Source organism: Bubalus kerabau, unplaced genomic scaffold, assembly GCF_029407905.1.
Source record: "Bubalus kerabau isolate K-KA32 ecotype Philippines breed swamp buffalo unplaced genomic scaffold, PCC_UOA_SB_1v2 scaffold_38, whole genome shotgun sequence".
Lineage (NCBI taxonomy): Eukaryota > Metazoa > Chordata > Mammalia > Artiodactyla > Bovidae > Bubalus > Bubalus kerabau.
Window position 1 is genome coordinate 1,724,661 of NW_026577892.1, and position 70,490 is coordinate 1,795,150.

Consider the following 70,490-nt stretch of genomic DNA (forward strand, 5'->3'; position numbering starts at 1 on the left):
CTCGTCTCGAATTTCCTCGTGAGACCGGCCTCATCCTGAGGTGCGCCGGGAAGGCCGGGAACCCCTTCCAGACCACGCAGGGGAATCGCCTCTCCTGTCGCGATCAGGAGGGGAGAAGGGGCTCAGAGGAAGCGGTGCCGGGACCCTCGGTGTTCCCCTCGAGGGAACCCGGCCTGTCGGGGGACTTTTGGGGGTCGCAGGAAGGCTGTCAGGGACCGTTTCGCCCTTCAGGGCGGAACAGGGGACTTCCCTTGAGACGCCGTGGCGGGCAAGGGCCTCATCTTGCCAAGAGGTGGGAACCACGTGGTTTTTCTCGAGTTGCGGCGGGATTCTCGAGTTACGACGGGGATCTCAGCCTTCCCCTTGGGTTGGCCCTGGGAAGCCCAATCTTCCCCTCGGGTTGCGAGGGAAAGCTGGGGGTTGCGCTCGAGTCACTGCAGGGCCGAAGAGACCTCACCTAGGCGTGTGTCCGGGACCTAATATTCCTCTCCAGGGAAGGCAGGGATCTCGGGGTTGCATTCCAGGCTCCCCCGGGGAGTCAGGCCTCGTCTCGAGGGGAAGCCAAGGACTCCGCTCTCCTCTCGAGTCGCGACGCGGGTCTCTTGGAGCCCCCTGAGCGGCCTCAAGGGAGTCCAGCCTCCTCTTCCGTTTGGAGAGAGGACCCGGGATTGCTCTCCAGGCCATGCAGGAAAAGAAGGCCCTCAGCTCGCGAGGACTGGGGCGTCTCATGTGTTTCCTCAAGCTGCCACGCCAGTGTGGGTTTCCTCACGAGGTACGATGAGGAACTCATGGAGCCTCTCGTGCAGTGCCAGGTTAGTCAGGTCTCCATGCGCTTGGCGAGGGGGAGCGTGTCATGGCTCTCGAGTCATGGTAGGGGAATCGCGACTCAACACATTTTGAAGCACTCTCGAGGTCTTTCTCGAGTCACGGCAGAAAACCCAGGGGTCCCTCGACTTGTGCCTGTGACCTCAGGGATCTTCTTTTTGTGCCTCTGAGAACTCAGGGATACTGTGGAGTTGGTAGGGGCCTCTCGGGACTCCACTGGTTGTGGTGCAATCGAAGAGGGCTTCGTCTCGAGTGGACGCAGGAACCTCAGGCTTCCTCTCCGTTTCTGACTCGGATCCCATGGTCCCTGCAGAATAGGGACAAGAGAGTCACACCTAGTCTTCTGTTGAGGAATGGACCTTCGTTTGCCTTTCGAGTTGTTTACAGGGTGACAGGCCACTTGTCGAAATGTCTGTGGGACCTGCGGGTTTTTCTGGACGATGCACGCGGGTTTCAGTGCCCCTTCGTGTTGTGCCTTCATCCACAGGTTTTCCTTCAAAGAGGTGTGCTGGCATCGGGTTCTTTTCAAGAGTGGACCGTGAAATTGGGGTCTTTCGACATGTGGCACCCACCCACGAGGCTATGTCTCGAACTTCCTCATGAGACCGGCCTCATCCTGAGGTGCGCCCGGAAGGTCGGGAACCCCTTGCAGACAGAGAAGGGGAGTCGACCCTCCTCTCGCAATCAGGAGAGGAGAAGGGGCTCAGATGAAGTGGTGCCGGGAACCTCGGTGTTCCCCTTGAGTGAGTCTGGTATGTCGCGGAACTTTGGGGTCGCATCAAGGGTGCCAAGTACCGTTTCGCACTTCAGGATGGAACGTGGGACTTCTCTTGAGATGCTGTAGCGGACAAAGGGCCTCATCTTGCGATGACGAGGGAAGCACGTGGTTTTTCTCGAGTTGCGGTGGGATTCTCGCGTTACGACGGGGAATTCAGGCTTCCTCTTGTGTTGGCCCAGGAAGTCTAATCTTCCATTCGAGTTGCCAGGGAGAGCTGGGGATTGGGCTCCATTCACTGAAGGGCAAACTAGACCTCATCTAGGCTTGTATCCAGGACTTAATGTTCCTCTCCATAGGCGACAGGGATTTGGGGTTGCATTCCATACTCACCCGGGGAGTCAGGCCTCATCTCGAGGGGAAGCAAAGGACTCCACTCTCTTCTCGAGTCGCGACAGGTATCTCTTGGAGCCCACTGAGTGGTCTTTGCTCTGTAGGAGAGCTCTAGTGTTCATAAGCCTGTACATAAGTGAACACAGACATTCTGTGTGCATGTTGCTGCATACCCAAAATAGGGCCACAAGGAGCCTCATGCTCTCCATGCGGCGCGGAAGCTGTGCAGCCACGCAGCAGCTGAAGAATCCAACCAATTGCTCTTTTCTTACCTCTGACAGAGCTCGCATTGCCGTAGCCCTTGGCAGTTTGAAAACACTGGACCCTAACCCCTCTCAAAGTAGGCCTGGGTTCTAGTTCGAATAGAAAGTCAATAGCGGAGCTGAGGACAGGAACGCGGCAGTCATTTATCACACGCTCCTGCAGCCTGCTACTACAGGGACACTAACGCTAGAAGCTAGGAATGTCTTTGCAAGGTGCGCAAAGGACAAGGGAGAACCTCGACCCTGACTCTAGTATTTCAGTCCCCTGAGCAGATCTGAGGTTCTCCCGCTGTAGAAGCTAACCCATTCCTTTCAAATACAGGCTTCCTAACACAGGGCCAGTTGGCTGCTTGCTCTTCCACGAAGCAGGCTTCCTTAACTTGCAAACTGCGAATTCCGCTTAACAGCCTGGAGGAAAATCGCTTCTTGGAAGATTTTTTTCAGAGGCTGTATCCCCGGAGCTGGGGCCAAGCTAGGGGACCCATACTGACAAGGGAAGGCAAAACCACATCCAAAGTCTTTGCTCTGGAGGACAGCTTTGGTGAGCCTAAGTCTTTCAGGAATATTTCTGGCTCCAACAGAGTCAAATTCTGTGTGTGAAGCTGCACAGCCAAAATAGGGGAACAGAGAGCCTGATTCTCTCTGTGTAGCTTTGAAGCTGTCATTCAAACAACAGCTTGAGAATCCATACAATGCTCTCCCTTACTGCTAAGAGAATTCTCATTGCTGTCGTCCTTGACAGTTTGTAGAAATCCGCACCCTAACCCTTCTCCAAGTAGGCCTGGGTCCTAGCTCGGAATAACAGGCAACGGCGGAGCTGAGGCCAGTAAGGCACAAGTGAGGTCTCACACACTCTTGCAGCCTGATCGTCCAGGAGCAGTAAGGCCTCTTTTTCCCTGTAGGAGGCTCGCTTGCCTTGCCTCCTGTGAACTGCATTTCCCAGCCTGGGCGCAAAGCTGTTCCTGGAGATTTTTTCTCAGGGGCTGTTTCCCTGGAGCTGGGTCGGACCTCGGGGGCCCAACTCACAGGGGAAGACAAAACCACATGGACAGGTCTATGCTCTGTAGGAGAGCTCTAGTGAACCTCATCTCTCAGGAACATTCTTGGCTTCTACAGAGACACCTCTGTGCATGAAGCTACACACCCAACATAGTGGCAAAGGGAGTCTGATTCTCTCCGTGGGTGCTGATGCTTTGTGGCAAAGCACCTGCTAAGAATCCATCCGCATAGGCTTCCCTCACCTTGACAGAGGTCTCATTGCTGTAGTCCTTGGCAGTTTGGAAAGAAGCAGACCCTTACCCTTCACCAAGTAGGCCCTTGTCCTTGTTTGAATGGAAAGGCAGTAGCTGAGCTGAGGCCAGTAAGGCGCCAGTCAAGTCTGACATATTCCCGATGCCTGCTCCTTCATGGAAAATAACGTTAGAATCTGGGAATGTCTTTGCAAGGCTGGCAAAGGGCAGTCAGGAACCTCGACCCTGCCTCTGGAATTTCTATCTTCTCAGCACATCTGGCGGTCTCGGTCAGGAGAAACTAACCCATTCCTTGCAAATATAGGCTTCCAAACACAGGCCGGTTGGCTGTCTCTTCTTGCCGAAGGAAGCTTGCTTATCCCACCTCCTGTGAACTCCACTTCCCAGCCTGGGGGATAAGAGGTTCTTGGAGATCTTTTCTCAGAGGCTGTTTCCAAGGAGCAGGGGCTGATCCCAGAGACCCACACGCACAGGGGAAGGGAAAACCGCATGGATAAGTCTTTGCTCTCTAGGAGTGCTCTAGTGAACCTCAGTCTGTGGGGAATGTTCTTGGCTCCAACGGGGACATCTCTGTGTGGGAAGCTGCATCGCCAACATAGAGACACAGAGACCTGATTCTCTCTGTGCAGCTTTGACGCTGTCGTTCAAACAACAAATTGAGAATCCACACAATGCTCTCCCTTACCACTGAGAGAGTTATCATTGCTGTAGCCCTTCGCAGTTTCTGGAAATCGGCACACAAACACTTCTCCAAGTAGGCCTGGGTTCAAGTTCAGATGAACATGCAATAGCGGGGCTGAGGCCAGTAAGGCACCAGTCAGGTGTCACACACTCTGGCAGCCTGCTCCTCCAGGGACAGTAAGGCCTCTGTTTCCCTTCAGGAGGCTCGCTTGCCTTACTTCCTGTGAACAGCGTTTCCCAGCCTGGGCGGAAAGCAGTTCCTGGAGATCTTTTCTCAGGGGCTGTTTCCCCGGAGTTGGGGCGGACCTCGGGGACCCAACTCACAGGGGAAGGCAAAACCACATGGACAGGTCTATGCTCTGTAGGAGATCTCTAGTGAACTGCCGGGGTCCAGCCCCAGCTGATCCAGGGTATTCGAAGCAGAGACGGCGTAGGCGAGGGTCAGGGAACAACTGCTTAATTAAACGTTAATTAAGGATATAAAGAGTAATAAAATGAGGATAGCTCAGTAGGAAAATTCAGTGGAGAAAAGAGGCTGAGTAGCTTGGTTTACGCGGGGGACCAATAAAACTTCAAGACAAGAAGCTTGCACCACTTACGTAGGCCGCAGGCGTCCTTCTGTTCTCCCGAAGGAGAGGAGACACTGAGGCCTCCCCGGTCGGATCTTAGAAGCCCAGGCAAAATTAGTAAGCTTGGTGGGTTCCGCGCTCCAGATGGAGACTCAACCAGAGTGAGAGAGAGAGAGAGACATGGGGAGACCAGTATTTCGAGAAACTGATCCCAATTCTTTATTTTCCATGGTCTACTTTTATACACTGAGATGTTATGCCAAAGTCACGTGGGGTCAGCAGTCCTGACTTTTATCAAAGTCAGGTGCTTCATACAAAAGTATACAGAGGTCTTAGGGGTGTTACATCATCTTCTGGCCGGGGGGCCTGCTGACAATTTACGACCCTCTCCTTGTGACAGCGGTCAGTCAACCAGGACACTTATTTCTCCAGGGGTGATTATTCTTAAAACAGACGCCACCCAAATAAAGTTACATTCCTATAGGGTGAGGGTGTAGTGGGTTTTAGTTAAGGAAAGAATTTACTTAGCCTAAGGTCTAACGTGATTTCTATCAAAGGTTAATACTTATTTCTTCTATATATTCATTAATGTGTATAAGGGCAGGGGATGTGGAGACTTAGCAGTAAACATCAGCTCAACAAATGAAAAACCCTTCACCAATATGATTTCTAATCAGCCCATTATACTTATACTAATAATTTTCTAACTTTTCTAAGGAACCTGTTTTTAGAAGGTTTAAAGCATCTCGTGCCTCTCATGGTTGGGAGGCTGTGAGCAATCACATGTGGCCGGACAAGCCTGTCAGGCAGGCTAGAGAACCTTCAGAGGAGTTTGTAGGTTAAAACACTCTTGTCACACCCAGGGGTTTTTATCAACTGGAGCTCTAGGTTAACTCCTTCTCCGAAAGAGGTGGTGGGGGACAGCCCCCCGTAAAGTCAGAGGTGTAGGTGAGAGCACAAAGTAGTAAGGTAGGCAGGCTCTGGTGATGGGGGTAGATGCTCGAGGATTTCCAGGGGGACTCCTGAGGCTCGATCCCGCCTTTGCGTATGTCGAGCCTCCTTCCTCATGACCTTTGCCATGGGCGGAGTGCCTCACTCTGGCCCCCAACAGTGAACCTCCTCTCTCAGGAACATTCTTGGCACCTATCGAGACACCTCTGTGCGTGTAGCTACACACGCAATGTAGGGGCAAAGGGAGCCAGATTCTTTCCGTGGGGTGCTGATGCTTTGTGGCAAAGCACCTGCTTGAGAATCCATCAGCTTACGCTTCCCTCGCCTTGACAGAGGTCTCATTGCTGTAGCCTTTGGCAGTTTGGAAAGAAGAGGACCCTTACCTTTCATAAAGTGGGCCCTTGTCCTAGTTTGAAAGGAAAGGCAAGAGCTGAGCTGAGGCCAATAAGGCGCCAGTCAAGTCTGACATATTCCCGAAGACTGCTCCTTCATGGAAAATAACGCTGGAATCTAGGAATGTCTCTGCAAGGCTGGCAAAGGGCAGTCAGGAGCCTGCACCCTGCCTCTGGAATTACCGACTTCTGAACAGATCTGGAGGTCTCCCTTAGGGGAAGCTAACCCATTCTTCCAAATAGAGGCTTCCAAACGCAGGCCGCTTGGCTGCCTCTTGCTCTCTGAAGGAGGCCTGCTTTTCCCGCCTCCTCTGAACCCCACATCCCAGCCTCTGGGAAAAGCGGATCTTGAAGATCTTTTCTCAGGGGTTGTTTCCACGGAGCTGGGGCCGAGCCTGGAGCCCCAAACGCACAGGGGAAGAAAAACCACATGGACAAGTCTTTGCTCTCTAGGAGAGCTCTAGTGAACTTCACTCTGTCAGGAACGTTCTTGTTTCCTATGGAGACACCCCTGTCTGTGAAGCTGTGTACCGAACATGGAGACACAGAGTCTGATTCTCTCTGTGCAGCTTTGAAGCTGTCGTTCAAACAACAGCTTGAAAATCCATACAATGCTCTTCCTTACCCGTGACACAGTTCTCATTGCTATACCCCTTGGCAGTATTTAGAAATCCATACCCAAACCCTTCTCCTAGTAGGCCTGGGTCCTAGTTCGGAGAAACACGCAATGGCGGAGCTGAGGCCAGTAAGGCACCAGTCAGGTCTCACACACTCTGGCAGCCTGATCGTCCAGGGAGACTAAGGCCTGTTGTGCCTTGCAGGAGGCTCGCTTGTGTTACCTCCTGTGAACTGCGTTTGCCAGCCTGGGGGAATAGTGGTCCCTGGAGATCTTTTCTCAGGGGCTCCTTCCCCTGAGCTGGGGCGGACCTCGGGGACCCAACTCACAGGGCAAGGCAAAACCATATGGACAGGTCTATGCTCTGTAGCAGACTTCTAGTGAACCTCATCTCTCAGGAACATTCTTGGCTCCTATAGAGACACTTCTGTGTGTGAAGCTGCGTACCTAACATAGGGGCACAGAGAGCCTGATTCTCTCAGTTCATTTTGACCCTGTCGTTCAGAAAACAGCTTGAGAATCCATAAAATGCTCTCCCTTACCGCTGAGAGAATTCTCACTGCTGTAGCCCTTGGCACTTTGTAGAAATCCGCAGCCAAACGCTTCTCCAAATAGGCCTGGGTCCTAGTTTGGAGGAACAGGCAATGGTGGAACTGAGGCCAGTAAGGCAACAGTCAGGTTTCACACACTCTGGCAGCCTGCTCCTCCAGGGACAGTAAGGCCTCTTTTTCTCTGCAGGAGATTCGCTTGCCTTACTTCCTGTGAACAGCGTTTCCCAGCCTCAGCGAAGCGGTTCCTGGAGATCTTTTCTCAGGGACAGTTTCCCCGGAGGTGTGGCGGACCTCGGGGACCCAACTCACAGGGGAAGGAAAAACCACATGGACAGGTCTATGCTCTGTAGGAGAGGTTTAGTGAACCTAATCTCTCAGGAACATTCTTGGCTCCTATAGAGACAACTCTGTGTGTGAAGCTACACTCCCAACATTGGGGAACAGGGATCTTGGTTCTCTCCGTGGGGTGCTGATGCTTTGTAGTAAAGCACCTGCTTGAGAATCCATCCTCTTAGGCTTCCCTCGCTTTGACAGAGGTCTCATTGCTGTAGCCCTTGGCAGTTTCAAAGAAGAAGACCCTTACCCTTCATAAAGTAGGGCCTTGTCCTAGTTTGAATGGAAAGGCAATAGCTGAGCTGAGGCCAATAAGGAGCCAGTCCCCTCTGACACATTCCCGAAGCCTGCTCCTTCATGGAATATAACTCTAGAATGTTGGAATGTCTTTGCAAGGCTGGCAAAGGGCAGTCAGGAACCAGCACTCTGCCTCTGGAATTACCGACTTCTGAGCAGATCTGGAGGTCTCCTTTAGGAGAAGCTAACCCATTCCTTCCAAATAGAGGCTTCAAAACACAGGCAGGTTGGCTGCCTTTCGTGCCCGAAGGAGGCTTGCTTTTCTCTCCTCCTATGAACCCCAGTTCCCAGCCTCTGGGAAAAGCGTATCTTGAAGATATTTTCTCAGGGGTTGTTTCCACGGAGCTGGGGCCGAGCCCGGGGCCCAAAGGCACAGGGGAAGGCAAGACCACATGGACAGGTCTATGCTCTGTAGCAGACCTCTAGTGAACCTCATCTCTCAGGAGCATTCTTGGCTCCTACAGAGACACCTCTGTGTGTGAAGCTGCGTACCTAACATAGGGGCAGAGAGAGCCTGATTCTCTCTGTTCATTTTGACGCTGTCATTCAGAAAACAGCTTGAGAATCCATAAAATGCTCTCCCTTACCACTGAGAGAATTCTCACTGCTGTAGCCCTTGGCACTTTGTAGAAATCTGCACCCAAACGCTTTTCCAAGTAGGCCTGGGTGCTAGCTCGGATGAACAGGCAATGGTGGAGCTGAGGCCAGTAAGGCAACCGTCAGGTTTCACACATTCTGGCAGCCTGCTCCTCCAGGGACTGTAAGGCCTCTTTTACTCTGCAGGAGATTCGCTTGCCTTACTTCATGTGAACAGCATTTCCCAGCCTCGGCGAAGCGGTTCCTGGAGATCTTTTCTCAGGGACAGTTTCCCCGGAGGTGTGGCGGACCTCGAGGACCCAACTCACAGGGGAAGGCAAAACCACATGGACAGGTCTATGCTCTGTAGGAGAGGTTTAGTGAACCTAATCTCTCAGGAACATTCTTGGCTCCTATAGAGACAACTCTGTGTGTGAAGCTACACTCCCAACATTGGTGCACAGGGAGCTTGATTCTCTCCGTGGGGTGCTGATGCTTTGTGGCAAAGCACCTGCTTGAGAATCCATCCTCTTAGGCTTCCCTCACCTTGACAGAGGTCTCATTGCTGTAGCCCTTGGCAGTTTGCAAAGAAGAAGACCCTTACCCTTCATAAAGTAGGGCCTTGTTCTAGTTTGAATGGAAAGGCAATAGCTGAGCTGAGGTCAATAAGGAGCCAGTCCCGTCTGACACATTCCCGAAGCCTGCTCCTTCATGGAAAATAACTCTAGAATCTAGGAATATCTTTGCAAGGCTAGCAAAGGGCAGTCAGGAACCAGTACCCTGCCTCTGGAATTACCGACTTCTGAGCAGATCTGGAGGTCTCCTTTAGGAGAAGCTAACCCATTCCTTCCAAATAGAGGCTTCAAAACACAGGCAGGTGGGCTGCCTTTTCGTTCCCTATGGAGGTGTGCTTTTCTCTCCTCCTACGAACCCCGGTTCCCAGACACTGGGAAAAGTGGATCTTGAAGATATTTTCTCAGGGGTTGTTTCCACGGAGCTGGGGCCGAGCCTGGAGACCCAAAGGCACAGGGGAAGGCAAGACCACATGGACAAGCCTTTGCTCTTTAGTATAGCTCTAATGAACCTCACTCTGTCAGGATCTTTCTTGATTCCTACGGAGACACACCTGTGTGTGAAGCTGCGGGCACAGAGAGCCTGATTACCCCTGTGCAGCGCTGAGTCTGGGCGGCTAAACAACAGCTTGGGAATGCAGCCTGGGGCGCTTCCCTTCCCTCGGACAGAGCTCTCCTTGCGGTAGGCCTTGGTAGTTTGCATACAATGGGGCCCTAAGCCCTCTGCAAGTTGGCCTGGCTCCTAGGTCCAAAGGGCAGGCCAGAGCGGAGCTGAGGCTGTCAGGCTCCAGACACATCTCCCATACTCCTACATCCTGCTCCTACCCGGGCGTGAACGCTAGAAGCTGGGAAGGTACCTGGACCGTGCAGGGGCGGGGCGAACTCGGGCGGCGTGGGGCGGGGGTCGGCTTCTGGCGGGGGTGGGGGCGGGCTTCCCAGTTGTGCTCTCAGAGGTGGACACTGAGGCTGCAAACGCGCCGGGAGTGCACCCGGGACTGGGTAAACCCGGGCTGCGCGGGTCGAGATTCCGATGGCTTTGGGTGGGGGTCGGTCCCAGTTGTGCTCCCGGGGGTCGCCACTCCGGCTGGGAACGCGCCGGGAGCGCGGAGGGGCGGGGCTAACCCTGGGGGCGCGGGTGGGGGTCGGCTCATGGGGGGGATGGGGAGGGGTTCCCAGTTGCGCTCTCGGGGGTTGCAACTGCGGCTGGGAACGCCCATTTCCTATGCTCCTGGGTCCCCAAGGATCGCCATCCCGTGGGTGCAGTGGAGGGCTGCGGACCACAGGTAAGGGAACTGGGACTGCGTGGAGCAGGGAACCAAGTATTCCGCCGTCTGTTGGCACATTCTCGGAGCTCCCCAACCTGGCGGTCGCATAAAGGCCTTGCCTTTGGGGTCAAGGCCTTTACCGCTCCACCCCTCTGCTGAAAAATCTCCGAGTCTGCGCGGTTCTTCCAAGCAGCCTAGTGTCCGCTGGAAGTCCAAGGGACAGAACACTGAACTCTGGCCGGCTGGCCCAGCCCTGCTTCTGGCACTTTGTAAGCCAGCGGGCCCTTGAGCACCTGCTAGGATGGGAAAGGGAAGGGTCCACGGATTGCACCCTAGAAACTTAGTAGGGTGCATGGATTTCAAACCCTGGTGGCCGCCCAGGCAGCAAAGAAGGGGGGAGGGCACCTTGCTGCCCTTTCATGGCAGAATCTGTGGTTGTCCAGCTGCGTGGGCCTTTTCATGAGGACCCTGTGCAATAAAAGTTTGGTGTTTTGGAACTGAATAATTAGAACGTGTAAAAGCTTTAAATTATGTGGTGGTGTAATTAAAAAACAAAACAAAACAAAACCAAGCTCCAAGTGTTTTGCAAATGGAGGTTTAAATATTGAAGGACTGTATTCCTTGCACTGTGGCATTCTATCAAGAAGTGTGCAGGATTTTTTTTTTTTAAGAAAAGTGTTCGAAGTGAGGGAAACAGGAAACCCAGAGGTGCCCCTGTATTTTGGGGAAGGCCTTAGGAGGTCACTTGGAAATGCTGCTGGATGTGCGGGAGGGCGGCAGATGGGCTGTGCAGGCTTGTCCTTTGCATGGATGTTCCTGTGTGTGGAAACCCAGCTCGGAGCCATCTCCTGATGTGTAAGAATTTCGCAGACAAACCTTGAGCTAAGCAATGCATTTTTCCTAAGAAAATGTTTGTCTTAAGCGATGTAAATATCCTATGTATTTCCGCTAGACTCTGGCTTCAGGTCGGTTCCCCCAAAAGGCTCAGAAGCGATTTGAACAAAACAGCATGTTTTCCTCCTAGCTTGTTCTCCTTATCTATGTTAAGGAAATGATATATTTGCCTGCAATACTGCCTTTCTTCAAGATTCATGTCAATCAAGTTTTGGCCCGGGATGACTCACCTGCTGCCAATATTATCTCAATGCATGTCGTGGGGGAAGGGCCTGGTGCCATTCCCTGAAACAGTTCCTTTCTTTCCTTAGCTGACTGCTAGTGCCTGTAGAATATCTGGCTAAAGACCAGCAGGGGGTACTCTTACTACCCCCCCCACCCCGCCTCAAGTCTAAGTCAGCAGCTTTCTCTATCTCTTTAATACTTTAATAACACTTGATGACACAAAAGCTCTGAGCGATCAAATCATATCAAATCTTCATTTCAGATTGAAGATGCATTCCATGGTATTGCCATCTTAAGTCTTTCCATCGTTATGGAATATCTGTCCATGTATTCAGGATAGTTTTCAGCCAGGGTGTATAATTTCCAGTGTGCCAGTCTTGTCATCCTCGTTACATCCATGGCAAAGTGTTTTATTCATGTTGATATTATTGAAAGGGAATTTTTTAAAATTCCTTTTCAGATTATTATCTGCTAATGTATACAGATAAAACTGTGTAATCATTCATTTTTATCAGTTTGGACAGCTTGATAGTTGTCTTTAATTTCTTTACTTTCTGACACTTAAAGATTATCCTGGGACACATATGTAATGCCTCACCCCTAAATTCAGACATGTGTTCAAAGAACTTCTGTCCTTTTATTTATTTATTTATTTATTCTTTAACATTGAAATCGTTTTGACTATGCTGGGTGTTTGTTGCTACATGGAAGTAGCTAGGACCTCTGGACTGCAGTCTCACATCTCTTGCTGACCTCTTGTTGACCTCTGCAGATTCCTGGTAGGTGGGAGCTTGTTAGTTCCTTGTTCCTTATCAGAACCTCCTGTGGTAAGTGTTTTTCTCTTCTCTGTTGCCTGGTAAGGGTGGGTGGTCATGGGCATCCCAAAGTTGGCTAGAAGTCAATTATTTAGGCAGGCTTGTGCATAGATATGGGAGAAGGCAATGGCACCCCACTCCTGGAAAATCCCAAGGACGGAGGAGCCTGGTAGGCTGCAGTCCATGGGGTGGCTAAGAGTCGGACACCACTGAGCGACTTCATTTTCACTTCTCACTTTCATGCATAGGAGGAGGAAATGGCAACCCACTCCAGTGTTCTTGCCTAGAGAACCCCAGGGACTGCGGGGCCTGGTGGGCTGCCATCTATGGCGTGGCACAGGGTCGGCCTCAACTGAACCACTTAGCAGCTGCAGCAGCAGCAGCAGCAGTGCATAGATATCAAAGGGGATGAGAACAGTCAGGTAGGATCACATATGTCACCGTGAAACAATACTTCTCCTCTTAGCCAAAGCTAACAAAAGATTTCTGTTCTAGGTCAACCTAGAAGAGATCACTTAAGAGGTAAAGAAACTTAAACTCCATTAGCAAAGGCAGTTCAACATCTCAAGAAAACTTGTGCTAGGCACAAAACTCTTTTCTGGGGGCCTACTTTCCCTACAACCTCCTTATCCCATTCTGTACCCATTCCTCTGCTTCTCCCGTCCTGAAAATGCCACCTGTAAGACAGAACTACTTCGTTTTCCTTCTTAAAGTGTGATTGCATTCCATACATTCTTGTAATAACAAGTCATACATTTCCCTTCAGCAACCAAGAACTCACTCTTATATTGGCATTTGATAGATTGGTGAGCATACCTATCAGTGATAATAGCGCCCACCCCGCTTCCTGCAAGAACAGAACAAAACAAAACAAAACAAAAAAAATTGCTTTCTTACATTTAATATGTTCGGATGGTGCCAGTCACTATTCATGCATAGTCAAAAATCTCTTTTGTTTCTGTGTAAAAGGGAGGTCCTTTCAAGTCGTGAATGTTTAAGAAGTTTCATTTATTTGGAAGTGACCTAGCTATTCAATACACTGTCGTCACTTAGTTTAGCACCAGGATAGAAACTCAGGTAACCAAAACACCTGGAGGAACGATTGTAAGTTCAGTTCAGTTCAGTTGCTCAGTCGAGTCTGACTCTTTGGGACCCCGTGGCCTGCAGGACGCCAGGCTTCCGTGTCCATCACCAACTCCAGGGGCTTGCTCAAACTCATGTCCATCGAGTCAGTGATGCCATCCAACCATCTTATCCTCTGTCATCCCCTTCTCCTCTGCCTTCAATCAAGACTATGAGAGGCAGATATTTTAGAGTATAATTATTGTTAAGAGTTTATCTAAAAGCTCATATCACATTTACATTTTTTACATTGGTTGTTGCTGTTTCCAGGTACTTTCTTGCTGACAAGCTTGTGACACATATAACAATAGAGCAATTTTTACCTCAAAAGAAACCTAGGCACTATGAACCTGTTGTGCTTAATGTTGTTGACTCTTAGACATGTCTATAGTGGAGGAGCAAAACCAAAAATACTAGATATTTAATATTGACTAGTTTCCAGTTCATGGGACTCTGACATTCATTTAGGTCAATGTTTTCTTGTATTTCCAGCAGTTTGATTTGGAAGGGCTGCCTTGTCTTGAGACCATTGAAATCAGAACTCAGAACTTGAGCAATATTATTAAAAAACACAAGGCTCACACTGACACATACCTTAATCCAGACAGACAGACAAGACATCTTCCAGTTTTCCGCCTGAGATTTAAAATATTTCTTTGAGCCGTTTTCCTGGGGAGTGGGGGGGGAGTGGGGGTGGCAGCGAGGCAGGCTTGGGTAACAAGCTAATTGTTGGTCATTGCATATGCAAAGAACCAGCTTTCCAGGTTCCAAGGAAAAAAGTTTCCTTGGTACCCAATTTTGTTTGGATCTATAGACTCTCATGGCCCTCCTAGGTCAGGACATCTTTCCTTTCTGTAGTCCTCATTTTATCCCTAAATCATAGACAGCTTGGATTGTCTCTGTGGGGTGGATGTATTGTCCTCGTGTTTGACCTGGCGGTAGTAGCGAGGTCCGAGATCCTCTCCTGGAACCGGGCGTGGGGACGGGGCTCACCAGGAGCCCCTGGTGGAAGTGGGCAACGCCCCGGGAGCGCGCCAGGGGCGGGGCGATCCCGGGCGGCGCGGGTCGGGGTTCTGGTCGGGAGGGGGTGGGGGGCGGTAACAGTTGTGCTCTCGGGGGTCCCCACTGCAGCTGGAAACGCGCTGGGAGTGCGGCAGGGGCGGGGTGAACCCGGGTGGCGCGGGGCGGGGTTCGGCTCCTGGCGGGGGTGGGGGAGGGCTTCCCAGTTGTGCTCTCGGTGGTGGCCACTGCGGCTGGAAACGCGCCGGGAGCGCACCCGGGGCGGGGTAAACCTGGGCTGCGCGGGTCGAGATTTAGATGGCTGTGGGTGGGGGTTCGGTCCCAGTTGTGCTCTCGGGGGTCGCCACTGCGGCTAGGAACGCCCATTTCCTATGCTCCTGTGTCCCCAAGGATCCACATCTAGTGGGTGCAGCGGAGGGCTGCGGGCCACAGGTCAGGGAACTGGGACTGCTTGGAGCAGGGAACCAAGTATTCTGCCCTCTGTTGGCACATTCTCGGAGCTCCCCAACCTGGCGGTCGCAGAAAGGCCTCGCCCTTGGTGTCAAGGCCTTTACCGCTCCACCCCTTTGCTGAAAAATCTCAGTCTGCACGGTTTTCCCAAGCAGCCTAGTGTCCCCTGGAAGTCCAAGGGACAGAACCCTGAACTCTGGCCGGCTGGCCCAGCCCTGCTTCTGGCACTTTGTAAGCCAGCGGGCCCTTGAGCACCTGCTGGGATGGGAAAGGGAAGGGTCCACGGATTGCACCCTAGAAACTTAGTAGGGTGCATGGATTTCAAACCCTGGTGGCCGCCCAGGCAGCAAAGAAGGGGGGAGGGCACCTTGCTGCCCTTTCATGGCAGAATCTGTGGCTGTCCTGATGCGTGGGCCTTTTCATGGGGACCTTGTGCAATAAAAGTTTGGTGTTTTTGTACTGAATAATTAGAAATTGTAAAAAGGTTAAATTATGTGGTGGTGTAATTAAAAAACAAAACAAAACAAAACCAAGCCCCAAGTGTTTGGCACAGGGAGGTTTAAGTATTGAAGGCCTGTTTTCCTTGCACTGTGGCATTCTATCAAGAAGTGTGCAGGATTTTTTTTTTTTTTTAAGAAAAGTGTTCGAAGTGAGGGAAACAGGAAACCCAGAGGTGCCCCTGTATTTTGGGGAAGGCCTTAGGAGGTCACTTGGAAATGCTGCTGGCTGTGGGGCAGGGGGGCAGATGGGCTGTGCAGGCTTGTCCTTTGCATTCATGTTCTTGTGTGTAGAAACCCAGCTCGGAGCCATCTCCTGATGTGTAAGAATTTCGCAGACAAACCTTGAGCTAAGCAATGCATTTGTTCCTGAGGAAATGTTTGTCTTAAGCGATGTAAATATCCTATGTATATCTGCTGGACTCTGGCTTCAGGTCGGTTCCCCCAATAGGCTCAGAAGCGACTTGAACAAAACAGTATGTTTTCCTCGTACCTTGTTCTCCTAATCTATGTTAAGGAAATGATATATTTGCCTGGAATACTGCCTTTCATCAAGATTCATGTCAATCAGTTTTTGGCCCAGGATGACTCACCTGCTGCCAATGTGACCTCAAGGCATGTCGTGGGGAGGGGCCTGGTGCCATTCCCTGAGACAGTGCCTTTCTTTCCTTAGCTGACTGCTAGTGCCTGTAGAATATCTGGCTAGAGACCAGCAGGGCGTACATCCCGCCTCAAGTCTAAGTCAGCAGTTTTCTCTATCTCATTTATACTTTAATAACAATTGATGACACAAAAGCTCTGAGCGATCAAATCATATCAAATCTTCATTTCAGATTGAAGATGCATTCCATGGTATTGCCATCTTAAGTCTTTCCATTGTTATGGAATACCTGTCCATGTATTCAGGATAGTTTCAGCCAGGGTGTATAAGTTCCAGTGTGCCAGTCTTGTCATCCTCGTTACATCCATGGCAAAGTGTTGTATTCATGTTGACATTATTGAAAGGGAATTTTTTTTAATTCCTTTTCAGATTATTATCTGGTAATATATACAGAAAAAACTGTGTAATCTTTCGTTTTTATCAGTTTGGACAGCTTGATAGTTGTGTTTAATTTCTTTCCTTTCTCATACTTTAAGAATTTTCCGGGCACTGTACATGTACTGCCTCACCCCTAATCTCAGTCATGTGTTCAAAGAACTTCTGTCCTTTATTTGTTTACTTATTTTTTGCAACATTGAATTCGTTTTGACTATGCTGGGTCTCTGCTGCAAGATGGAAGTTGCTAGGACCTCTGGACTGCAGTCTTCCATCTCTTACTGACCTCTTGTTGACCTCTGCAGAATCCTGGTTGGCGGGAGCTTGTTAGTCCTCGTTCCTTACCAGGACCTCCTGTGGTAAGTGTTTTTCTCTTCTCTGTTGCCTTGTAAGGGTGGATGGTCATTGGCATCCCAAAGCTAGCTAGAAGTCAATGATTTAGGCAGGCTTGTGCATAGATATGGGAGAAGGCAATGGCACCCCACTCCAGTACTCTTGCGTGGAAAATCCCATGGATGGAGGAGCCTGGTAGGCTGCAGTCCATGGGGTCGCTAAGAGTCGGACACCACGGAGCGACTTCACGTTCACTTTTCACTTTCATGCATGGGAGGAGGAAATGGCAACCCACTCCAGTGTTCTTGCCTAGAGAACCCCAGGGACTGCGGGGCCTCGTGGGCTGCCGTCTATGGGGTCGCACAGAGTCGGACACGACTGAAACGACTTAGCAGCAGCAGCAGAAGCAGTGCATCGATATCAAAAGGGCTGCAAACAGTCAGGAAGGATCACATATGTCACCGTGAAACACTACTTCTCCACTTAGCCAAAGCTAACAAAAGATTTCTGTTCTAGGTCAACCTAGAAGAGATCACTTAAGAGGTAAAGAAACTTAAACTCCATTAGCAAAGGCATTTCGACATCTCAAGAAAACTTGTGCTAGGCACAGAACTCTTTTCTGGGGGTCCACTTTCCCTACAACCTCCTTATCCCATTCTGTACCCATTCCTTTGCTTCTCCCATCCTGAAACGGCCACCTGTAAGACAGAACTACTTTGTTTTCCTTCCTCAAGTGCCATTGCATTCCACATACTTTCTTGTAATAACAAGTCATACATTTCCCTTCAGCAACCAAGAACTGACTTTTATATTGGCATTCGCTATAGCCCGCCCCCCTCCCCCCACCCCCAAGAACAGAACAAAACAAAACAAAACAAATTGCTTTCTTACATTTAACATGTCAGGATGGTGCCAGACACTATTCATGGAGAGTCAAAAATCTCTTTTGTTTCTGTGTAAAAGGGAGGTCCTTTCAAGTCGTGAATGTTTCAGAACTTTCATTTATTTGGAAATGACCTAGCTATTCAATACACTGTCGTCACAAGGATAGAAACTCGGGTAACCAAAACACCTGGAGAAACGTTTGTTAGTTCAGTTCAGTTCAGTTGCTCAGTCGTGTCTGACTCTTTGGGACCCCGTGGCCTGAAGGACGCCAGGCTTCCGTGTCCGTCACCAGCTCCAGGGGCTTGCTCAAACTCATGTCCATCGAGTCAGTGATGCCATCCAACCATCTTATCCTCTGTCATCCCCTTCTCCTCTGCCTTCAATCAAGACTATGAGAGGCAGATATTTTAGAGTATAATTATTGTTAAGAGTTTATCTAAAAGCTCATATCACATTTACATTTTTTACTTTTTGTTGTTGTCGTTTCCAGGTAGTTTATTGCTGACAAGCTTGTGACAGATATAACAATAGAGCAATTTTTACCTCAAAAGAAACCTAGGCACTATGAACATGTTGTGCTTAATGTTGTTGACTCTTAGACATGTCTATAGTGGAGGAGCAAAACCAAAAATACTAGATATTTAATATTGACCAGTTCCCAGTTCACGGGACTCTGACATTCATTTAGGTCAATGTTTTCTGTATTTCCAGCAGTTTGATTTGGAAGGGCTGCCTTGTCTTGAGACCATTGAAATCAGAACTCAGAACTTGAGCAATATTATCAAAAAACACAGGGCTCACACTGACACATACCTTAATCCAAACAGACAGACAAGACATCGTCCAGGTTTCCGCCTGAGATTTAAAATATTTCTTTGAGCCAGTCTTCTGGGGAGTGGGGGGATGGGGTGGCAGTAAGGCAGGCTTGGGTAACAAGCTAATTGTTGGTCATTGCATATGCAAAGAACCAGCTTTCCGGGTTCCAAGGAAAAAGTTTCCTTGGTAACTAACTTTGTCTGGTTCTATAGAATATCATGGCCCTCCTAGGTCAGGTCATCTTGCCTTTCTGTAGTCCTCGTTTTATCCCTAAATCATAGACAGCTTGGATTGTCTCTGTGGGGTGTATGTATTGTCCTCATGTTTGACCTGGCGGCAGCAGCGAGGTCCGAGAGCCTCTCCTGGAACCGGGCGTGGGGACTGGGCTCACCGAGAGCCACTGGTGAAGGTGGGCAGCGCCCCTGGAGCGCGGCAGGGGCGGGGCGAACCCGGGCGGCGCAGGGCGGGTGTCGGCTCCTGGCGGGGGTAGGGGAGGGCTTCCAGTTGTGCTCTCGGAGATGGCCACTGCAGCTGGAAACGCGCCGGGAGCGCAGCCAGGGTGGGGTAAACCTGGGCTGCACAGGTCGAGATTCCACTCACTGTGGGTGGGGGGTCGTCCCTGTTGTGCTCCCCGGGGGTCGCCAATATTGCTGGGAACCCACCGGGAGCCCGGCAAGGCCGGGGCGAAACCTGGCGGTGCGGGGCGGGGTGGGTTTCCGTTCGCAGTGGGGGTCGGCTCCTGGCGGGGGTGGGGGAGGGCTTTCCAGATGTGCTGTTGGGGGTCGCCATTGCGGCTGGGAATGCCCATTTCGTGAACTCCTGGATCCCCAAGGATCGGCATCCATTGGCCACAGCGGAGGGGTGCGGAACACAGGTAAGGGAACGGGGACTGCGTGGAGCAGGGAACCATGTATTCTGCCCTGTGTTGGCACAGTCTCAGAGCTCCCCAACCTGGCGGTCGCAGAAAGGCCTCGTCTTTGGGGTCAAGGCCTTTACCGCTCCACCCCTCTGCTGAAAAACCTCAGAGTCTGCGCGGTTTTCCCAAGCAGCCTAGTGTCCGCTGGAAGTCCAAGGGACAGAACCCTGAATTCTGGCCGGCTGGCCCAGCCCTGCTTCTGGCACTTTGTAGGCCAGCGGGCCCTGGAGCACCTGCTAGGATGGGAAAGGGAAGGGTACGCGAATTGCACCCTGGTGGCCGCCGAGGCAGCAAAGAAGGGGGGAGGGAACCTTACTGCCCTTTAATGGCAGACGGAATCTGTGGCTGTCCTGCTGCGTGGGCCTTTTCATGGGGACCTTGTGCAATAACAGTTTACCGGTGACCTTAGGGAACTTCCCAGTGTGCTTCTGACAGATGAGGGATGCTGTGGAGTTGGCGGGGCCTCTCAGGACTCCGCTGGGTTTGGCGCAATGGAAGAGGGCCTCATCTCCAGGGAAGGCAGGAACCTCAGGATTCCTCTCCGTTTCAGACTCCGACCGCAGGGTCCCTGCAGAGTTGGGACAGGAGAGTCAGGAATCGTCTTGTCTGAGGAAGGGAACTCCGCTTGCCTCTCGAGGTGCTCAGGGGGTCTCAGGCCCCTTGTTGAGCTGTGTGTGGAACCTGCGGGTGTTTCCGGAAATGCACGACGGTGACAGTGCCCCTTCGTGTTGTGCCTTCACCCACTGGGTTGCCTTCGAAGAGGTGTCCGGGCCTCGGGTTCTTTTCAAGAGTGGACAGGGAAATCGGGGTCTTTCGGCATGAGGGACCACCCACGGGGCTAGTCTCAAATTTCCTAGTGAGGCCGGCTTCATCCTGAGTTGTGCTGGGAAGGCCGGGGACACTTCCAGACAATGCAGGGGGATCGACTCTCCTGTCGCCATCAGGAGGGGAGAAGGGGCTCAGATGAAGTGGGGATGGAACCCTCGGTGTTACCCTCGAGGGAAACCGGCGTGTGGGGGACTTTTGGGGGTTGCATGAAAGGAGTCAGGTACCGTTTCGCACTTCAGGACAGAACCTGGGACTTCCCTTGAGACACCGTAGCGGGCAAGGGCCTCATCTTGCGAAGACGTTGGGACCATGTGGATTTTCTCGAGTTGCGGCGGGATTCTAGAGTTACGAAGTGGATTTCAGACTTCCTCTTGTGTTGGCCCCGGGAAGCCTAATCTTCGATTCGAGTTGCGAGGGAAAGCTGAGGGTTGCACTCGAGTCACTGCAGGGCCAAAGAGACCTCATCTAGGCCTGTGTCCGGGACTTAACGTTCCTCTCAAGGGAAGACAGGGATCTCAGGGTGGCGTTCCAGACTCCCCCGGGGAGTCAGGCCTCGCCTCGAGGGCAAGCCAAGGATGCCGCTCTCCTCTCAAGTCGCGACGCAGATCTCTTGGAGCCCACTGAGTGGCCTCAAGGTAGTCAGGCCTTCTCTTCAGTTTGGAGAGAGGACTCGGGATTGTGCTCTGGGTCAGGCAGGAAAAGAAGGCCCTCACCTCGCGAGGATGGGGGCTTCTCAGGGGTTTCCTCGAGCTGCGGCGCCCGTGGGGGTTTTCTCACGAGGCAAGACGAGGATCTCAGGGAGCCTCTCGTGCGGTGCCAGGGAAGTCAGGTCTCTGTGCACGTGGCGAGGGGGAGCGCGTCATGGCTCTCCAGTCATGGGAGAGGACTAGGGCCTCCAGACGCGTTGAAGAAGGACACTCGAGGTCTTTCTGTGGTTGCGGGGGGAAAGCCTCGTTTCCCTCGACTTCTGCCGGGGACCTGAGGGAACTTCCCATGGTGCCTCTGATAGGTGAGGGATGCTGTGGAGTTGGCGGGGCCTCTCGGGACTCCGCTGGGATTGGCGCAATGGAAGAGGGCCTCATCTCGAGGGGAGACAGGAAACTTAGGCTTCCTCTCCTTTTCGGACTCCAACCACAGGGTCCCTGCAGAGTTGGGACAGGAGAGTCAGGCCTCGTCTTGTCTGAGGAAGGGAACTCCGCTTGCCTCTCGAATTTATCAGGTTGTCTCACGCACGTCATCAAGCTGTGTGTGGAAACCGCGGGTTTTTCCGGATGACGCATGGGGGTGTCAGCGCCCCTTCGAATGGTAACTTCACCCACAGGGTTGCCTTCGAAGAGGTGTCCGGGCATCGGGTTCTTATCCAGAGTGGACTGGGAAATCGGGGTCGTTTGGCATGTGGCACAACCCACGGGGCTCGTCTCGAATTTCCTTGGGAGGCCGGCCTCATCCTGAGGTGTGCCGGGAAAGCCGGGAACCCCTTCCAGAATACGCAGGGGAATCGACTCTCCTGTCGTGATGAGGAGGGGAGAAGGGGCTCAGATGAAGGGGTGCCAGGACCCTCGGTGTTCCCCTCGAGGGAACCCGGCGTGTCTGGGAAATTTTGGAGGTCGCATGAAGGGTGTCAGGTACCGTTTCGCAACTCAGGACGGAACGTGAGACTTCCCTTGAGACGCCGTAGCGGGCAAGGGCCCCATCTTGCGAAGACGTTGGGACCACGTGGTTTTTCTCGAGTTGCGGCGGGATTCTCGAGTTACGACGGGGATTTCAGGCTTCCTCTTGGGTTGGCCCTGGGAAGCCCCATCTTCCATTCGAGTTGCGAGGGAAAGCTGGGGGTTGCGCTCGAGTCACTGCAGGGCCCAAGAGACCTCATCTAGGCGTGTGTCCAGGACCTAGTAGTACTCTCAAGGGAAGACAGGGATCCCGGGGTTGCACTCCAGAGTCCCCCGAGGAGTCAGGCCTCGCCTCGAGGGGAAGCAAAGGACTCCGCTCTTCTCTTGAGCCACGACGCGGATCTCTTGGAGCCCTCTGAGTGGCCTCAAGGGAGTCAAGCCTAATCTTCAGTTTGGAGAGAGGACTCGGGATTGCTCTCCAGGAAAGGCAGGAAAAGAAGGCCCTCACCTCGCGAGGACGGGGGCTTCTCAGGGGTTTCCTCGAGCTGCGGCGTCCGTGGGGCTTTTCTCACGAGGCACGACGAGGTTCTCAGGGAGCCTCTCGTGCGGCGCCAGGGAAGTCAGGTCTCCATGAGCGTGGCGAGGGGGAGCTCGTCATTGTTCTCGAGTCCTGGGAGGGGACTAGGGCATCAAGGCGTGTAGAAGAAGGTCTCTCGAGGTCTTTCTCGGCTTGCAGCGGGAAACCCTCATTTCCCTCGACTTCTCCCGGTGACCTGAGGGAACTTCCCAGGGTTCCTCTTAGAGGTGAGGGATGCTGTGGAGTTGGTGGGCCATCTCGGGACTCCTCTGGGTTTGGCGCAATCGAAGAGGGCCTCATCTCGAGGGGAGACAGGACCTCAGGCTTCCTCTCCGTTTCGTACTCCGACAGCAGTGTCCCTGCAGCGTTGGGGCAGGAGAGTCAGGCCTCGTCTTGTCTGACGAAGGGAACTCCGCTTGCCTCTCGAGTTGCTCAGGGAGTCTCAGTCCCCTCGTGGAGCTCTGTGTGGAAACCGCGGGTGTTTCCGGACGATGCACGGGAGTGTCAGTGCCCCTTCATGTTGTTCCTTCACTCACAGGGTGGCCTTCGAAGAGGTGTCCGGGCATCGGGTTCTCCTCAACTGCGGACCGGGAAATCAGGGTCGTTCAACATGGGGCACCAGCCACGGGGCTTGTCTCGAATTTCCTCGCAAGGCCGGCCTCATCCTGAGGGGCGCCGTGCAGGCCGGGAACCCCTTCCAGACCACGCAGGGGAATCAACTCTCCTGTCGCGAACAGGAGATGAGTAGGAGCTCAGAGGAAGTGGTGCCGGGACTCTCGGTGTTCCCCTCAAGGGAACCCGGCATATCGGGGAACTTTTGGATGTCGCATGAAGGGTGTCAGGTACCGTGTCTCACTTCACGACGGAACATGGGACTTCCCTTGAGACGCCGTACCGGGCAAGGGCCTCATCTTGCGAAGACGTTGAAACCACGTGGATTTTCTCGAGTTGCGGCAGGATTCTCGAGTTTCGACGAGGATTTCAGGCTTCCTCTTGGGTTGGCCTTGGGAAGCCCCATCTCCCATTCAAGTAGAGAGGGAAATCTGGGGGTAGCGCTCGAGTCACTGCAGGGCCAAAGAGACCTCATCAAGGCGTGTGTCCTGGAACTAATATTCCTCTCCAGGGAAGGCAGGAATCTCGGGGTTGCATTTCAGGCTCCCTCGGGGAGTCAGGCCTCGTCTCGAGGGGAAGCCAAGGACTCCGCTCTCCTCTCGAGTGGCGACGCGGATCTCTTGGAGCCCACTGAGTGGCCTCAAGGGAGTCCAGCCTCCTCTTCAGTTTGGAGAGAGGACCCGGGATTGCTCTCCAGGCCATGCAGGAATAGAAGGCCCTCAGCTCGCCAGGACAGGGGCGTCTCAGGGGTTTCCTCGAGCTGCGGCGCCCGTGGGGGTTTTCTCCCGAGGCACGACGAGGATCTCAGGGAGCCTCTCGTGCGGCGCCAGGGAAGTCAGGTCTCCATGCGCGTGGCGAGGGGGAGCGCGTCATGGCTCTCGAGTCACGGGAGGGGACTAGGGCCTCGAGACGCATTGAAGAAGGACTCTCGAGGTCTTTCTCGGGTGGCGGCGGGAAACCCTCGTTTCCCTCGCCTTCTGCCGGGGATCTTAGGGAACTTCCCAGGGTGCCTCTGAGAGGCGAGGGATCCTGTGAAGTTGGCGGGGCCTCTCGGGACTCTGCTGGGTCTGGCGCAACGGAAGAGGGCCTCACCTTGAGGGGAGGCAGGAGCCTCAGGCTTCCTCTCCGTTTCGGCTCCGACCGCAGGGTCCCTGCAGAGTTGGGACAGGAGAGTCATGCCTCGTCTTGTCTGAGGAAGGGAACCCCGCTTGCCTCTCGAGTTGTCAGGGGTTTTCAGGCCCCTGGTCGAGCTGTGTGTGAAACCCGCGGGTCTTTCCGGATGATGCACGGGGGTGTCAGTGCCCCTTCGTGTTGTGCCTTCACCCACAGGGTTGCCTTCGAAGAGGGGTCCGGGCCTCGGGTCCTTCTCAAAAGCGGACCGGGGAATCGGGGGCATTTGGCATGTGGCACCACCCACGTGGCTCGTCTCGAATTTCCCTCTGAGACCGGCCTTATCCTGAGGTGCACTGGGAAGGCCGGGAACCCCTTCTGAACCACGCAGGGGAATCGACTCTCCTGTCGTGATCAGGAGGGGAGAACGGGCTCAGATGAAGCTGTGCCGGGACCTCGGTGTTCCCTCGAGGGTACCTGGCGTGTCGGGGAGCTTTTGGTGGTCGCACGAAGGGTGCCAGGTACTGTTTCGCACTTCAGGGCGGAACATGGGACTTCCCCTGAGACGCTGTAGTGGGCAAGGGCCTCATCTTGCGAAGACGTTGGAACCACGTGTTTTTTCTCGAGTTGCGCCGGGATTCTCGAGTGACGATGGGGATTACAGGCTTCCTCCTCTGTTGGCCCTGGGAAGCCCAGTCTTCCATTCGATTGGCGAGGGAAAGCTGGGGGTTTCGCTCGAGTCACTGCAGGGCCAAAGAGACCTCATCTAGGCTTGTGTCCAGGACCTAATGTTCTTCTCCAGGGAAGGCAGGGATCTCGGGGTTGCATTCCAGGATCCCCCTGGGTGTCAGGCCTCATCTCGAGGGGAAGCAAAGGACTCTGCTGTCCTCCCGAGTCGCGACGCGGATATCTTGGAGCCCCCTAGTGGCGTCAGTGGAGTCAAGCCTCCTCTTCATTTTGGAGAGAGGGCTCGGGATTGTTCTCCAGGCCATGCAGGAAAAGAAGTCCCTTCACATCGCGAGGACGGGGGCGTCTCAGGGGTTTCCTCGAGCTGCGGCGCCCGTGGGGGTTTTCTCGCGAGGCACGGCGAGGATCTCAGGGAGCCTCTCGTGCGGCGCCAGGGAAGTCATGTCTCCCTGCGCGTAGCGAGGAGGAGCGCGTTGTGGCTCTCGAGTAATGGGAGGGGACTAGGGCCTCAAGACGCGTTGAAGAGGGACTCTCGAGGTCTTTCTCGGGTTGTGGCGGGAAAAAGTCGTTTCCCTCGACTTCTGCCGGGGACCTTAGGGAACTTCCCAGGATGTCTCTGAGAGTTGAGGGATACTGTGGAGTTGGCGGTGCCTCTCGGGACTCCTCTGGGTTTGTCGCAATGGAAGAGGGGCTCATCTCGAGGGGAGGCAGGAACCTCAGACTTCCTCTCTGTTTCGGATTCCGACATCAGGGTCCCTGCAGAGTTGGGACAGGAGAGTCAGGCTACGTCATTTCTGAGGAATGGAACTCCGCTTGCCTCTCGAGTTGTTCATGGGGTTTCAGGCCCCTTGTCAAACTGTGTGTGGAATCTGCAGGTTTTTCCAGACGATGCACGGGGGTGTCAGTGACCCTTCGTTTTGTGTCTTCATCCACAGGGTTGCCTTCGAAGAGGTGTCCGGGCATCGGGTTCTTATGAAGAGCGGACCGGGATATCGGGGTCGTTCAGCATTTGGCACCACCCATGTGGGTTGTCTCGAATTTCCTCATGAAACCGGCCTCATCCTGAAGTGTGCCGCGAAGTTCATGAAACCCTTCCAGACAAAGCAGAGGAATCGACCCTCCTGTGGCGATCAGGAGGGGAGAAGTGGCTCAGATGAAGTGCTGCTGGGAACCTCGGTGTTTCCCTCAAGTGAGACAGGTATGTCGGGTAACTTTTGGGGTCGCATAAAGCATTCCAAGTACCGTTTCGCTCTTCAAACTGGAACGTTGGACTTCTCTTGGGGTGCTCCAGCGGGCATGGGCCTCATCTTGGAATGACTGCGGAACCACTTGGTTTTTCTCGATTTGCGGTGGGATATTTGAGTTACCACAGGGAATTCATGCTTCCTCTTGTGTTGGCCCACAAAAGTCTTATCTTCCATTCGAGATTCAAGGAAGAGCTGGAGGTGCGCTCTAGTCACTGAAGGCAAAAGAGACCCCACCAAGGCTTGTGTGCAGGACCTAATGTTCATGTCAAGGCTCGACAGAAATCTCGGGGTTGCATTCCAGACTCACCTTGGAGTCAGGCCTCGTCTCGAGGGGAAGCAAAGGACTCTGCTCTCCTCTCGAGTCAGACGGGTATGTCTTGGAGCCCACTGAGTGGCTTAAAGGGAGTCAAACCTCCTCTGGTGTTTGGAGGGAGGACACGGGATTGCTCTCCAGGCAATGCAGGAAATGAAGGCCCTCATTTCCCAATGACTGGGGCGTCTCGTAGGTTTTCTTGAGCTGTGGCGCTAGTGTGGGGTTTCTCACGAAGTAAGACTGGGAGCTCAGTGAGCCTCTCACGTGGTGCCAGGGCAGTCAGGTCTCTATGCACGTGGTGAGAGGGAGCCCGTCATTGTTCTCGAGTCATGGTAGGGGAATTGGGCCTGAAGACGTGTTAAAGAAGGACTCTCGAGGTCTTTCCTGGGTTGCAGCAGGAAACCCTGGGTTCCATCGACTTGTGCCAGTGACCTCAGGAAGCTTCTCAGCATGCCTCTGAGAAGTCAGGGTCACTGTGGAGTTGGGAGGGGCCTCTCGGAACTCCACTGGGTTTGGTGCAATGGAAGAGGGCCTCATGACAAGTTGAGGCAGGAACCTCAGGGTTCCTCTCCTGGCTTCGAATGCGCCGGATCTGACTCGGATCGCAGAGTACCTGCAGAGTTGGGACAGGAGAGTCAGGCCTCGTCTTGTGTGGAGGAATGGAACTCCGCTTGACTCTCGCGTTGTTCATGGGGTGACAGGCCACTTGTCGATTTGTATGTGGAACTTGCGGGTTTTTCTGGACGATGCACCGGGGTGTCACTGCCCCTTCTTGTTGTGCCTTGATCCACAGGATTGCCTTCGAGTTGGGTTCTGCCATCGGGTTCTTATCAAGAGCGGACCAGGGAATTGGGGTCTTTTGGCATGCCGCACCACCCACGAGGCTATGTCTCAAATTTCCTCGTGAGACTGGCCTCATCTTGATGTGCGCCAGGAAGGTCGGGAATGCCTTCCAGACAAAGCAGGGGAATCGAACCTCCTGTCGCGATCAAGAGGGGAGAAGAGTCTCAGATGAAGTGGTGCCGGGAACCTCGGTGTTCTCCTCAAGTGAGAATGGTATGTCGGGGAACTTTTGGGGTCGCATCAAGGGTTCCAAGTAACTTTTCGCTCTTCAATACGGAACGTGGGACTTCTCTTGAGACGCTGTAGCGGGCAAGGGCCTCATCTTTCGATGACGGGGGAACCACGTGGTTTTTCTTGAGTTGCGGCGGGATTCTCGAGTTACGACGGGGAATTCAGGCTTCCTCTTCAACTGGCCCAGGAAAGTCCAGTTTTCATTCGAATTGCGAGTTAGAACTGGGGATTGCTCTCGAGACACTGCAGGGCCAAATAGACCTCATCTAGGCTTGTGTCCAGGACCTAATGTTCCTCTGCTGGGGTGACAGCGATCTCGGCATTGCATTCTCGACTCACCCGGGGAATCAGGCCTCGTCTCGAGGGGAAGCCAAGGACACCGCTCTCCTGTCAAGTCGCGACGGGTATATCTTGGAGCTCACTGTGTGGCCTAAAATGAGTCAAGCCTCCTGTGGAGTTTGGAGAGAGGACTCAGGATTGCTCTCCAGGCCATACAGCAAAAGAAGGCCCTCATCTCGTGAGGACTGGGGCGTCTCGTGTGTATTCTCGAGCTGCGGCTCCAGTGTGATGTTGCTCACGAGGTATAATGGGGAGCTCAGGGAGCCTCTCCTGTGGCGCCAGGGAAGTCAGGTTTCTATGCGCGTGGCTAGGGGGAGCGCGTCATTGCTCTCGAGTCATGGTAGGGGAATCGCACCTCAAGACGCGTTGAAGAAGGACTCTTGAGGTCTTTTACGGGTTGGGGCAGGAAACCCTTGGTTCCCTCGACTTGTGCCGGTGATCTCAGGAAGGTCTAAGGGTGCCTCTGAGAAGTCAGGGATACTGTGCAGTTGGGAGGGGCCTCTCGGGACTCCACTGGGTTCGGTGCAATGGAAGAGGGCCTCATCTCGAGTGGAGACAGGAAACTCATGTTTCCTCTCCTGACTTCCCCTGGGCCAGATCTGACTCGGATCGCAGTTTCGCTGCAGAGTTCGAACAGGAGAGTCAGGTCTCGTCTTGTGTGGAGGAATGGAACTCTGCTTGCCTCTCCAGTTGTTCAAGGGGTGACAGGTCACTTCTCGAGCTGTGTGTGGTACCTGCGGGTTTCTCCGGACGACACCCGGAGGTGTCAGTGCCCCTTCGTGTTGTGCCTTCATCAAAAGGGTTATCTTCAAAGAGGTGTCCGGGCATTGGGATCTTATCAAGAGCGAACCGGGAAATCGGGGTCTTTCGGCATGTGTCACCATCCACGAGGCTATGTCTCGAATATCCTCGTGAGACCGGCCTCATCCTGAGATGCACCGGGAAAGGCGGGAACCCCTTCAAGACAAAACAGGGGAATCGACCCTCCTGTCGCGATCAGGAGGGGAGAAGGGGCCCAGATGTAGTGGTGCCGGGAACCTCGGTGTTCTCCTCGAGTCAGACCAGTGTGTCGAGTAACTTTTGAGGTCGCATCAAGGGTGCCAATACCGTTTCGCGCTTCAAGACGGAACGTGGGACTTCTCTTGAGACGCTGTAGGGGGCAAGGGCCTCATCTTGCGATGACGGGGGAACCACGTAGCGTTTCTCGAGTTGTGGCGGGATTCTTGAGTTTCGACGGGGAATACAGTCTTCCTCATGTGTTGGCCCAGGGAAGTCCTATCTTCCATTCGAGTTTCAAGGAAGAGCTGGGGATTGCCCTCGAGTCACTGCAGGGCAAAATAGACCTCATCTAGGCTTGTGTCCAGGACTTAATGTTCATCCCTAGGGGCGACAGGGATCTCGGGCTTGCATACCAGACTCACCCGGGGAATCAGGCCTCATCTCGAGGGGAAGCAAAGAACTCCGCTGTCCTTTAGAGTCGCGATGGGTATCTCTTGGAGCCCACTGTGTGCCCTAAAGGGAGTCAAGCCTCCTGTGCTGTTTGGATAGAGGACTCGGGATTCCTCTCCAGGCCATGCAGGAAAAGAAGGCCCTCATCTCGCGATGACGGCGGCGTCTTGTGGGTTTTCTAGACTGCCGCGCTAGTGCCGGGTTTCTGACGAGGTACGAGAGGGAGCTCAGGGAGCCTCTCGTGTGGCGCCAGGGAAGTCAAGTCCCCATGAGATGGCTAGGGGGAGTTCGTCATTGCTCTCGAGTCATGGTAGGGTAATCGGGCCTCAAGACGGGTTGAAGAAGGACTCTCGAGGTCTTTCTCGGGTCACTGCATAAAACCCAGGGTTCCCTTGACTTGTGCCTGCGACCTCAGGGAGCTTCTCAGAGTGCCTCTGAGAAGTCAGGGATACTGTGCAGTTTGGAGGGGCCTCTCGAGACTCCTCTGCATTTGGTGGAATGTAAGAGGGACTCATCTCGAGTTGAAGCAGGAGCCTCAGTGTTCCTCTCCATTTCTGACTCAGATCGCAAGGTCCCTGCACGTTGGTACAGGAGAGTCAGGCCTCGTCTTTTCTGGAGGATGGGACTCCTCTTGCCTCTCGAGTTGTTCTCGAGGTGACAGGCCACTTGTCGAGCTGTGTATGTAACCTGCCCTTTTTTCCGGATGATGCACAGGTGTGTTAGTGCCCCTTCGTGTTGTACCTTCATACTCAAGGCTGCCTTCCAAGAGGTGTCCGAGCATCGGATTCTTATCAAGAGCGGACCGGGAAATTGGAGTCTTTCAGCAAGTGGCACCACCCACAAAGCTACGTATCGAATTTCCCCATGAGACCGGCCTCATCCTGAGTTGTGCAGGGAAGGTCGGGCCCCCTTGCAGACAAAGCAGGGGAATCGACCCACCGGTCACGATCAGGAGGGGAGAAGGGGCTTAAATGAAGTGGTGCCGGGAACCTCGGTGTTCCCCTTGAGTGAGACTGGCGTGTTGGGGGACTTTTGGGGTCGCATCAAGGGTGCCAAGTACCGTTTCGCATTTCAAGACGGAACCTGGGACATCTTTTGAAACGCTGTAGCGGGCAAGGGCCTCATCTTGCGATGACGGGAGAACCACGTGGTTTTGCTCGAGTTGCGGCGGGATTCTCGAGTTATGACCGGGAATTTAGGCTTCCTCTTATTGGCCTTGAAATCCAATCTTCCATTCGGGTTGCGAGGGGGAGCTGGGGATTGCGCTAGAGTCACTGCAGGGCAAAAGAGACCTAATCTAGGCTTGTGTCCAGGATCTAACGTTGCTCTCCAGGGGCGACAGGGATCTCGGGTTTGCATTCCAGACTCATCCGGGGAGTCAGTTCTCACCTCGAGGGTAAGCAAAGAATTCCGCTCTCGTCTCGAGTCGCGATGGGTATCTCTTGGAGCCCACTGTGTGTACTAAAGGGAGTCAAGCCTCCTGTGGAGTTTGGAGAGAGGACTCGGGATTGGACTCCAGGCCATGCAGGAAAAGAAGGCCCTCATCTCGAGATGACGGTGGCGTCTCGTGGGTTTTCTCAAGCTGCGGCGCCAGTGTGGGGTGTCTCATGAAGTACCACAGGGATTTCAGGGAGCATCTTGTGTGGCGTCAGGAAAATCCAGTATTCCATTCGAGTTGCAAGTTAGAACTGGGGATTGCTCTCCAGTCACTGCAGGGCAAAATAGACCTCATCTACGCTTGTGTCCAGGACCTAGTGTTCCACTACTGCGCCGACAGGGATCTCAGGGTTGCATTCTCGACTCACCCGGAGAGTCAGGCATCGTCTTGAGGGGAAAAAAAGGACTCCGCTCTCCTGTCGAGTCGCGACGGTTATCTCTTGTAGCCCACTGCGTGGCTAAAAGGGAGTGAAGCCTCCTATGGAGTTTGGAGAGATGACTCGGGATTGTTTTCCTGGCCATGCAGGAAAAAAGGCCCTCATCTCGCGATGACGGGGGCGTCTCGTGGGTTTTCTCCAGCTGCGGCGCCAGTATCAGATTTCTCACGAGGTACAACGGGGAGCTCAGAGAGCCTCTCGTGTGGCGCTAGGGACGTCAGGTCTCCGTGCGTGTGGTGAAGGGGAGTGCGTGATTGCTCTCGAGTCATAGTAGGTGAATCGGGCCTCAAGACGCATTGAAGAAGGACTCTCGAGGTCTTTCTCGGGTTGCGGCAGGGAACCCTGGGTTCCCTCGACTTGTGTCGGTGACCTCAGGCAACTTCTCAGGGTGCCTCTGAGAAGTCAGGGACACTGTGGATTTGGGAGGGGCCTTTCGTTACTCAACTGGGTTTGGTGCAATCGAAGAGGGCCTCATCTCGAATGGAGGCAGGAACCTCAGGGGTCCTCTCCATTTCTGACTCGGGTCGCAGAGTACCTGCCGAGTACGGACAAGAGAGTCACGCCTCGTCTTCCGTGGAGGAATGGATCTCCGCTTGCCTTTCGAGTTGTTCACGGAGTGACAGGCCACTTGTTGAGCTGTGTGTGGAACCTGCGGGTTTTTCCGGACGATGCACAGGGGTGTCAGTGCCCCTTCGTGTTGTGCCTTCATCCACAGGGTTGCCTTCAAAGAGGTGTCCGGGCATCGGGTTCTTTTCAAGAGCGTACCAGAAAATTGGGGTCTTTCAGCATGTGGTACCACCCACGAGGCTACGTCTCGAATTTCCTCGGGAGACCGGCCTCATCCTGAGGTTCGCCGGGAAGGTAGGGAACCCTTGCAGACAAAGCAGGGGAATCGACACACCGGTCGCGATCAGAAGGGGAGAAGGGGCTCAGATGAAGTGGTGCCGGGAACCTCGGTGGTCCCCTCGAGTGAGACCGGTATGTCACGGCACTTTTGAGTTCGCATCAAGGGTGCCAAGTACAGTTTCGCACTTCAAGACGGAACGTGGGAATTCTCTGGAGATGCTCTAGCGGGCAAGGGCCTCATACTGCGATGACGAGGGAAACACGTGGTTTTTCTCGAGTTGCGGCGGGATTCTCGAGTTACGACGGGGAATTCAGGCTTCCTCTTGTGTTGGCCCAGGAAGTCCAATCTTCCATTCAACTTGTCAGAGAGAGCTGTGGGTTGCTCTCGAGTCACTTCAGAGCAAAGAGTCCTCATCTAGGCTTGGGTCCAGGACGTAGTGTTCCTCTCCAGGGGCAACAGGGATATCGGGGTCGCATTCCAGTCTCACCCGGTGGGTCACGCCTCGTCTCGAGTGGAAGCAAAGGACTCCACTATCCTCTCGAGTCGCGACATGTAACTCTTGGAGCCCAATGAGTGGCCTAAAGGGAGTCAAGCGTCCTGTGTAGCTTGGACAGAAGGTTCACGCTTGATCTGCATACCATTCAGTTAAAGATGGCCCTCCTCTCGTGATGACGGGAGCGTCTCATGGGTTTTCTCGAGCTGCGGCGCCAGTGTGGGGTTTCTCACGAGATATGATGGGGAGCTCAGGGAGCCTCTCGTGCGGCGCCAGAGAAGTCAGGCCTCCATGCGTGTGGCCAGGCAGATCGCGTCATTGCTCTGGAGTCATGGGAGGGACTAGGGCCTCCAGACGCATTTAAGAAGGACTCTCGAGGTCTTTCTTGGGTTGGGGCGGGAAACACTCGTTTCCCTCGACCTCTACCGGGGACCTTAGGGAACTTCCCAGGTGCCTCTGAGAGGTGAGGGATACTGAGGAGTTAGAGGGGCCTCTCGGGACTCCACTAGGTTTGACGAAATGAAAGAGGGCCTCATCTCGATTGGAGGCAGGAACCTCAGGCTTCCTCTCCATTTCTGACTCCGACCGCAGGGTCCCTGCAGGGTTGGGACAGGAGAGTCAGGCCTTGTCTTGTCTGAGTAATGGAACTCTGCTTGCCTCTCGAGTCGTTCAGTGGGTCTCAGGCCCCTTGTCGAGCTGTGTGTGGAACCTGCGGGTGTTTCCAGAAGATGCACGGGGGTGTCATTGCCCCTTCATTTGGTGCCTTCCCCCACAGGGTTGCCTTCAAAGAGGTGTCCGGGCATCAGGTTCATTTCAAGAGCAGACCGGGTAATCGGGGTCGTTCGACATGTGGCACCACCCACGTGGCTCATCTCGAATTTCCTCGTGAGACCAGCATCATCCTGAGGTGCGCCGGGAAGGCCGGGAACACCTTCCACACAAAGAAGGGGAATCGACTCTCCTGTCGCGATCAAGAGGGGAGATGGGGCTCAGATGAAGTGGGGCCGGGACTCTAGGTGTTCCACTCGAGGGAACCCGGCGTTTCAGGGAACTTTAGGGGTCGCATCAAGGGAGCCAAGTACCGTTTCCCACTTCAGGACTGAACATGGGACTTCCCTGGAGACGCTGTAGCGGGCTAGGGCCTCATCCTGTGAAGACGTTGGAACCACGTCGTTTTTCTCGAGTTGCGTCTGGATTCTCGAAAACGACGGGGATTTCAGGCTTCCTCTTGGGTTGGCCCTGGGAAGCCCAATCTTCCCCTGGAGTTGCGAGGGAAAGCTGGGGGTTCTGCTCGAGTCACTACAGGGCCAAAGAGACCTCATCGAGGCGTGTGTCCAGGACCTAATATTCCTCTCAAGGGAAGACAGAGATCTCGGGTTTCCATTCCAGACTCCCCCGGGGAGTCAGGCCTCGCCTCGAGCGGAAGCAGAGGACTCCACTTTCCTCTCAAGTCGCGACACGGATCTCTTGGAGCCCAATGAGTGGACTCAAGGGTGTCGAGCCTCCTCTTCAGTTTGGAGAGAGGACTCGGGATTGCTCTCCAGGTCAGGCAGGAAAAGAAGGCCCTCATCTCGCGATGACGGGGGCATCTCATGGGTTTCCTCAGGCTGCGGCGCCCGTGGGGGCTTTCTCACGAGGCACGACGAGGACCTCAGGGAGCCTCTCGTGCGGCGCCAGGGAACTCATGTCTCCATGTGCATGGCGAGGAGGAGCTGGTCATCACTCTCGCGTCATGGGAAGTGACTAGGGCCTCAAGACGTGTTGAAGAAGGACTCTCGAGGTCTTTCTCGGGTGGCGGCGGGAAACCCTCGTTTCCCTCGACTTCTGCAGGGGACTATAGGGAACTTACCAGGGTGCCTCTGAGAGGTGAGGAATGCTGTGGAGTTGGCAGGGCCTCTCGGGACTCTGCTGGGTTCGGCAAAATGGAAGAGGGCCTCATCTCGAGGGGAGGCAGGAACCTCAGGCTTCCTCTCCGATTCTGACTCCGACTGCACGGTCCCTGCAGTGTTGGGACAGGAGAGTCATGCCTCGTCTTGTCTGAGGAATGGAATTCTGGTTGCCTCTCGAGTTGTTCCGGGAGTCTCAGGCCCCTTGTCGAGCTGTGTGTAAACCCTGCGGGTTTTTCCAGATGATGCACGGGGGTGTCAGTGCCCCTTCGTGTTGTGCCTTCACTCACAGGGTTGCCTTCGAAGAGGTGTCCGGGCATCGGGTTCTTATCAAGAGCGGACCGGAAAATCGGTGTCGTTCGGCATGTGGCACCTCACACATGGCTAGTCTCGAATTTCCTCCTGAGACCGGCCTCATCCTGAGGTGCACCAGGAAGGCCGGGAACCCCTTCCAGAGAAAGCAGGGGAATCGACTCTCCTGTCGCGATCAGGAGGGGAGAAGGGGCTCAGATGAAGTGGTGCCAGGACCCTTGGTGTTCCCCTCGAGGGAACCCAGCGTGTCGGGGAACTTTTGCGGTCGCATCAAGGGTGTCAAGTACCGTTTCGCACTTAAGGACAGAACATGGGACTTCCCTGGAGACGCCGGGAATTTCGGTGTTCCCCTGAAGTGAGACCGGTATGTTGGGGAACTTTGGGGTTGCATCAAGGGTGCCAAGTAGCATTTCGAACTTTAAGATGGAACGTGGGACTTCTCTTGAGACTCTAGCTGGCAAGGGCCTCATATTGCGATGAAGGGGGAACCACATGGTTTTTAAGACTTGAGGCTGAATTCTCGAATTACGATGGGATATTCAGACTTCCTCATGTGTTGACCGTGGGAAGCCCAATCTTCCATTCAAATTGTGAGGGAGAGATGGAGGTTGCTCTCGATCACTGTAGGGCAAAATAGACCTCATCTAGGCTTGTGTCTAGGACATAATGTTCCACTCCAGGGGCGACAGGGATCTCGGGGTTGCATTCCAAACTCACCCGGGGAGTCAGGCCTCGTCTCGAGGGAAGCAAAGGACTCCGCTCTCCTCTCGAGTCGCACCGGGTATTTCTTGGACCCAACTGAGTGGCCTAAAGGGAGTCAATCCTCCTGTGAAGTTTGGAGAGAGGACCAGGGATTGCTCTCCCGGTCAGGCAGGAAAAGAAGGCCCCCATCTCTCCTTGACGGGGGCATCTTGTGGTTTTTCTCAAACTGCGGCGCCACTGTGGGTTTTCTCACGAGGTACGATGGGGTACTCAGGGAGCCTCTTGTGTGGTACTAGGGAAGTCAGTTTTCCTGCTTGTGGCAAGGGGAGCGCGTCCTTGCTCTGGAGTCATGGTAGGGGAATCGGGCATCAAGAGACGTTGAAAAAGGACTCTCCAAGTCTTTCTCGGGTTACTTCAGGAAACTCTGGGTTCCCTCGACTTGTGCCAGTGACCTCAGGTAGCTTCTCAGGGAGCCTCTGAGACTTCAGGGATACTGTGGTGTTGGGAGGGGCCTCTCGGGACACCACTGAGTTTGGTTCAATGGAAGAGGGCCTCTTCTCTAGTTGAGGCAGGAACCTCAGGGTTCCTCTCCATTTCTGACTCCGATCGCAGGGTCCCTGAAGAGTTGGGCCAGGAGGGTAAGGCCTCGTCTTGTGTGAAGGAATGCAACTTCACTTGCCTCTCGAGTTGTTCATGGGGTGACAGTCCACATTTGGAGCTGTGAGTGGAATCGGGGGGTTTTTCCAGACGATGCATGGGGATGTCAGTGTCCCTTCGTGTTGTGCCTTCATCCACAGGGTTGCCTTCGAAGAGATGTCCGGGCGTCAGGTTCTTATCTAGAGTGGACCGGGAATTCGGGATCTTTCAACATGTGGCACCAACCATGAGGCTACTTTTTGAATTTCCTCATGAGACCGGCCTCATCCGGAGGTTCGCGGGGAACGTCGGGAACCCCTTGCAGACAAAGCATGGGAGTCGACCCTCCTGTCGCGATCAAGAGGGGTGAAGGGGCTCCCAGGAAGTGGTGCCATGAACTTTGGTGTTTCCCTCGAGTGAGACCGGTATGTCAGGGAACTTTGGGGGTCGCATCAAGGGTGCAAAGTACCGTTTTGTACTTCAGGATGGAACGTGGGACTTCTCTTGATACGCTTTAGCGGCCAAGGGCCTCATCGTGCGATGACGGGGGAGCCACGTGGTTTTTCTCGAGTTGCGACGGGATTCTCGAGTTATGACGGGGATTTCAGGCTTCCTCTTGTGTTGGGCCAGGGAAGTCCAATCATCCATTCGAGTTGCGAGGGAGAGCTGGGGGTTGCGCTCGAGTTACTGCAGGGCAAAGGAGACCTCATCTAGGCTTGTGTCCAGGACCTAATGTTCCTCTCCAAGGGCCACAGGGATCTCAGGTTTGCATTCCAGACTCACCCAGGGAGTCAGGCCTCGTGTCGAAGGGAAGCAAAGGACTCCGCTCTCCTTTCGAGTTGCGACGGGCACCTCTTGGAGCCCACTTTGTGGCCTAAAGGGAGTCAAGCCTCCTGTGAAGTTTGGAGAGAGGACTTGGGACTGCTCTCCAGGCCATGCAGGAAAAGATGGCCCTCATCTCGCGATGACGGAGGGGTCTTGTGTGTTTTCTCGAGCTGCGGCGCCAGTGTGGGGTTTCACACGTGGTACGACAGGGAGCTCAGGGAGCCTCTCGTGTGGCGCCAGGGAAGTCAGGTCTCCATGTGCGTGGCGAGGGGGAGCGCGTTATTGCTCTCGAGCCATGGTAGGGGAATCTGACCTCAAGACGTGTTGAAGAAGGACTCTCGAGGTCTTTCTTCGGTTGTGGCAGGAAACCCTTATTTCCCTCGACGTTTGCCGGTGGCCTCAAGGAGCTTCTCAGAATGCCTATGAGAAGTCAGGGATACTGTGGAGATGGGAGTGGCCTCTCGGGACTCCACTGCGTTTGTTTTAATGGAAGAGGGCCTCATCTCGGGTTGAGGCAGGAACCTCAGGTTTCCTCTCCATTTCTGACTCAGATCGAAGCGTGCCTGCAGAGTTGGGATTGGATACTCAGGCCTCGTCTTGTCTGAGGAAGGGAACTCCGCTTGCCTCTCTCGTTGTTTAAGGGGTGACAGGCCAGTTGTGGAGCTGTATGTGGATCCTGTGGGATTTTCCGGACGATGAACAGGGTTGCCAGTGCCCCGTCGTGTAGTGCCATCATCCACAGGGTTGCCTTAGAAGAGGTGTCCGGGCATCGGGTTCTTATCAAGAGCAAGACCGAGAAATTGTGGTCTTTCGGCACGTGGCACCAACACGAGGCTACGTCTCGAATTTCTTCGTGAGACTGGCCTCATCCTGAGGTGCGCCATGAAGGTCGGGAACCCCTTCTAGACAAAGCAGGGGAATCGACCTTCCTGCCATGATCAGGAGGGGAGAAGGGGCTCAAATGAAGTGGTGCCAGGAACTTCGGTGTTCCCTTGGAGTGAGACCGGTATATTGGGGAACTTTTGGGGTCGCATCAAGGGTGCCAAGTAGCATTTCGAACTTTATGACGAAACATGGGACTTCTCTTGAGACTCTGTAGCGGGCAAAGGCCTCATATTGTGATGAATGGGGAACCACGTGGTTTTTAAGAGTTGCGGTGGGATTCTCGAGTTACAACGGGAAATTCAGACTTCCTCTTTTGTTGGCCCAGTGAAGACCAATCTTCCATTCGAATTGCGAGGGAGAGATGGGTGTTGCTCTCGAGTCACTGTAGGGCAAAATAGACCTCATCTAGGCTTTTGTCCAGGACATAATGTTCCTCTCCAGGGGCAACAGGGATCTCGGGGTTGCATTCCAGGCTCACCCAAGGTAAGGCCTCATCTCGAGGGGAAACAAAGTACTCTGCTCTCCTCTCAAGTCGCGACAGGTATCTCTTGGAGCCCATTGAGTGGCCTAAAGGGAGTAAAGCCTCCTGTGAAGTTTGGAGAAAGGACCAGGGATTGCTCTCCAGGTCAGGCAGGAAAAGATGTCCCCAATCTCGCGATGACGGTGGCGTCTTGTGGGTTTTCCCGAGCTGTGGCGCCAGTGTGGGGTTTCTCACGAGGTATGACGGGGAGCTCAGGGAGCCTCTCATGTGGCGCCAGGGAAGTCAGGTGTCCATGAGCATGGCGAGGGGGAGCGTGTCATTGCTCTCGAGTCATGGTAGGGGAATCCGGCCTCAAGACACGTTGAAGACGGACTCTTGAGGTCTTTCTCGGGTTGTGGCAGGATACCCTGTGTTCCCTCGACTTGTGCCGGTGAACTCAGGGAGTTGCTCAGGGTGCCTCTGAGAAGACACTGATACTGTGGTGTTGGGAGGGGCCTCTCGGGACTCCACTGCGTTTGGTGCAATGGAAGATTGCCGGGAGCCAGCGAGAGATATTCCACTCGTGACAAATGTCATGAGGAAAGAGTCTCGGCATACGCAAAGGCGGGATCGAGCCTCCGGGAGTTCCCCCGTATATTCTTCAGCATCTACCCCCAAAAACCAAAGTCTGCCTTCTTTATTGCTTTGTTCTCTCACCTCTGACATTACTGGGGATGTCCCCCACCACCATCTCACTCTCTCTGTCAAAGAGCTAACTTACAGCTCCAACTAATAATGTTCCTGGGCAATTAGGAGTGTTTAAATCCAAACCCCTCAGATGGTTTTCTAACTCGCCTGACAAGTTTACCCGGTCTCCTACAGCTATGCATACGATTGTGTACAGTCTCCCAGCCTCGAGACGCACGGGAAGTTTAAGATATTCAAATAGCTTAGAGCCTCTCAGAGAGTTAGAAACTGTCAGAATAAAACTAGTAAAAGATTTCATTGATGAACCAATGCTTTTTGCCAAGTTTCCACATCCCCTGAATTGTATCCTTGAATGTGTGCTAATTAATATAGTTGGTATGTAGAAAAAATAAGTAGTGGCCTTGATGTTGGTAACTTTAGACCCTTAAGGTAATAAATTCTTTTCTTTGTTGTAAACCCATTACACATCCTCCCTATAGGAATGCAATTTTATCTTCGAAAGATGGCGCCAAACCTTAAACAATTACTCTTAGAGAAAATAACTCTTATGGTTGATAAGTCTTTGTCAAGAGTCATAAAATGTTAATAGGTCTTCTGGCCAGAAGATGATGTAAATCATCTAAACCATTTTTATACGATAAATCTGCAGAAAAGAAACCCTGGTTTTTGATAAGGATTAAAGACTGCTGACTTTGCATCCCCTATTATCCTCTATGTGTAACTTAGGGTATTAAAACCTGTGTTGAAAATAAAGCTACGGGCCTTGCTCGCCAACGCTTGGTCTCCCCATGTCATTATTCCCCTCAATTTTCAGATGAGTGTCCATCTGGAGCGCGGATATCCTCTGCGACCATTTATTTGCCTGGGCTTCGAAGACCCACTCGATAAGGTGTCTAAGGTGGGGCACCTTCCTCTATTCTAGAGGGCACTTGCAGCCTCCGTGGTCAGAGCTAACCTGGTGTCACGGGTTATATTGATTTTCCGCGTAAACCAAGCTACTCAGCTGCTTTTCTCCACTGAATTTTCCTACTGAGCTATCCTCATTCTATTACTCTTTATATCTTTGATGAATAAATAAATATATAAATAGGTCGCCTACTCCATCTTCCCTTCGAATACCCTGGATCAGCTGGGGCTGGACCTCTGCAGGTGGCGCCCGAGACAGGCATTTCGAAGGTAAATCCCCAACCCCATTCCCCCAGTGTTCAGTTTTGGGGACAGATAGGATCCCACTTAGGGGGCTGCAGATCCCCCTGTAGAATAGACAGGGCGAGAGGAGTGGGAAGTGTTGAAGAGTTAGAGAGAAAAAACGGTTTCTAAAAAGGCTGACAAAAAAGGCCTAATCTTTAGATAGCTAAAAGCAAAATCTTTTACTATCCTTAAGTTTCTGACATGGGCAACACTGAATCAAATGAAAGACAGCTCTTTATAGGAGTAATTTTACAGTTATTAAGTAAAAGAAGAATCAAGGTTAAAAAATCTTCCATTCAATCATTTTTTACATTTGTACAAGACCACTGCCCTTGGTTTCTACAACAAGGCACTGTTAACCTAGATATCTTGAAAAAACTAGGAAAACAGCTAAGAGCTTATTGTGCTCAGCAACGTTTGGAAAAAATCCCTACTTACACCTTTCCTCTGTGGAATATGACTAGAGATGTTTTAGATCCAGCTCATGAATTTGAAAAGGTACCTGTTAAAGAGGAAAGTAAAGTTGGAAAAGTACCTGTTAAACAAAAAAGCAAATCTGAAAAGGTACCTGTTATAAAGAAAAGTGAAAATGAAGAGGCTATACCTAGCTATCGACAGCTAAATGAATGGCTAGCCGCTATGACTGCCAATGAGCATGTAAAAGATAGGGATGAAAAGAAAGATCAGCTCTCCCCTCAATTTGAAAAAGGTTTAGAGGAAACAGCAGCTCGATGCCATTCTGATGAGGATTTTTTTTTTTTTAAGCTAAAGATGCTCCTAAAAGTTTAAGAAAACATCCCTAATCAGACCATCCGCTCCTAGGAGGTTGAGGGAAACATCCCCGATCAGACAGTTCGTAAGATTTAGTTACCAAACAGTTAAAGGATCTCCAGAACAGAAGAGGAAAACTTCGGGACGCTCCCATCCCCCTATGCCTCCTCCTCCATGTCGGGGTAAAGGGCCACCGCTAGGAGTTTCGCGGAGAAGGATTTTCTCTAGTCCCAAGGATGAACTTGATCCTCACCTTGAGGCTTCTTTTCTAGTCCCCTCTGCAGTTTAGCCAGGATAAAGAGGTTACAAAATAAATAAAAATATTCTCTAAAATTAAAAAAAAAATTAAAAATGGATTTCTCTGCATCTAAGAATAGACAAATATTTATTGACTGTGGAATATGATTAGAAATGTCCTGGACCTCCGTCACGAGGCTGTTAAATAGACTATGGGGGAGGCTATAGAGGTGGATGGTGGTGAGTCTCCATTTACTGCACAGATCATATTTTCTGCCATTGAAGAAAAAAAAAAAAGGAGGGAGAAAGTGGTCTACCTCCCGAGGAAGGAGAGGGCTTACAGGACGCTGCGGCCGAGAGCCCTGGCGAGCTCCCTCCCCCTCTGCGCAAACCTTTAAAAAACTTATCCACCACTTTCTGATTTAAGGCGACTGCCACCGCCTTCGATTGTGCCTCCCAGGACCCAGGAGTTCCCCACTTTGCCCCCAAAGCCTCCCAAAGTGTTGCCTAAGACTGAGGAAGATAAAAAGTTTTTTAAACAAAGGAGCTTTTAGTACACAATATGCAGAGCGTGCTCCTTGGAGAAAACTCCCTCAGGGGGGTCTCACCCAGGCTAGGAGAAAAGCGAAAAGGCAAGGAGATTTAATAACAATATTAACCCCTGATGTGCCGCTTACTCCAATTCCAACCGGAGTGGCTGGCCCCCTATCTGAGGACATTGTAAGATTTGTCCTGGGGCGTAGCTCGCTTTCTTTTAAAAAAAAATTAAATAAAAAAAAAGAAAGAAAAGAAATTTCGCTGGTGCATGGTGTAGTAGATTCTGATGATATTGAGAAATTAAAGTCTTGATCTCACTGCCTATCAAAACTGTACAAATTAATAAAGGTCAAAGAGTAACACAGCTTTTACTTTTACCTTACTATCAGACAAGGAAAAACTTGACTTCTCAATCTAAGAGCCACAAAACATTTGGATCTAGTGATCTAGCCTTTTGGGTGCAGGAAATTACAGTTCCAAGGCCTTTAAAAGATCTTTTAATTCAAGAGAATAAAACGCCAGGGCTATTAGACACAGGAACAGACGTCTCTTAACATTGCTGGGAAAGACTGGCCCAGCTCCTGGCCAACACATAATACTGAAAATGAGTTGGTGGGATTAGAGAAAGTGGTATGTGGGGTGGAGATGCTGTACAGGTGGTACATTTAACAATACTTTATATATTGTTATAAATACATAATATAAATGTATTTGCCTAATTACAGTTTGCCTAATTAGGTATGGGTATAAATAAAATATAATAAAGGTATACCTAATTCTATTTATAGATCTATACTTAATTAATTTGTATATAAATTAATATGTATACTATATACACACACACATATATATACTGTATAATTAAATATATATGGCAGTAATATAATGTGTGTGTGGCTGATATTAATTGGTATGGATTGATGTGCTGTGATGATGTATGTTCTATATACTGTATAATTATAAATGTGTGACATGTATTATTACAGTATATTGGTTTGTGTTGGTTGGTATTAGCTGTGTATGTGTAGTTTTGTTGTAATATATATTAATTAATATATTAATTATAAAGATTAATTCAAGTATATTGATTTATATATATTATATGTCAATAACTTTATACTTGTTGCCATATATAAATACATATATAAATGCATTTTGCATTTAGGTCTATCTGTATACCTGTATACCAAAATGAGATAAGGAGGTTATACATTTATTACTTAAATTTATACAGAGACCTAAACTAAACATTAGACCTAAATTAACATATCCATAGGGAAACAGCTAGACAAATAGTGAAGTTATGTTCCAATTGTAATTAATCACTTAAACGTAAACACACAGGGGCAGACTACAATGATGAGACACTAGATGCCTGAATTACAGGCTACGACTCGGCCCCTGGTCAAGTAAAAAGGCCTCCTTACGGGAGAGTGAAAAAGGCCAGATGTGTTGCTAACTTGTGGGAGAGGGTATGCTTGTATATTTCTACAGAATGCAGATTCTCCGGTTTGGATCTCAGACAAATTCGTCATGTCACATTCCCCAAAGACCAGGTTCGCGGCGCGCGCACTCGCTCGCTCCCCCTCCCCCAGCCAGCTCTCGCCTCCGCGCCACCAGCAGCGCCTCGCACCCACCTCTCTGCACCCCGTGACCTAGAGCAAAGAAGTCTGTGCAGCGAGTGAGGGCCAGAGAGGAAAGCGCGCCCGCGGAGTGCCGTCCAGACCAGCGTGGCCCCACCAGCGAGAGGGGACCGCCCTGAGCCCAAGCGGTGGCGGCTAGCCCTAAACCACGAACCCTGCCCCTCCGCCCACCATAGGCGCCTTGGCCCACAGCCTGCCGCTCGCGTTCTGCCTCCTGATGCTGGGGACACTGCTCCCCCGGGCTGACGCCTACAGCTGCTCCCTGGTTCATCTTGTTTAAACCCTCAATATAATGTTTGCTCCTTTGTAATGCTACAACATCCACCTTATCTTATGATGTAACCACTTATTGAATTATGGTCTTGCTGTATTACAACAACTACAGGATTTAATGCAAACACGATGGTTTGTGGGCTTACTTATCTTGGGAACAGCAGCTTTGATAAGTGCAATCACTTCTGTTACTGTGGCAGCAATATCATTGACTCAACAAGTACATACTGCTCAATATGTTGATTCTATGTCCACAAATGTTTCTTTAACATTGGCAACACAGGAAGCTATAGAGAGAAAATTAGAAATGAGGGTAGACGCCCTAGAGGAAGCAGTAATACATATTGGGACTGAATTGCAGGCTTTAAAGGTGAAAATGGCATTGTCTTGTCATGCTGACTATCGGTGGATATGTGTAACACCCCTGAAAGTAAATGAGACAGATTTTGAATGGGAAAAGATTAAAAACCATATTTCAGGTATCTGGAACAGCTCTGACATTGGTTGAGACGTAGGGAAACTTCACTATCAAATAGCAACCATGGAGCACTCCCGATTAGATTTTACTGCTGCTGGAACAGCAAATGATTTCTTCCATACTTTCCCTAACTACATCTCAGGAAAGAATATTCTGTCTAATGTCTTTAGCTATGCTGCGGTGGCTGCTTTAATTCTGCTTCTCATAATCATTCTTCCTTGTATTGTCAGGATTCTTCGGCAGAGTATTCAGAGGCTCGCGACTGAGCTACATCTGGCTGTTTTAAGAAATACAAAACGGGGAGATGCCGGGAGCCGGCGAGAGACATTCCACTCGTGACAAAGGTCATGAGGAAGGAGGCTGGGCATACACAAAGGCGGGATCGAGCCTCGGGAGTCCTCCCGGATATTCTTGAGCATCTACCCCCCAAAACCAGAGTCTGCCTACTTTATTGCTTTGTGCTCTCCCCTCTGACTTTACTGGGGGCTGTCCCCCACCACCATCTCACTCTCTCTGTCAAAGAGCTAACTTACAGCTCCAATTAATAAAGTTCCTGGGCAATTAGGAGTGTTTAAATCCAAACACGTCAGATGGCTCTCTAACTCGCCTGACAAGTTTACCCGGTCTCCTACAGCAATGCATACAATTGTTTACAGTCTCCGAGCCTCGAGAGGCACGGGAAGCTTAAGATATTCAAATAGCTTAGAGCCTCTCAGAGAGTTAGAAACTGTCAGAATAAAACTAGTAAAAGATTTCATTGATGAACCAATGCTTGTTGCCAAGTTTCCACATCCCCTGAATTGTATCCTTGAATGTGTATTAATTAATATAGTTGGTATGTAGAAGAAATAAGTAGTGGCCTTGGTGTTACTAACTTTAGACCCTTAAGGTAATAAATTATTTCCTTTGTTGTAAGCCCATTACACATCTGCCCTATAGGAATGCAATTTTATCTTCGAAAGATGGGGCCAAACCTTAAAATAATTACTATTAGAGAAAATAAGTCTTACGGTTGATAAGTCTTTGTCAAGAGTCATAAAATGTTAATAGGTCTTCTGGCTAGAAGATGATGTAAATCACCTAAACCATTTGTATACGATACATTTGCAGGAGAGAAACTCTGGTTTTTGATAAGGATCAAAGGCTGCTGTCTTTGCATCCCCATTATCCTCCATGTGTAACTTAGGGTATAAAAACCCCTGTTGAAAATAAAGCTACGGGCCTTGATTGCCAACGCTTAGTCTCCTAATGTCATTCTTCCCCTCAATTTTCAGATGAGTGTCCATCTGGAGCGCGGATATCCTCTGCGACCATTTATTTGCCTGGGCTTCGAAGACCACTTGAGAAGGTGTCTAAGGTGGGGCACTTTTCGCTATTCGAGAGGGAGCCTGCGGTCTCCGTGGTCAGAGCTAACCTGGTGTCACGGGTTATAATGATTTTCCGCATAAACCAAGCTACTCAGCTTCTTTTCTCCACTAAATTTACCTACTGAGCTATCCTCATTCTATTACTCTTTATATCTTCGATAAATAAATCAATAGGTCGCCTACTCTGTCTCCCCTTCGAAAACCCTGGACCAGCCGAGGCTGGACCTTGTCAGAAGAGGGCCTCATCTCGATTTGAAGCAGGAACCTCAGGGTTGCTCTCCATTTCTGACTCTGAACACAGAGTCCCTACAGAGTTAGGACAGGAGAGTCAGGCCTCGTCTTGTGTGGAGGAATGGAACTCCACTGGACTCTCGAGTTGTTCACCGGATAACAGGCCACTTGTCGAGCTGTGTGTGGAACCTGCGGTTTTATCCGGACGATGCATGGGGGTGTCAGTTCCCCTTCGTTTTTTGCCTTCATACACAGGGTTGCCTTCGAAGAGGTATCCAGCCTTCAGATTCTTATCAAGAGCAGACCAGGAAATCAGTGTCTTTCGGCATGTGGCACCACCCACAAGCCTACGTCTCGAATTTCTTCTTGAGACGGACCTCAACCTGAGGTGCACCAGGAAGGTCGGTAACCCTTTCAGACAAAGCAAGTGAATCGACCCTCTTGTCCCGATCAGGAGGGGAGAAGGGGCTCAGATGAAGTGGTGCCGGGAACCTCGATGTTCCCCTCGAGTAAAACTGGGATGCGGGGAACTTTTGGAGTCACATCAAAGGTGCTAAGTACCGTTTCAAACTTCAAGACGGAACGTGAGACTTCTCTTGAGACGCTGTAGCTGGCAAGGGCCTCATCTTGTGGTGACGGGTTAACCACGTCGTTTTTCTCGAGTTGTGGCGGGATTCTCGAGTTAGGTCAGGAAATTCAGGCTTCCTCTTGTGTTGGCCCAGGGAAGTCCAGTCTTCCATTCGAGTTGCGAGGGAGAGCTAGGGATTGCGCTTGAGTTACTGCAGGGCAAAAGAGACCTTATCTAGGCTTGTGTCCAGGACATAATGTTCGTCTCCAGGGGGGACAGGGATCTCGGGGTTGCTTTCCTGATGCACCTGGGGAATCAGTCCTTGTCTCGAGGGGAAGCGAAGGACTCCACTCTCCTCTCGAGTTGCGACGGGTATCTCTTGGAGCCCACTGAGTGGCCTAAAGGGAGTCAAGCCTCCTGTGGAGTTTGGAGAGAGGACTCGTGATTGCTCTCCAGGCCATGCAGGAAAAGAAGGCCATCATCTCGCGATGAAGGGGGCGTCTCGTGGGTTTTCTCGAGCTGCAGCGCCAGTGTGGGGTTTCTCATGAGGTACTACGGGGAGCTCAGGGAGCCTCTCATGTGGCGCTTGGGAAGTCAGGTCTCCATGCGCATTGCGAGGGGGAGCGCGTCATTGCTCTAGAGTCATGGAAGGTGTATCGGGCCTCAAGAACCGTTAAAGAAGGACTTTCAAGGTGTTTCTTGGGTCACGGCAGTAAACCCTGTGTTCCCTCGACTAGTGCCGGTGGCCTCAGGGAGCTTCTCAGTGTGCCTCTGAGAAGTCAAGGATACCCTGGAGTTGGGAGGGCCCTCTCGGGACTCCACTGGGTTTGGTGCAATAGAAGAGGGCCTCATCTCGAGTGGAGGCAGGAACCTCAGGGTTCGTCTCCATTTCTGACTCTGATCGCAGGGTCCCTGCAGAGTTGGGACAGGAGAGTCAGGCCTCGTCTTGTAAGGAGGAATGGAACTCCGCTTGCCTCTCGAGTTATTCACGGGGTGACAGGCAACTTGTCGAACTGTGTTTGGAATCTGCGGGTTTTTCTGGACGATGCACGAGGGTGTCAGTGCCCCTTCGTGTTGTGGCTTCTTCCACAGGGTTGCCTTTCAAGAGGTGTCCGGGCATCGGGTTCTTATCAAGAGTGGACCGGGGAATTGGGGTCTTTCAGCATGTGTTACCACCCATGAAGCTACGTCTCAAATATTCTCGTTAGACCGGCCTCATCCTGAGGTGCGCCGGGAAGGTTGGGAACCCCTTCCAGACAAAGCACGGGAGTCGACCCTCCAGTCGCAATCAGGAGGGGAGAAGTGGCTCAGATGAAGTCGTACCGGGAACCTCGGTGTTCCCCTCGAGAGAGACCAGGGTGTCGGGGAACTTTTGGAATCGCATCAAGGGTGCCGAGTTTTCACACTTGAAGTGTGAAAACACTTCAAGAAGAAACCTGGGACTTCTCTTTAGACGCTGTAGCGGGCAAGGGCCTCATCTTGCGATGACAGGGTAACCATGTGGTTTTTCTCGAGTTTCGGCGGGATTCTCGAGTTACGATGGGGAATTCAGGCTTCCTCTTGTGTTGGCCCAGGGAAGTCCAATCTTCCATTGGAGTTGCGAGAGAGAGCTAGGGATTGCTCTCGAGTCACTTCAGGGCAAAAGAGACCTCATCTAAGCTTGTGTCCAGGACCTAATGTTCCTCTCCAGGGGCGACAGAGATCTCGGGGTTGCATTTTAGACGCACCCGAGGAGTCAGACCTCATCTCGAGAGGAAGGAAAGGACTCTGCTCTGCTCTCGAGTCCCGACGGGTATTTCTTGGAGACCACTGAGTGGCCTAAAGGGAGTCAAGCCTCCTGTGGATTTTTTTTTTAATTTTATTTTATTTTTAAACTTTACATAATTGTATTAGTTTTTCCAAATATCAAAATGAATCCGCCTCAGGTATACATGTGCTCCCCATCCTGAACCCTCCTCCCTCCTCCCCCCCCATAGCATCCCTCTGGGTCGTCCCAGTGCACTAGCCCCAAGCATCCAGTGTCATGCATCAAACCTGGACTGGCAACTCTTTTCATACATGATATTTTACATGTTTCAATGCCATTCTCCCAAATCTTCCCACCTTCTCCCTCTCCCACAGAGTCCATAAGACTCTTCTATACATCAGTGTCTCTTTTGCTGTCTCGTACTCAGGGTTATTGTTACCGTCTTTCAAAGTTCCATATATATGCGTTAGTATACTGTATTGGTGTTTTTCTTTCTGGCTTACTTTACTCTGTATAATAGGCTCCAGTTTCATCCACCTCATTAGAACTGATTCATTCTATTCTTTTTAATGGCGGAGTAATACTCCATTGTGTATATGTACCACAGCTTTCTTATCCATTCATCTGCTGATGGACATCTAGGTTGCTTCCATGTCCTGGCTATTAGAAACAGTGCTGCGATGAACATTGGGGTACACGTGTCTCTTTCCCTTCTGGTTTCCTCAGTGTGTATGCCCAGCAGTGGGATTGCTGGATCATAAGGCAGTTCTATTTCCAGTTTTTTAAGGAATCTCCACACGTTCTCTATAGTGGCTGTACTAGTTTGCATTCCCACCAACAGTGTAAGAGGGTTCCCTTTTCTCCACACCCTCTCCAGCATTTATTATTTGTAGACTTTTGGATTGCAGCCATTCTGACTGGCGTGAAATGGTACCTCATAGTGGTTTTGATTTGCATTTCTATGATAATGAGTGATTTTGAGCATCTTTTCATGTGTTTGTTAGCCATCTGTATGTCTTCTTTGGAGAAATGTCTATTTAGTTCTTTGGCCCATTTTTTGATTGGGTCATCTATTTTTCTGGAGTTGAGCTGTAGGTGTTGCTTGTATATTTTTGAGATTAGTTGTTTGTCAGTTGCTTCATTTCCTATTATTTTCTCCCATTCCGAAGGCTGTCTTTTCACCTTGCTAATAGTTTGCTTTGATGTGCAGAAGCTTTTAAGGTTAATTAGGTCCCATTTGTTTATTTTTGTTTTTATTTCCAATATTCTGGGAGGTGGGTCATAGAGGATCCTGCTGTGATGTATTTCAGAGAGTGTTTTGCCTATGTTCTCCTCTAGGAGTTTTATAGTTTCTGGTCTTACGTTTAGATCTTGAATCCATTTTGAGTTTATTTTTGTGTATTGTGTTAGAAAGTGTTCTAGTTTCATTCTTTTACAAGTGGTTGACCAGATTTCCCAGCACCACTTGTTAAAGAGATTGTCTTTACTCCATTGTATATTTTTGCCTCCTTTGTCAAAGATAAGGTGTCCATATGTGTGTGGATTTATCTCTGGGCTTTCTATTTTGTTTCACTAATCTATATTTCTGTCTTTGTGCCAGTACCATACTGTCTTGATAACTGTGGCTTTGTAGCGGAGCCTGAAATCAGGTAGGTTGATTCCTCCAGTTCCATTCTTCTTTCTCAAGATCGCTTTGGCTATTCGAGGTTTTTTGTATTTCCATACAAATTGTGAAATTATTTGTTCTAGCTCTGTGAAGAATACTGTTGGTAGCTTGATAGGGATTGCATTGAATCTATAAATTGCCTTGGGTAGTATACTCATTTTCACTATATTGATTCTTCCAATCCATGAACATGGTATATTTCTCCACCTATTAGTGTCCTCTTTGATTTCTTTCACCAGTGTTTTATAGTTTTCTATATATAGGTCTTTAGTTTCTTTAGGTAGGTATATTCCTAAGTATTTTATTCTTTCCGTTGCAATGGTGAATGAAATTGTTTCCTTAATTTCTCTTTCTGTTTTCTCATTATTAGTGTATAGGAATGCAAGGGATTTCTGTGTGTTGATTTTATATCCTGCAACTTTACTATAGTCATTGACTAGTTCTAGTGATTTTCTGGTGGAGTCTTTAGGGTTTTCTATGTAGAGGATCATGTCATCTGCAAACAGTGAGAGTTTTACTTCTTCTTTTCCAATTTGGATTCCTTCTGTTTCTTTTTCTGCTCTGATTGCTGTGGCCAAAACTTCCAAAGCTATGTTGAATAGTAATGGTGAAAGTGGGCACCCTTGTCTAGTTCCTGACTTTAGAGGAAATGCTTTCAATTTTTCACCATTGAGGATAATGTTTGCTGTGGGTTTGTCATATATAGCTTTTATTATGTTGAGGTATGTTCCTTCTATTCCTGCTTTCTGGAGAGTTTTTATCATAAATGGATGTTGAATTTTGTCAAAGGCTTTCTCTGCACCTATTGAGAAAATCATATGGTTTTTATTTTTCAATTTGTTAAGGTGGTGTATTACATTGATTGATTTGCGGATATTGAAGAATCCTTGCATCCCTGGGATAAAGCCCACTTGGTCATGGTGTATGATCTTTTTAATGTGTTGTTGGATTCTGATTGCTAGAATTTTGTTAAGGATTTTTGCATCTATGTCATCAGTGATATTGGCCTGTAGTTTTCTTTTTTTGTGGGATCTTTGTCAGGTTTTGGTATTAGGCTGATGGTGGCCTCATAGAATGAGTTTGGAAGTTTACCTTCCCCTGCAATTTTCTGGAAGAGTTTGAGCAGGATAGGTGTTAGCTCTTCTCTAAATTTTTTGTAGAATTCAGCTGTGAAGCCGTCTGGACCTGGGCTTTTGTTGGCTGGAAGATTTTTGGTTACAGTTTCCATTTCCGTGCTTGTGATGGGTCTGTTAAGATTTTCTATTTCTTCCCTGGTCCAGTTTTGGAAAGTTGTACTTTTCTAAGAATTTGTCCATTTCTTCCACGTTGTCCATTTTATTGGCATATAATTGTTGATAGTAGTCTCTTATGATCCTTTGTATTTCTGTGTTTTCTGTTGTGATCTCTCCATTTTCATTTCTAATTTTATTGATTTGATTTTTCTCCCTTTGTTTCTTGATGAGTCTGGCTAATGGTTTGTCAATTTTATTTATCGTTTCAAAGAACCAGCTTTTGGTTTTGTTGATTTTTGCTATGGTCTCTTTTGTTTCTTTTGCATTTATTTCTGCTCTAATTTTTAAGATTTCTTTCCTTCTACTAACCCTGGGGTTCTTCATTTCTTCCTTTTCTAGTTGCTTTAGGTGTAGAGTTAGTTTATTTATTTGACTTTTTTCTTGTTTCTTGAGGTGTGCCTGTATTGCTATGAACTTTCCCCTTAGGACTGCTTTTACCGTGTCCCACAAGTTTTGGGTTGTTGTGTTTTCATTTTCATCCGTTTCTATGCAAATTTTGATTTCTTTTTTGATTTCTTCTGTGATTTGTTGGTTATTCAGCAGCGTGTTGTTCAGCCTCCATATGTTGGAATTTTTAACAGTTTTTCTCCTGTAATTGAGATCTAATCTTACTGCATTGTGGTCAGAAAAGATGCTTGGAATGATTTCTATTTTTTTGAATTTACCAATGCTAGCTTTATGGCCCAGGATGTGATCTATCCTGGAGAAGGTTCCATGTGCACTTTAGAAAAAGGTGAAATTCATTGTTTTGGGATGAAATGTCCTATAGATATCAATTAGGTCTAACTGGTCTATTGTATCATTTAAAGTTTGTGTTTCCTTGTTAAATTTCTGTTTAGTTGATCTATCCATAGGTGTGAGTGGGGTATTAAAATCTCCAACTATTATTGTGTTAGTGTTAATTTCTCCTTTCATACTTGTTAGCATTTGTCTTACATACTGTGGTGCTCCCGCGTTGGGTGCATATATATTTATAATTGTTATATCTTCTTCTTGGATTGATCCTTTGATCATTATGTAGTGACCTTCTTTGTCTCTTTTCACAGCCTTTGTTTTAAAGTCTATTTTATCTGATATGAGTATCGCTACTCCTGCTTTCTTTTGGTCCCTATTTGCATGGAAAATCTTTTTCCAGCCCTTCACTTTCAGTCTGTATGTATCCCCTGTTTTGAGGTGGGTCTCTTGTAGACAACATATGTAGGGGTCTTGTTTTTGTGTCCATTCAGCCAGTCTTTGTCTTTTGGTTGGAGCATTCAACCCATTTACGTTTAAGGTAATTACTGATAAGTATGATCCCATTGCCATTTACTTTATTGTTTGGGGTTTGAATTTATACACCGTTTTTGTGTTTCCTGTTTAGTATTTGTTGGAGAGCTGGTTTGGTGGTGCAGAATTCTCTCAGCTTTTGCTTGTCTGAAAAGCTTTTGATTTCTCATTCGTACTTGAATGAGATCCTTGCTGGGTACAATAATCTGGGCTGTAGGTTATTTTCTTTCATCATTTTAAGTATGTCTTGCCATTCCCTCCTTGCTTGAAGAGTTTCTATTGAAAGATCAGCTGTTATCCTTATGGCAATTCCCTTGTGTGTTATTTGTTGTTTTTCCCTTGCTGCTTTTCATATTTGTTCTTTGTGTTTGATTTTTGTTAATGTGATTAATATGTGTCTTGGGGGGTTTCGCCTTGGCTTTATCCTGTTTGGGACTCTCTGGGTTTCTTGGAATTGAGTGAGTATTTCCTTCCCCATTTTAGGGAAGTTTTCAACTATTATCTCCTCAAGTATTTTCTCACGGTCTTTCTTTTTGTCTTCTTCTTCTGGGACCCCTATGATTCGAATGTTGTAGCGTTTAATATTGTCCTGGAGGTCTCTGAGATTGTGCTCATTTCTTTTAATTCGTTTTTCATGTATCCTCTCTGATTCATTTATTTCTACCATTCTATCTTCGAATTCACTAATCCTATCTTCTGCCTCTGTTATTCTACTATTTGTTGCCTCCAGAGTGTTTTTAATTTCATTTATTGCATTATTCATTATATATTGACTCTTTTTTTATTTCTTCTAGGTCCTTGTTAAACCTTTCTTGCATCTTCTCAATCCTTGTCTCCAGGCTATTTATCTGTGATTCCATTTTAATTTCAAGATTTTAGATCCATTTCACTATCCTTACTCGGAATTCTTTATCAGGTAGATTCCCTATCTCTTCCTCTTTTGTTTGGTTTGGCGGGCATTTATCCTGTTCCTTTATCTGCTGGGTATTCCTCTGTCTCATCTTGTTTAAATTGCTGAGTTTGGGGTGTCCTTTCTGTATTCTGGCAGTTTGTGGAGTTCTTTACTGTGGCATTTCCTCACTGTGTGTGGGTTTGTACAGGTGTCTTGTCAAGGTTTCCTGGTTAGGGAAGCTTGTGTCCGTGTTCTGGTGGGTGGAGCTGTATTTCTTCTCTCTGGAGTGCAATGAAGTGTCCAGTAATGAGTTATGAGATGTTTGTGGTTTTGGGGTGACTTTGGGCAGCCTGTATCTTGAAGCTCAGGGCTGCGTTCCTTTGTTGCTGGAGAATTGGCTTGGTAAGTCTTGCCCTGGAACTTGTTGGCCCTTGTGTGGTGCTTGATTTCAGTGTCGGTATGGAGGCATTTGATGAGCTCCTGTCAATTAATGTTCCTTGGAGTCAGGAGTTCCCTGGAGTCAGGGTTTGGACTTAAGCCTCCTGCTTCCAGTTATCTGTCTTACTTTTACAGTAGTTTCAAAACTTCTCCTTCTATAGCGCACCATTGATAAAACATCTACGTTAAAGAAGAAAAGTTTCTCTACTGTGAGGGCCACTCAGAAAGGTTCACATCATTACATGGAGAAGAGAAGAGGGAGGAGGGAGTTAGAGGTGACCCAAATGAGATCAGGTGGAATCAATAGTGGAGAGAGTGGGCTGGCCAGTAGTCACTTCCTTATATGCACTCCACAACTGGACCACTCAGAGATGTTCACAGAGTTATACAGAGATGAGAAGAAGGAGGAAGGAGACAGAGGTGGCCAGAAGGATAAAAGGGGGGAATGAAAAGGAGGGAGACAGATCCAGCCAGTAATCAGTTCCCTAAGTGTTCTCCACCGTCTGGAATACACAGAAATTCACAGAGTTGGGTAGAGTAGAGAGGGGTTAGGGAGGAGACACAGGCGACCTGGTGGAGAAAAAGGAGAGTCCAAAGGGAGAGAGAGCAGTCAAGCCAGTAATCTCGCTCCCTAGTGAAAAATGGGTACTGAAGATTGGGTTCTTAAAGGTACAAAATTGGTAACAAATACATAAAAGCAAAAATTAAAAATCTAGAGTAGAGTTTGGAATTTCAAAAATACGATGTTAAAGAAAAGAAGAAGGAAAAGAAAGAGAGAAAAAACGAACAAAGAAAAACAAACAAGGTCGCAAAAATTATCAAGAAAATACAGGTACAAAATTGATAACTAATACCAAAAAGCAAAAATTAAAAATCTAGAGTAGAGTTTGGAATTTCAAAAATACAATGTTAAAAAAAAGGAAGAAGAAAACGAAAGAGAAAACAAACAAACAAAAACAAGCAATGTCGCAAAAATTATAAAGAAACTACAGGTACAAAATTGATATCAAATATCAAAAAGCATAAATTAAAAATCTAGAGTACAGTTTGGAATTTCAAAAATACAATGTTAAAGAAAAGAAGAAAAAAAAAACAAAACAAAAAAACAAGGTCAAAAAATTATTATATATATATATATATATATATATACATACATGAAGTTTGCTGAAGAAGAAAAAAATAGGGTCTTTTTTTTTGCAAAGTAATAGGTTATAAAAGTGAAAATTAAATGAACAATAGAGAACTTAAAATTAAAAAAATTAAAAAAAAGTAAGAATGATCATAAAAATATATCTAGGACTTTCTCTGGTTTTGTTGTGAGTATCGTGAGTTCGGTTCATTTTTGGCTAGTTCCTTGGTCCGACTTATATTTCTCAAGATCTATAGGCGCCTTCCTATGTAGTCCTAGTAACCACAGGGTTTTAATCTATTGCCTGTAGCTTCCAAGGCGTTTCCCTCTGTTATAGCTTCTTTTGTTTGCTGGTCTCTTCAGTGTCTGGTTTACGCCCTGACACAAAGGGGACGGTGGAGGACACTTTTTTTTTTTAGGCTCACTTGTTCAGTTGCGCTGTGGGGAGGGAGGGAGGGAGTGATGCTGCAAACATATAACACTGGCGTGCGCTCGCAGTGCCTCAGCCACACTGGGTCTGCCCCCGCTCACGGCACGTGTAGCCTCCCTGCCCACACTGCTCGGGCTCTAGGTTGTTCCACCGGGAACAATCCGAGGCTGGCCCTGGGCTTCATGCACCTCCCAGGTCCAAGCCGCTCAGGTTCAGGCACTCGGGTAGTCCTCAGAGGCACAGACTCGGTTGGGCCTGCGTTTTGTGCTCTTCCCAGGTCCGAGCAGCTCAGGTGATGAGGTGTTTGGCGAGCGCCAATGTTGTGACTTATCGCCTCCCCGCCACTCGGTTATCTGGGTGTAAAACAGGCGCACCTTCTCAGGCAGATGTTGACCGTCCAGATCCCCAAGAAGTTTTAGTTAGCAAAGAAGGCTGCTTACAGTTTTATAGATAATGTCTCTCTGGGGCTGCGATTGCCCTCTTCTGGCTCTGGCTGCCTGTCACCGGAGGGGGAAGGTCTGCAGCCGGCTATCTCTGTTCAGTCCTTTGTTCCGTGCGCGGGCCTGGCGGTGTCTTAGGTTAGGGCTGGCTTTTTGCGTGGTAGATATCCCAGAGTCTGGTTTGCTAGCCCAAGTTATTTCGTTCAGATAGTGCTCAGGGTATTCAGGCCAGATTCTTACTCTAAGCGATGCAGCCCGCGCCGTGCCTCCCTGCCCAGCCCCTGCTTGCTAATGGTGTGAGCAGGCGTCTGCACTGCTTTGCGGCTGGGGGAGTTACCGTAGGGCTTGCAATCTGCGAGTTTTAATTGTTTATTTATTTTTATCCCCCTTATGTTGCCCTTTGTGCTTCCAAAGCTTGGCAAAGATTTGGCAGTGAAAAGCTTTCCTGGTGTTTGGAAACTTTTCTCTTTTTAAGACTATCTTCCCGGGACGGAAATCCCTCCCTCCCTCTTTTGTCTCTTTTTTTGTCTTTTATACTTTTTCCTACCTACTTTCCAAGAGTTGGGTTCTTTTCTGGGTGCCTGATGTCCTCTGGCAGCATTCATAAGTTGTATTGTGGAATTTACTCGACGTTTAAATGCTCTTTTGATGAAATTGTTTGGGGGGGAAAGAGTTCTCCCCGTCCTACTCCTCAGCAATCTTGGCACCTCTCTTGTGGAGTTTGGAGAGAGCACGCGGGATTGCTCTCCAGGCCATGCAGGAAAAGAAGGCCCTCATCTCGCGATGTCGGGGGAGTCTCGTGGTTTTTCTGGAGCTGCGGTGCCAGTGTGGGGTTTCTCACAAGGTACGACCGGGAGCTCAGGGAGCCTCTCGTGTGGTGTCAGGGAAGTCAAGTCTCCATACGAGTGGCGAGGGGGCGCACGTCATTGCTCTCGAGTCATGGTAGTGGAATCAGGGCTCAACGCAATGAAAAAGGACGCTCGAGGTCTTTCTCGGGTTGCGGCAGGAAACCCTGGGCTCCCTCGACTTGTGCCTGTGACCTCAGGTAGCTTCTCAGGGTGCCTCTGAGAAGTCAGGGATACTATGGAGCTGGGAGAGGCCTCTCGGGACTCCACTGGGTTTGCTGCAATGGAAGAGGGCCTAATCTCGAGATCAGGAAGGAACCTCAGGGTTCCTCTCCATTTCTGACTCAGATTGCAGGGTCCCTGCAGAGTTGGGACAGGAGAGTCAGGCCTCGTCTTGTGTGGAGGAATGGAACTCCGCTTGCCTCTCGAGTTGTTCAAGGAGTGACAGGCCACTTGTCGAGCTGTGTGTGGAACCTGCGGTTTTTTCCAGACAATGCACGGGGGTGTCAGTGCCCCTTCGTGATGTGCTTTCATCCACAGGGTTGCCTTCGAAGTGGTGTGCGGGCATCAGGTTCTTATTAAGAGCAGACCAGGAAATCGGGGTCTTTTGGAATGCGGCACCACACACGAGGCTACGTCTCGAATTTCCTCGTGAGACGGGCCTCATGCTGAGGTGCCCCTGGAAGGTCGGGAAAGCCTTCCAGACAAAGCAGGTTAATCGACCCTACTGTTGCGATCAGGAGGGGAGAAGGGGCTCAGATGAAGTGGTGCCGGGAACCTCGGTGTTCCCCTTGAGTGAGACCGGTATGTCAGGGAACTTTTGGGGTCTCACGAAGCTTGCCAAATACTGTTTCAAACTTCAAGATGAAACGTGGGACTTCTCTTGAGACGCTGTGGCGGGCAAGGGCCTCATCTTGTGATGAAGGGGAAACCACGTGGTTTTTTTCGAGTTGCGATGGGATTGTTGACTTACGACGGGGAATTCAGGTTTCCTCTTCTGTTGGCCCAGGGAAGTCCATTCTTCCATTCGAGTTGCCAGGGAGAGCTGGGTGGGAATTGCTCTCAATTCACGGCAGGTCAAAATAGACCTCATCTAGGCTTGTGTCCAGGACCTAATGTTCCTCTCCAGGGGCGATAGGGATCACGGGGACGCATTCCAGTCTCACCCAGTGAGTCAGGCCTCGGCTCGAGGGGAAGCAAAGGATTCTGATATCCTCCTGGGTCGCGATAGGTATCTCTTGGAGCCCACTGAGTGGCCTCCAGGGAGTCAAGCCTCCTGTGGAGTTGGAGAGAGGACTCGGGATTGCTCTCCAGGCCATACAGGAAAGAAGGCCCTCAGCTCGCAATGACGGGGGCGTCTTGTGGGTTTTCTCGAGTTGGAGCGCAAGTATGAGTTTTCTCACGAGGTACGACGGGGAGCTCAGGGAGCCTCTCGTGTGGCGCCAGGAAAGTCAGGTGTCTATGCGTGTGATGAGGAGGAGCCCATAAATGCTCTCGAGTCATGGTAGGGAAATCGGGACTCAAGACGCGTTGAAGAAGGAGTCTCGAGGTCTTTCTCAGGTTGCGGCAGGAAACACTGGGTTCCCTCGACTTGTACCGGTGACCTCAGGGAGCTTCTCAGGGTGCCTCTGAGAAGTCAGGCATACTGTGGACTTGGGAGGTGCTCTCGGAACTCCACTGTGTTTGGTGCAATGGCAAAGGTTCTCATCTCGAGTTGAGGCAGGAACCTAAGGGTTCCTCTCCATTTAAAACTCCGACCACAGGGTCCCTGAAGAGTTGGGACAGGAGAGTCAGGCCTCGTCTTGTGTGGAGGAATGGAACTCCACTTGCCTCTCGAGTTGTTCACAGGATAACAGACCATTTGTCGAGCTGTGAGTGGAACCTTCGGTTTTTTCCGTAAGATGCATGAGGGGGTCAGTGCCCCTTCGTGTTGTGCCTTCATCCACAGGGTTGCCTTCAAAGAGGTGTCCGGACATCGGGTTCTTATCAATAGCAGAGCAGGAAATCGGGGTCTTTCAGAACGTGGCACCATCCATGAGGCTACGTCTCGAATTTCTTCATTAGACTGGTGTCATCCTGAGGTGCGCCATGAAGATCGGGAACCCCTTCCAGACAAAGCAGGGGAATCGACCATCTTGTCACGATCAGGAGGAGTGAAAGGGCTCAGTTGAAGTCGTGTCGGGAACCTCGGTGTTCCCCTCGAGTGGGACCGGTGTGTCGGGAAACTTTTGGGGTCGCTTCAAGGGTGCCATGTACCGTTTTTCACTTCAATACAGACTTGGGGCTTCTCTTGACACGCTGTAGAGGGCAAGGGCCTCATCTTGGGATGACGGGGGAATCACGTGGTTTTTCTCAAGGTGCGGCGGGATTCTCGAGTTACGACGGGGAATTCAGGCTTCCTCTTGTGTTGGCCCAGGGAAGTCCAATCTTCCATTCGAGTTTCGAGGGAGAGCTGGGGTTTGGTCTTGAGTCACTGCAGGGCAAAAGAGACCTCATCTAGGCTTGTGTCCAGGACCTAATATTCTTCTCCAGGGCCAACAGCGATCTCGGGGTTGCATTCCAGACGCATCCTGGGAGTCAGAGCTCGACTCGAGGGGAAGCAAAGGACCCCGCTCTCCTCTTGAGTCACCACAGGTGTCTCTTGGAGCCCAGTGAGTGGCCTAAAGGGAGTCAAGCCCCCTGTGGAGTTGGAGACAGGACTCAGGATTGCTCTCCAGGCCATGCAGGAAAAGAAGACCCTCATCTCGCGATGACAGGGGCGTCTTGTTGGTTTTCTCGAGCTGCGGTGCCAGTGTGCGGTTTCTGACGAGGTGCGACGGGAAGCTCAGGGAGCCTTTCGTGTGGCACCAGGGAATTCAGGTCTCCATGCGCATGGCAAGGGGGAGCGCGTCATTTCTCTCGAGATATGATACGGGAATCGGGCCTCAAGACACGTTAAAGCAGGACTCTCAAGGTCTTTCTCGGGTTGCGGCAGGAAACCCTGGGTTCCGTCGACTTCTGCCGGTGACCTTAGGGAGCTTCTCAGGGTGCCTCTGAGAAGTCAGGCATACTGTGGATTTGGGACGGGCCTCTCGGGACTCCACTGGTTTTGTGGCAATGGAAAAGGGCCTCATCTTGAGTGGAGGCAGGAACCTCAGGCTTCCTCTCCATTTCTGACTCGGTGCGCAAGGTCCCTAGAATTGTGACAGGAGAGTCAGGCATCGTCTTGTGTGGAGGAATGGAACTCCGCTTGCTTCTCGAGTTGTTCACGAGGTGACAGACCACTTGTGGAGCTGTGTGAGGAACCTGCGGGTTTTTCCGGAAGATGCACGGGGTGTCAGTGCCCCTACGTGTTGTGCCTTCATCCACAGGCTTGCCTTCGAAGAGGTGTCCAGGAGTCTGGTTTTGATCAAAAGTGGACCATGGAATCGGGGTCTTTCGGCATGTAGTATGGCCCTCGAGGCTACCTCTCGAATTTCCTCGTGAGACCGGCCTCATCCTGAGGTGTGCCGGGAAGGTCGGGAATCCCTTCGAGACAAAGCAGTGGAATCGACCCTCCTATCGCGATCAGGAGAGGAGAAAGGCCTCAGATGAAGTGGTGCCGGAAACTTCAGTGTCCCCTCTAGTGAGATCGGTATATAGGGGAACTTTTGGGGTCGCATCAAGGGTGCCAAGTACTGTTTTGCACTTCAAGACGGAATGTGAAACTTCTCTTGAGACGCTGTAGGGGGCAAGGGCCTCATCTTGCAATACGGGGAACCACGTGATTTTTCTCGAGTTGCGGCGGGTTTCTCAAATTACAACTGGAAATTCAGGCTTCCTCTTGTGTTGGCTCAGAAAGGCCAATCTTCCATTCGAGTTGCAAGGGAAAGCTAGGGGTTGCGCTTGAGTCACTGCAGGGCCAAAGAGACCTCATCTAGGCTTTTGTCCAGGACCTAAGGTTCCTCTCCAGGGGCGACAGGGATCCAGGGTTGCATTCCAGACTCACCCTCGTAGTCAGGCCTCATCTCGAGGGGAAGCAAAGGACACCGCTCTCCTCCTGAGTATCGACGGGTATCTCTTGGAGCCCACTGAGTGACCTAAAGGGAGTCAAGCCTCCTTTGGAGTTTGGAGAGAGGATTCGGGATTGCTCTTCAGGTCATGCAGGAAAGGCCCTCATTTCACCATGACAGGGGCGTCTCGTGGGTTTTCTCGAGCTGCGGCGCCAGTGTGGGGTTTCTCACGAGGTACGATGGGGAGCTCAGGGAGCCTCTCATGTGGTGCCGGGGAAGTCAGATCTTCATGCGCGTGGCGAGGGGGAGCGCGTCATTTTTCTCCAGTCATGGTAGGGGAATCGGGCCTCAAGACGCGTGAAGAAGGACTCGCGAGGTTTTTCTCAGGTTACGGCAGGAAACCCTGGGTTCCGTCGACTTATGCCCGTGACCTCAGGGAGCTTTTCAGGGTGCCTCTGAGAAGTCAGGGATACTGTGCAGTTGGGAGGGGCCGCTCCGAACTCCACTGGGTTTGGTGCAGTAGAAGAGGGCCTTATCTCGAGTTGAGGCAGGAACCTCATGGTTCCTCTCCATTTCTGAATCGGATCTCAGTGTCCATGCAGAGTTGGGACAGGAGAGTCAGGCCTCGTCTTGTGTGGAGGAATTTAACTCCTCTTGCCTCTCGAGTTGTTCACGGGGTGACAGGCCACTTGTCGATCTGTATGTGGAACTTGCGGGCTTCCCCAACGATGCAGGAGGGTGTCAGACCCCTTCGTTTTGTGCCTTCGTCCACAGGATTGCCTTCGAAGAGGTGTCCTAGCATTGGGTTCTTATCAAGAGCAGACAGGGAAATCGGGGTCTTTCGGCGTGTGGCACCAACCACAAGGCTACGTCTCGAATTTCCTCGTGAGACCGGCCTCATCCTGAGGTGCGCCGGGAAGGTCCGGAACCCCTTCCAGACAAAGCAGGGTAATCGACCCTCCCGTCGCGATCAGGAGGGGATAAGGGGCTCAGAACAAGCGGTGCGCCGAACCTTGGTGTTCCCCTCGAGTGAGACCAGGGTGTCGGGGAACTTTTGTGCTAACATCAAGGTTGCCAATTATCATTTTAAACTTCAAGATGGAACGTAGGGCTTCTACTGAGACGCTGTAGCTGGCAAGGGCCTCATCTTGCGATGACGGGGGAACCACGTGGTTTTCCTCGAGTTGCAGCGGGATTTTCGAATTACGACGGGGAATTCAGGTTTCCTCTTGTGTTGTCCCAGGGAAGTCCATTCTTCCATTCGAGGTGCGAGGGAGAGCAGGGGATTGCTCTCGAGTCACGTCAGGGCAAATGAGACCTCATCTATGCTTGTGTCTAGGACCTAATGTTCCTCTCAAGGGATGACTGGGATCTCGGGGTTGCATTCTAGACTCACCCAGGAGTCAGGCGTCCTCTCGAGGGGAAACAAAGGACTTCTCTCTCTTCTCGAGTCGCGACGGGTATTTCTTGGAGCCCACTGAGTGGACTAAAGGGAGTCAAGCCTCCTCTGGAGTTTGGAGAGAGGACTCGGGATTGCACTCCAGGACATGCAGGAAAAGAAGGCCCTCATCTCACGATGACGGGGGGGGGGGTCTCGGTGGTTTTACCGAGCTGCAGCACCTGTGTTGGTTTCTCAGGAGGTACGACGGGGAACTCAGGGAGCCTCTTGTGTGGCGCCAGGGAAGTTAGGTCTCGATGCGTGTGGCGAGGGGGAGCGCGTCATTGCTCTCGAGTCATGGTAGGGGAATCAGGCCTCTAGACGCGTTGAAGGACTCTCAAGATCTCTCTCGGGTCTTGGCAAGAATACCTGGGTTCCCTCGACTTGTGCCGGTGACCTCAGGGAGATTCTCCGGGTGCCTCTGAGAAGTCAGGGATACTGTGGAGTTGGGAAAGACCTCTCGGGACTCCACTGGGTTTGGTGAAATGGAAGGGGGCCTCATCTCGAGGGGAGGCAGGAACCTCAGGGTTCCTCTCCATTTCTGATTCCGATCGCAGCCCCCTGCATAGTTGGGAGAGGTGAGTCAGGCCTTGTCTTGTGTGCAGGAATGGACCTCCGCTTGCCTCTCGAGTTGTTCACTGGGTGACAGGCACTTGTTGAGCTGTATGAGAAACCTGCGGTCTTTTCTGGACGATGCACGGGGGTGTCAGTGCCCCTTCGTGTTGTGCCTTCATCCACACTATCTTCGAATAGGTGTCTGGGCATCGCGTTCTTATCAAGAGCGGATCGGGAAATCGCGGTCTTTCGGCATGTGGCACCACCATCGAGCCTACGTCTCGAATTTCCTCGTGAGACAGCCTCATCTGAGGTGCGTGGAGAAGGTCGGGAACCCCTTGCAGACAAAGCAGGGGAATTGACCCTCCTTTCACGATCAGGAGGGGAGAAGGGGCTCAGATGAAGTGGTGCCAGGAACCTCGGTGTTCCCCTCTAGTGCGACCCGTATGTCGGGGAACTTTTGGGGTAGCATTAAGGGTGCCAAATATCATTTCGCACTTGAAGACAGAACGTGGGACTACTCTTGAGACGCTGGAGCGGGCAAGGGCCTCATCTTGCAATGACGGGGGAACCACGTGGTTTTTCTCAAGTTGAGGCGGAATTCTCGAATTACTACTGGGAATTCAGGCTTCCTTCTGTGTTGGCCCAGGGAGGTCCAATCTTCCATTCGGGTTGCGAGGGAAAGCTGGGGAGTGCTCTCGAGTTACTGAAGGGCAAAAGCGACATCATCTAGCCTTGTGTTCAGGACCCAATGATCCTCTCCAAGGGCGACAGGTATCTCGGGTTTGCATTACAGACTCACCCGGGGAGTTAGGCCTCGTCTCGAGGGGAAGCAAAGGACTCCGCTCTCCTCTAGAGTCGCGACGGGTATCCCTTGGAGCCCCCTGAGCGGCCTCAAGGGAGTCAACCCTCCTCTTCCGTTTGGAGAGAGGACCCGGGATTGCTCTCCAGGCCATGCAGGAAAACAAAGCCCTCAGCTCGCGAGGACCGGGGCGTCTCAGGGGTTTCCTCGAGCTGCGGCGCCCGTGGGGGTTTTCTCCCGAGGCACGACGAGGACCTCAGGGAGCCTCTGGTGCGGCGCCAGGGAAGTCAGGTCTCCATGCGCGTGGCGAGGGGGAGCGCGTCCTGGCTCTCGAGTCACGGGAGGGGACTAGGGCCTCGAGACGCGTTGAAGAAGGACTCTCGAGGTCTTCCTCGGGGGGCGGCGGGAAACCCTCGTGTCCCTCGCCTTCTGCCGGGGACCTTAGGGAACTTCCCAGGGTGCCTCTGAGAGGCGAGGGATCCTGTGGAGGTGGCGGGGCCCCTCGGGACTCCGCTGGGTCAGGCGCAACGGAAGAGGGCCTCACCTCGAGGGGAGGCAGGAACCTCAGGCTTCCTCTCCGTTTCGGACTCCGACCGCAGGGTCCCTGCAGAGTTGGGACAGTAGAGTCAGGCCTCGTCTTGTCTGAGGAAGGGAACCCCGCTGGCCTCTCGAGTTGCTCAGGGGGGTCTCAGGCCCCTCGTCGAGCTGTGTGTGGAACCCGCGGGTCTTTGCGGACGATGCACGGGGGTGGCAGCGCCCCTTCGTGTTGTGCCTTCACCCACAGAGTTGCCTTCAAAGAGGGGTCCGGGCCTCGGGTCCTTCTCAAGGGCGGACCGGGGAATCGGGGGCGTTCGGCATGTGGCCCCACCCACGTGGCTCGTCTCGAATTTCCTCGTGAGACCGGCCTCCTCCTGAGGTGCGCCGGGAAGGCCGGGAACCCCTTCCAGGCCACGCAGGGGAATCGCCTCTCCTGTCGCGATCAGGAGGGGAGAAGGGGCTCAGAGGAAGCGGTGCCGGGACCCTCGGTGTTCCCCTCGAGGGAACCCGGCGTGTCGGGGGACTTTTTGGGGTCGCAGGAAGGCTGTCAGGGACCGTTTCGCCCTTCAGGGCGGAACAGGGGACTTCCCTTGAGACGCCGTGGCGGGCAAGGGCCTCATCTTGCCAAAAGGTGGGAACCACGTGGTTTTTCTCGAGTTGCGGCGGGATTCTCGAGTTACGACGGGGATCTCAGCCTTCCCCTTGGGTTGGCCCTGGGAAGCCCAATCTTCCCCTCGGGTTGCGAGGGAAAGCTGGGGGTTGCGCTCGAGTCACTGCAGGGCCGAAGAGACCTCACCTAGGCGTGTGTCCGGGACCTAATATTCCTCTCCAGGGAAGGCAGGGATCTCGGGGTTGCATTCCAGGTACCCCGGGGAGTCAGGCCTCGTCTCGAGGGGAAGCCAAGGACTCCGCTCTCCTCTCGAGTCGCGACGCGGGTCTCTTGGAGCCCCCTGAGCGGCCTCAAGGGAGTCCAGCCTCCTCTTCCGTTTGGAGAGAGGACCCGGGATTGCTCTCCAGGCCATGCAGGAAAAGAAGGCCCTCAGCTCGCGAGGACGCGGGCATCTCAGGGGTTTCCTCGAGCTGCGGCGCCCGTGGGGGTTTTCTCCCGAGGCACGACGAGGATCTCAGGGAGCCTCTCGTGCGGCGCCAGGGAAGTCAGGTCTCCATGCGCGTGGCGAGGGGGAGCGCGTCCTGGCTCTCGAGTCACGGGAGGGGACTAGGGCCTCGAGACGCGTTGAAGAAGGACTCTCGAGGTCTTCCTCGGGGGGCGGCGGGAAACCCTCGTGTCCCTCGGCTTCTGCCGGGGACCTTAGGGAACTTCCCAGGGTGCCTCTGAGAGGCGAGGGATCCTGTGGAGGTGGCGGGGCCCCTCGGGTCCTTCTCAAGGGCGGACTGGGGAATCGGGGGCGTTCGGCATGTGGCCCCACCCACGTGGCTCGTCTCGAATTTCCTCGTGAGACCGGCCTCCTCCTGAGGTGCGCCGGGAAGGCCGGGAACCCCTTCCAGACCACGCAGGGGAATCGCCTCTCCTGTCGGGATCTGGAGGGGAGAAGGGGCTCAGAGGATGCGGTGCCGGGACCCTTGGTGTTCCCCTCGAGGGAACCCGGCGTGTCGGGGGACTTTTGGGGGTCGCAGGAAGGCTGTCAGGGACCGTTTCGCCCTTCAGGGCGGAACAGGGGACTTCCCTTGAGACGCCGTGGCGGGCAAGGGCCTCATCTTGCCAAGAGGTGGGAAACACGTGGTTTTTCTCGAGTTGCGGCGGGCTTCTCGAGTTACGACGGGGATCTCAGCCTTCCCCTTGGGTTGGCCCTGGGAAGCCCAATCTTCCCCTCGGGTTGCGAGGGAAAGCTTGGGGTTGCGCTCGAGTCACTGCAGGGCCGAAGAGACCTCACCTAGGCGTGTGTCCGGGACCTAATATTCCTCTCCAGGGAAGGCAGGGATCTCGGGGTTGCATTCCAGGCTCCCCTGAGGAGTCAGGCCTCGTCTCGAGGGGAAGCCAAGGACTCCGCTCTCCTCTCGAGTCGCGACGCGGGGCTCTTGGAGCCCCCTGAGCGGCCTCAAGGGAGTCCAGCCTCCTCTTCCGTTTGGTTAGAGGACCCGGGATTGCTCTCCAGGCCATGCAGGAAAAGAAGGCCCTCAGCTCGCGAGGACGGGGGCGTCTCAGGGGTTTCCTCGAGCTGCGGCGCCCGTGGGGGTTTTCTCCCGAGGCACGACGAGGATCTCAGGGAGCCTCTCGTGCGGCGCCAGGGAAGTCAGGTCTCCATGCGCGTGGCAAGGGGGAGCGCGTCCTGGCTCTCGAGTCACGTGAGGGGACTAGGGCATCGAGACGCGTTGAAGAAGGACTCTCGAGGTCTTCCTCGGGGGGCGGCGGGAAACCCTCGTTTCCCTCGCCTTCTGCCGGGGACCTTAGGGAACTTCCCAGGGTGCCTCTGAGAGGCGAGGGATGCTGTGGAGGTGGCGGGGCCCCTCGGGACTCCGCTGGGTCTGGCGCAACGGAAGAGGGCCTCACCTCGAGGTTAGGCAGGAACCTCAGGCTTCCTCTCCGTTTCGGACTCCGACCGCAGGGTCCCTGCAGAGTTGGGACAGGAGAGTCAGGCCTCGTCTTGTCTGAGGAAGGGAACCCCGCTAGCCTCTCGACTTGCTCACGGGGTCTCAGGCCCCTCGTCGAGCTGTGTGTGGAACCCGCGCGTCTTTGCGGACGATGCATGAGGGTGGCAGTGCCCCTTCGTGTTGTGCCTTCACCCACAGGGTTGCCTTCGAAGAGGGGTCCGGGCCTCGGGTCCTTCTCAAGGGCGGACCGGGGAATCGGGGGCGTTCGGCATGTGGCCCCACCCACGTGGCTCGTCTCGAATTTCCTCGTGAGACCGGCCTCATCCTGAGGTGCGCCGCGAAGGCCGGGAACCCCTTCAAGACCACGCAGGGGAATCGCCTCTCCTGTCGCGATCAGGAGGGGAGAAGGGGCTCAGAGGAAGCGGTGCCGGGACCCTCGGTGTTCCCCTCGAGGGAACCTGGCGTGTCGGGGGACTTTTGGGGGTCGCAGGAAGGCTGTCAGGGACAGTTTCGCCCTTCAGGGCGGAACAGGGGACTTCCCTTGAGACGCCGTGGCGGGCAAGGGCCTCATCTTGCCAAGAGGTGGGAACCACGTGGTTTTTCTCGATTTGCGGCGGGATTCTCGAGTTACGACGGGGATCTCAGCCTTCCCCTTGGGTTGGCCCTGGGAAGCCCAATCTTCCCCTCGGGTTGCGAGGGAAAGCTGGGGGTTGCGCTCGAGTCACTGCAGGGCCGAAGAGACCTCACCTAGGCGTGTGTCCGGGACCTAATATTCCTCTCCAGGGAAGGCAGGGATCTCGGGGTTGCATTCCAGGCTCCCCCGAGGAGTCAGGCCTCGTCTCGAGGGGAAGCCAAGGACTCCGCTCTCCTCTCGAGTCACGACGCGGGGCTCTTGGAGCTCCCTGAGCGGCCTCCAGGGAGTCCAGCCTCCTCTTCCGTTTGGAGAGAGGACCCGGGATTGCTCTCCAGGCCATGCAGGAAAAGAAGGCCCTCAGCTCGCGAGGACGGGGGCGTCTCAGGGGTTTCCTCGAGCTGCGGCGCCCGTGGGGGTTTTCTCCCGAGGCACGACGAGGATCTCAGGGAGCCTCTCGTGCGGCGCCAGGGAAGTCAGGTCTCCATGCGCGTGGCGAGGGGGAGCGCGTCCTGGCTCTCGAGTCACGGGAGGGGACTAGGGCCTCGAGACGCATTGAAGAAGGACTCTCGGGGGGCGGCGGGAAACCCTCGTGTCCCTCGCCTTCTGCCGGGGACCTTAGGGAACTTGCCAGGGTGCCTCTGAGAGGCGAGGGATCCTGTGGAGGTGGCGGGGCCCCTCGGGACACCGATGGGTCTGGCGCAACGGAAGAGGGCCTCACCTCGAGGGGAGGCAGGAACCTCAGGCTTCCTCTCCGTTTCGGACTCCGACCGCAGGGTCCCTGCAGACTTGGGACAGGAGAGTCAGGCCTCGTCTTGTCTGAGGAAGGGAACCCCGCTGGCCTCTCGAGTCGCTCAGGGGGTCTCAGGCCCCTCGTCGAGCTGTGTGTGGAACCCGCGGGTCTTTGCAGACCATGCACGGGGGTGGCAGCGCCCCTTCGTGTTGTGCCTTCACCCACAGGGTTGCCTTCGAAGAGGGGTCCGGGCCTCGGGTCCTTCTCAAGGGCGGACCGGGGAATCGGGGGCATTCGGCATGTGGCCCCACCCACGTGGCTCGTCTCGAATTTCCTCGTGAGACCGGCCTCCTCCTGAGGTGCGCCAGGAAGGCCGGGAACCCCTTCCAGACCACGCAGGGGATTCGCCTCTCCTGTCGCGATCAGGAGGGGAGAAGGGGCTCAGAGGAAGCGGTGCCGGGACCCTCGGTGTTCCCCTCGAGGGAACCCGGCGTGTCGGGGGACTTTTGGGGGTCGCAGGAAGGCTGTCAGGGACCGTTTCGCCCTTCAGGGCGGAACAGGGGACTTCCCTTGAGACGCCGTGGCGGGCAAGGGCCTCATCTTGCCAAGAGGTGGGAACCACGTGGTTTTTCTCGAGTTGCGGCGGGATTCTCGAGTTACGACGGGGATCTCAGCCTTCCCCTTGGGTTGGCCCTGGGAAGCCCAATCTTCCCCTCGGGTTGCGAGGGAAAGCTGGGGGTTGCGCTCGAGTCACTGCAGGGCCGAAGAGACCTCACCTAGGCGTGTTTCCGGGACCTAATATTCCTCTCCAGGGAAGGCAGGGATCTCGGGGTTGCATTCCAGGCTCCCCCGGGGAGTCAGGCCTCGTCTCGAGGGGAAGCCAAGGACTCCGCTCTCCTCTCGAGTCGCGACGCGGGTCTCTTGGAGCCCCCTGAGAGGCCTCAAGGGAGTCCAGCCTCCTCTTCCGTTTGGAGAGAGGACCCGGGATTGCTCTCCAGGCCATGCAGGAAAAGAAGGCCCTCAGCTCGCGAGGACGGGGGCGTCTCAGGGGTTTCCTCGAGCTGCGGCGCCCGTGGGGGTTTTCTCCCGAGGCACGACGAGGATCTCAGGTAGCCTCTCGTGCGGCACCAGGGAAGTCAGGTCTCCATGCGCGTGGCGAGGGGGAGCGCGTCCTGGCTCTCGAGTCACGGGAGGGGACTAGGGCCTCGAGACGCGTTGAAGAAGGACTCTCCAGGTCTTCCTCGGGGGGCGGCGGGAAACCCTCGTGTCCCTCGCCTTCTGCCGGGGACCTTAGGGAACTTGCCAGGGTGCCTCTGAGAGGCGAGGGATCCTGTGGAGGTGGCGGGGCCCCTCGGGACTCCGCTGGGTCTGGCGCAACGGAAGAGGGCCTCACCTCGAGGGGAGGCAGGAACCTCAGGCTTCCTCTCCGTTTCGGACTCCGACCGCAGGGTCCCTGCAGAGTTGGGACAGGAGAGTCAGGCCTCGTCTTGTCTGAGGAAGGGAACCCCGCTGGCCTCTCGAGTCGCTCAGGGGGTCTCAGGCCCCTCGTCGAGCTGTGTGTGGAACCCGCGGGTCTTTGCGGACGATGCACGGGGGTGGCAGCGCCCCTTCGTGTTGTGCCTTCACCCACAGGGTTGCCTTCGAAGAGGGGTCCGGGCCTCGGGTCCTTCTCAAGGGCGGACCGGGGAATCGGGGGCGTTCGGCATGTGTCCCCACCCACGTGGCTCGTCTCGAATTTCCTCGTGAGACCGGCCTCATCCTGAGATGCGCCGGGAAGGCCGGGAACCCCTTCCAGACCACGCAGGGGAATCGCCTCTCCTGTCGCGATCAGGAGGGGAGAAGGGGCTCAGAGGAAGCGGTGCCGGGACCCTCGGTGTTCCCCTCGAGGGAACCCGGCCTGTCGGGGGACTTTTGGGGGTCGCAGGAAGGCTGTCAGGGACCGTTTCGCCCTTCAGGGCGGAACAGGGGACTTCCCTTGAGACGCCGTGGCGGGCAAGGGCCTCATCTTGCCAAGAGGTGGGAACCACGTGGATTTTCTCGAGTTGCGGCGGGATTCTCGAGTTACGACGGGGATCTCAGCCTTCCCCTTGGGTTGGCCCTGGGAAGCCCAATCTTCCCCTCGGGTTGCGAGGGAAAGCTGGGGGTTGCGCTCGAGTCACTGCAGGGCCGAAGAGACCTCACCTAGGCGTGTGTCCGGGACCTAATATTCCTCTCCAGGGAAGGCAGGGATCTCGGGGTTGCATTCCAGGCTCCCCCGTGGAGTCAGGCCTCGTCTCGAGGGGAAGCCAAGGACTCCGCTCTCCTCTCGAGTCGCGACGCGGGTCTCTGGGACCCCCCTGAGCGGCCTCAAGGGAGTCCAGCCTCCTCTTCCGTTTGGAGAGAGGACCCGGGAGTGCTCTCCAGGCCATGCAGGAAAAGAAGGCCCTCAGCTCGCGAGGACTGGGGCGTCTCAATGGTTTCCTTGAGCTGCGGCGCCCGTGGGGGTTTTCTCCCGAGGCACGACGAGGATCTCAGGGAGCCTCTCGTGCGGCACCAGGGAAGTCAGGTCTCCATGCGCGTGGCGAGGGGGAGCGCGTCCTGGCTCTCGAGTCACGGGAGGGGACTAGGGCCTCGAGACGCGTTGAAGAAGGACTCTCGAGGTCCTTCTCGGGGGGCGGCGGGAAACCCTCGTTTCCCTCGCCTTCTGCCGGGGACCTTAGGGAACTTCCCAGGGTGCCTCTGAGAGGCGAGGGATCCTGTGGAGGTGGCGGGGCCCCTCGGGACTCCGCTGGGTCTGGCGCAACGGAAGAGGGCCTCACCTCGAGGGGAGGCAGGAACCTCAGGCTTCCTCTCCGTTTCAGGCTCCGACGGCAGGGTCCCTGCAGAGTTGGGACAGGAGAGTCAGGCCTCGTCTTGTCTGAGGAAGGGAACCCCGCTGGCCTCTCGAGTTGCTCGGGGTGTCTCAGGCCCCTCGTCGAGCTGTGTGTGGAACCCGCGGGTCTTTGCGGACGATGCCCGGGGGTGGCAGTGCCCCTTCGTGTTGTGCCTTCACCCACAGGGTTGCCTTCGAAGAGGGGTCCGGGCCTCGGGTCCTTCTCAAGGGCGGACCGGGGAATCGGGG